This window comes from Lichenostomus cassidix, chromosome 1 (genome assembly GCF_008360975.1).
Source record: "Lichenostomus cassidix isolate B80296 chromosome 1, HeHo_3.0, whole genome shotgun sequence".
NCBI lineage: Eukaryota > Metazoa > Chordata > Aves > Passeriformes > Meliphagidae > Lichenostomus > Lichenostomus cassidix.
The window spans coordinates 24,886,263-24,947,210 of record NC_139479.1 but is presented as its reverse complement, the minus strand read 5'-3'; the positions used below and the strand labels follow the sequence as shown (position 1 = coordinate 24,947,210).

At 39.0% G+C, this 60,948-nt stretch overlaps 1 protein-coding gene across 1 annotated transcript; it reads left to right on the top strand.

Annotated features, from left to right (window-relative positions):
- Positions 1-299: 299 nt before the first annotated feature.
- TUBGCP3 (tubulin gamma complex component 3) lies at positions 300-49,091 on the top strand. Its single transcript, XM_085053086.1, has 22 exons — positions 300-591; positions 11,437-11,544; positions 13,303-13,370; positions 16,072-16,149; positions 16,742-16,959; positions 19,577-19,749; positions 22,490-22,608; positions 25,736-25,861; positions 29,385-29,453; positions 33,015-33,147; positions 34,448-34,614; positions 36,016-36,126; positions 36,515-36,623; positions 40,398-40,587; positions 41,870-42,005; positions 42,675-42,743; positions 43,501-43,636; positions 44,934-45,022; positions 45,162-45,293; positions 45,674-45,814; positions 46,361-46,477; positions 47,962-49,091. The coding sequence occupies exons 1-22, from the start codon at positions 516-518 to the stop codon at positions 48,118-48,120; spliced, it is 2,724 nt and encodes a 907-aa protein (XP_084909212.1). The 5' UTR covers positions 300-515; the 3' UTR covers positions 48,121-49,091.
- Positions 49,092-60,948: the final 11,857 nt, after the last annotated feature.

The following is a 60,948-nucleotide window of genomic DNA, read 5'->3' as shown; positions in this document are numbered from 1 at the left end:
ATCCGTGTCTACATTCTGCAATCCCGTGCCTCAAGTCCTCCGTAAACTCTGCATCACGGACTTTTTCGCTCCCGCCCGTGCTGGCCTGAGAAGGCCTCACCTCCCGCGCTTGCTGAGGCGAGCCTGTGCTTTGCTGGGATGTGCCTTCAGGGGCTCGGAGGGGCGGCTGAGCGGTGTTTCCGAGCACGGCAGGCGCTGCGCTCCGGCAATGTCCCCCGCGCCTCACAGCCATGGCGGGCTGCTCCCGCCGCGCGCCCTGCCCGCGCGCTGGGGCGGGGCCTGCCCCGGAACCGCCGCGCGGGGCATTGTGGGCGTGCGGCCGCCGCTGCGGCTTTCGGCGGGTCCCGTTAAAATGGCGCCCTAGGCGGCGGCGGGAGCGGGAGGTGTCGCCGGGTCCCTGCGCTGCCGACCGCGCGGCGCGTCCTCGCCTCCCCCCTCCCCTGTGCCATCCCGCCCCGCTCCGGCTGTGCCACCCGCTCCCGGCCCCTGCGCCGCCGCCTGCCTCCCGCGCGGCGATGGCGACTCCGGACCAAAAATCCCCCAACGTTCTGCTGCAGAGCCTCTGCTGCCGCATCCTGGGCAAGAGCGAAGGTAACGGCGTCCCCCCGCCATTCCCTCGCCGGCAGCGCTCGGAGCCCGCGGGGGCTGCCCCGGCAGGGCGGGAGAGGTGCCGGCCCCCTCGACCCTCGGCGGGGAGCGTCGGCGGCCTCAGGGCCCGGGGGTTGCAGCCGGGGCGGTGCTGGGTGCCGGCCGGGTACGGCAGCGGCCCCGGGAGCCCGAGCCCAGCGGCTGGAGGCGGCTTCGTGCCATCCTCCTCCGGCTACCTCGGAGCGTTTGGCCGGCTCTGGAAGGCCTTCTCCTCTTGGGGGAGCGGGGCATCGTGCCGGGATGTGTGAGCAAAAGGGGGCTGTGTACCCGTTGAGGAGCATCCTCCTCCCGCCGGTGCCGGCTCGAGCGGAGCCATTGACGCGCGCCGGGTCCGCTACAGGTCCTCCGTGTCTTGGTGCTGCTGCGAGTCTCCAGCAGGGGAATCCATCTCTTGCCCGTTTGCATAAGTTTCTCCCTTGCAGTCAAGGCAAAGACTGTTTTTAGTAAGCAGTCGGAGGGGTGGAAAGGAAGGCGCGCATCTGCTGAGTCTCCTTTTTAAGTTGCTCTGTTTATAAGCATTGCTCACTAGACACACTCATGCAAAAGCTTTTATTGCATCTGTTTTCTTTTATTTCATCTGTTTGTATGAGAGATGACGTTCTCCCTTATTAGTAATGGCTGTCTAGTCTTTTATATCAAGTCTTTTCTCTCTCCATGCCCCTCTCTTCTGACAAGCCCGTTTAGATATTTCCAGGACAGTAACTAAAACTTTTGAGCATTGACCTGTTGTAAGAAATTACTAAAATGTGGCCTACCTGTGAATTATTGCTATCTTAGAAATCTAGAAAGTGAGTAACAAGGTACATATATGTGTAGTCTGTCTCTCGAACTTTCTTTCCCTGTATTGCAGACAGCATGTTGTGGTCTCACACCGCATCTGTGTCTCTCAGTTGGACATATATGGGTTTAATGGATGAACTGTTTGGTGAATAGGACCTGGAAGTGGTAGCATGGCCACATCCAAAGAGTTGTAGTCAGTGTCTTAAAGCCAAAATGAAGATCAGTAGCAAGTGGTGTCCCTCAGAGGTCTGTATTGGGATTGATGATGATCAATATCTTTATTAATAGCATAGACAGTGGACTTGAATGTGCCTTTGGAAGGTTTGCAGATGACACCAGGCTGAGCAGTGCAGCTGATGTGCTGGAGGGAAGGGAGTGCCATGCAGAGGGACCTTGACAGCCTTGAGGAGTGGGCCTGTGTGAGCCCCAAAGTTCTGCACCCAGGTCTGAGCAATCCCTAGTGTCTGTAGGGAATGGGGGGCAAGTGGATTGAGGGCAGCCCTGCAGTGAAGGACCTGGGGGGTGGATGAAAAATTGGACATGAGGCAGTAAGGTGCATCCCAGAAAGCCAACTGTATCCTGAGCTCCTTAAAAAGAAGCATGGACAGCAGGGAGGGAGAGGTGATTCTCCCCTCATTGCTCTGCACTGGTGAGACCCCATCTGCAGTACTGTGTTCAGCTCTGGGGCCCTCAGTACTGAAAAGACATGGATGTGTTAGAGCAGGTCCAGAGGAGGGTCATAAAAGTGGTGAGAGGGATGGAGCACCTCTCCTAAAAAGCAAGCCTGAGAGATTTGTGGTTGTTGAGCGTGGAGAAGGCTCTGCTTAGAGACTTCATTGTGGCCTTTTGGTGCTTAGGGCTTGTAAGAAAGACACCTTTTACCAAAGCCTAAAGTGACGGAACAAGTTTTAACGGCTTTAAACAGTTATAGGATATGTTTAGATTGGACCCAAGGAAGAAATTTTTGCTATGAGGGTTGTGAGGCACTGGAACAGGTTGCCCAGAGGTGTTCTGAATGCCCCATATCTAGAAGTGTTCAAGACCAGACTGGGTGGGGCTTTGAGCAGCCTGATCTTGTGAAAGATGTCCCTGACCATGTCGGGGAAGTGGATGAGATGATCTTTGAAGGTCTCTTCCAGCCCAAACCACTTTGTCATTCTGTGATATGAGAACCTTGGTAGAATTGGAGGGAAGTTGGAATCTTTGTCTTCACTGAACTGTTGAGTAGGGACTCCTTCACAGAAAACACTCCATATAACCCTAAGATCTTAAGGGTCTTTTTCAACCTAAATAATTCCATGATCAACAGCTGTTGGTTGCTGTGTTTTGTTTTTCAAAATCTTTCCCTTCTTCATTCAATTTTTAAGTCTTCTGCAAGGTAATAAATTTATTTTTTAAACAGAATCTGTAGTATTTCTGTGATAGGAATTCATGTTGTTGGATTTTATCAGGATATGGCAAGTTTGTACTCTTCCCCTATCTCCACCAAGTCAGCAGTAGCTTCTAAACTGTTTAATGCCTCTTGTGCTCTTCTGTAACCACGTTTGTTTTAGCAATTTCTGTAACTGTATTTTAAAGGGTGCTTCACATCAGCCTGCAATTCTAAGGTGCTCTTATAGCTCTGCTTTTAAAGCTGTTTCTTGCTTTTAACATTCTTCGAAAACTTGTTTCTGACAACATTCTGAAACATCAAAAAATGTTCTTGCTTAAGAGTACTTCAAACATTTGCTACCATAAATCTCAAATTATTGTTCTAGTTCTACTTCCAAAAATGAATTAAAAAATGGAAAACAGATTATCTTGCATTATTGGAATAGTGGATGTCTTTTTGAAGACGTTATTTCTATATTGCCTGGTCCTGTTTTCTTCATGACTCTTTTTTCTTAGATTTGAACAGGAATGCAATCTAAACTCTATCTAAGCTTGTTTCTTGGTGTTATCTAGGTGTGTAATACTTTAAAAAGTTAGAGCATGAGAATAGAAATGGAAACCTCTGTTTAGCAAATGAAGTACGAGTATTGGGGTGAGATGTCTCACTTCTAGTAACTTAGGGTCCAGCTTCTTTTTGAAGTCATAGTTTAGATGCATCTCTGTGTCTCCTGACTGGAATAATAATTTTATTTGCGAGCAATATGTGCGAAAACATGCAAGAGAACTGGCTTTTGTTCTTTGTTGTTTTTTTTTTTAATAAGTGTTGAACCTGTGTTGGGATTCTAATAATTTAAATGAAATCCCTTCGTTCTTTGACTAATGAAAATGGCATTTTTGGGCAAAATTACAGTAAGTTCCTGCATGCGATCTGTAGCCTGCTCGTCTGCCCACTTTAAGGTTATATGAGGACTTCTTTGAAGTGACAGCTTAAAAAAATAAAAGCGGGTTGTCTGCCACATTTATCACCCATGTTTTTATGCATGTGACAGATGGGAAGCCCATTCTTACCCTGCTCTTTATTCCTGTGCTATGAGGGTTGCTAGCACTGAAACCTCACCCTTCTAACATAGGACTTCCCTTGAAGCAGTCAACAGTAGTACATGTGTTAGGTCAGCTGTTGATTTCCATTGTATAGAGACTGATAAAGCAAAAAGTCTGTGCAAGTCTGCCATGAAAAGTGTGTGGTGGTTGTTCCCCCCCACCCCCTGATATCTGTGTCCAAGGAAAACATAAAGACAGTAAAGGAATTTTGTTACTACTAGCATCCTTTGAGCTGATGCATGTATCCCTAGGTGGTAAGGAACCCATCAAACAAGTCATGTAGCATTTTGCTGTTTTTCAAGCTTGTAATTCTTGTTCCTTTTGGCACAGGTAAAGTTTGAAGTGAGGTATTAGTGTGTGGTTAGTGGTCTGTGTGCAGCTTTTCTGCTCCTTGTGCATGGTGAAGTTAGGCTGCTTTGTATATACACATTCTCTTTGGAGGAAGACTTTACATATATTATCAGATTAGTCTTTGGAAAGTAATTTATGATGTTCAGTTAATTTTACAGAGTTCGGGGGCAAAAACCTTGGACACTTAAAAGATCTTTAAATTTAATAGAGAAATTTCTACTAACAATTCAAAACAAGCTGAAAACATCCATCTTAAACCATTAATGTAGTTAACCTGCTGTGAATGTGAAGTACAAGGTACTGATGTAATTGGGTGAAGTTTAATGGGTAAATAATAAACGAATTGAGGTTTGATGATTTAATGGTTGTTCTTGCCTGTACATTCCCTCAGTTTGTCCTTCAGAATTTTTCTTCTCCCTTTGTTCCTTCTCAGCACTTGTGTGTTATTATGTTTGTGAGGAAGCTATGGCTTCAGGAGGAGCTGAAGGGTTCTGTTTATGTAATGTCTGTATGATAATTGTGCAACTAAGGTTAAGGTGGAATTACTCTTCCGTGTCTACATTGTGCAATCCCATGCCTCAAGTCTTCCATAAGCCCTTGTCAAGAATTTTTTTGCTTCGCCCCATGATGGCCTTAGAAGGCTTCCACCTTCTCTGCTTGTTAAAGATTTATGTTGAAGTGAATTTGTGGTTTGATGGAATGTGACTTCAGGCTCTCAGTGGTGGAGCCTTCTTCTCTCTTCCCCCTTTAGGGATCATCCCCTAAGTAGATGGCTTGACTTGTTTCCAGAATCAGTTCAGCTGCATAGGCCTAGTTACTGGGATTTTTTGCAAACAGCTCTGCCTCTGAAAAATTCGTTACAAGGTCTACTGAGTTATGTGGAATAAATGTTTAGTTTTGTTGTTGTTGTTTTAATTACCTACCTAAACTTTTTTTTCCCAGAACTAAGGTTTGAAAGCTCTCTGCTCCTGTGCTCTAGGCAGTCCTCAAGATGAAGCCTAAAGCTTTCCATGGTGCTGTGTGTCTGCAGTCAGCCACTGTGGTTAGTTGGGGGTCTCTACACCTGCAGTCAGAGCTGTTGCTGACCTTCTCTTTCACATGTCCTTATGGTGTCTAAGAACTACTGTACCAGCTTTGTATTATCAATGTTCTTTGTTTTTCCAGGCTATCCAGCTCACTTTTATACTTAAACCTGATCTTGCATGAAGCTTGCCTACCTGTGCAGTACTTTCTATAATATTTTTTCTTCCCCTGTTTTTGTGGACTCCAGCAGTTATACAAGGTTACATGCCTCTCTTAGGACAGTGATTTTAGTCCTTCTGACAAAGAACTTGTTCTTAGTGGTCTTTCACAAACATCGTGGTAATCTTGGACACTGTAGACAAAGTGGTCAGCTCTCAGAACTCTTAGTGCCTCCAATGGAAACAAATGGTATTGCTGCAAATATTCTAGCTAAATCTATTTGGGTTTGAATCCTAAAGAGATTTTTGTGTGCCAAAGTACTAGCTGAGATCTGCATGCTCTAGAAAGAAAAGTGGTATTTCAATCTTCGGGGAGCAATTTGCTACCTGAAGTCTGTGGCTAGCACAGGTCTTTCTCATGAGAACATTCTGCTGTGTTTCATAAACAAAGATAAAGTCTGGATGTTTTTCAAACAGTGTCTCGAGACTTGGACAGTTCAGGCCTGGCCAATTGGGCCTAGGGGGAGGTTTCTGGCTGACCAATCTGGGCGACCTCTGAAAAGTCTATATATATAAGGAAATCAAAATAATAAATGCCTTTTCTTGCTACACTGAGAACTGGGATCCTCTTCTCTGCTAGCGGCTCAACAGCGATGGAAGTCCATACTGTGGCCTCAATTTAATCTCCAGAGTGTCAGTGGCAGTTTTGTTATTGCTATTTGATTTGAGTTTTTTAAACTCTGCACTATTGGAATAGAGGTTAAAATTTCGTGGGAGGGGGAAAGCATAGAGTTCGTTCAGAAGGTGATACAGAGGGAGTTTTACCTATGCTAATAACAGAGCAGATGTGAGTTGACAAAAGAGGCAAAAATTCACAGTGAGGTAAAGTTCTGAAAAGATTGTGACAGAGTTGGGACAGTCTTCAAATAAATCTGTTTACTAACAATGCACAAAGAGCCAGCCACGTTAACAGAATTAAAGAATAGTAGTGTTTCCTGTGCTGTGCTTTAAAGTTTGTGGACAACATCTAAGTAAGGAAAGATATGGGAGTGTGTGGCTTGGACTTTATTTTGTGCTTTTGTTGGTTTATTTTCCTTTGTGGAAAAGGAGTCTGGAGACTAGAAAAACAGTTAATTAACAATAAATTTAAAATGCTTGAACTAAAAATTTGTATTAACAGAAGAGAAGTTTAAGATAGTTGACTAAATCAGAAGACTGATGTAATAATTTTTTTCAGGAATACGTCATAGAATCATAGGCTTCACTTGGAAGGTACCTTAAAGGTCATCTGGTTCCAGCCTTTCTGCCATGGGATGGGACACCCTTTCCACTAGACCAGGTTGCTCAAAACCCATCCAACATGGCCTTGAGCCCTTCCAAGATAGGACATCAACAACTTCTGTCGGCAATATGTTGTAGTGTCTCAACACCCTCACTTTGAAGAATTTCTTCCTAGCATGTTGTCTAGATGTCTCCTCTTTTATTTTAAAATCATTCCCCCTTGTCCTGCTTCTATCTGCCTGTGTAAAAAGTTGTTCTCTCTCTTTTTTTTATAACCTCCTTTAGGTACTGAAAGGCCACAATAAGGTCTCTGCCCAGAGCCTTTTCTTCTCCAGGCTGAACAACCCCAGCTCTCCCAGCCTGGCTTCACAGGAGAGGTGCTCCAGCCCTCTGACCATCTTGATGGCCTCTTGTGGATCTGCTCTTAACAGGTCTGCATCTTTCCTGTGCTGGGCATCCCAGAGCTGGATGCAGCACTGCAGGTGGGGGTCTCACGAGGTCACAGTAAAGGAGAGAATCACCTCCCTTGATCTACTGGCCACTTCTCTTTTGATGCAGTCCAGGATGTGTTTGGGCCTTCTGGGCAGTGAGCTGGCTCATGTCCAGCTTTTCATCCATGAGAACTCCCAAGTCCTTCTCTGCGAGGCTGCTCTCAATGAGTTCTACCAGTCTGCAGTCATGTCGAGGATTACCTCAACCCAGGCTGGTCCTAAAGTTGCACTTTTCAAACCTAGTGTTTTCTACAGGAACAAGCAGTTGTGTTCACAATGCACGTAGATTCTCATCAAGAACAAAACAGTAATGCTAATGGCATTTGGGACTACTGTTCTAGTTTATCATTATATGTCATGTTAATGCAGTTACTTTTCTCCCCAGGTAATACTTCACAGTGATGTGCAACTTCTGATATTAGTAAAACAGAGGAGATACAGCAGCATTACAGTCTTGACAAATATGATAAAATATAATATGTATTCATGGTATATGTGAGAAGCTGAAAAGTTCTATACCTTTCCTTCCAAGCTTAGTTTTGCAACAGTAGCACATTAGGCATTTTGCAAACAGTTTGTTGTTTGGGTTTTCTTTTTCTTCCACAGATGTTTTTGGCCTCATTTGTATCTGAGTAGTTTGCAGCAATAAGTTTTACCTTGTCAGTGCCACTCCTAGAGTACTGATTGCTGTTCAGAGTGTAATTGTTTTACAATAATTTTGTGTTTGTGTTTGAGGAAAATAGTTGCCTGGGATGACAGACAGCTGACTGGAAAAAGAGAGTGGAGAGAGTTTGCTAATCTTTGAAGTCTTTGAGAGAAGAAAGTGATTACTGTTTGATTTACCTAAGCTTTCTTTAGCATGGTCCTATAGTTTAGAAATAATTTATAGATTTATTTAAATAACCAAATATCTTCTTTCCAAGAAGCAAGGTTTCTCACAATCATGATACATTAATATGTGGAAAAACAGTTTCAATTACTACTTAGGTTTTTCAGGACTTTCCTCTGCCCCCTTTTGGAAACTTAATTGACCTATAATCAAGTTTGTTTAAATAAATGTGTAAGAGTATAAAGTGAATTTCAGTTCACTTCCTTAAAATTATAGGTAATGTTAGAAGCTTCTTTATAGCAAAAGTCTTGCTGCGTTTCAGTATGTCTTCTGAAATACTGGCATCTTGGAAGTACCTTGGCCAGTTATCTCCTTGTCTCTTGAACTTCTTGTTTAAATTTAATCTTTAGTCCTATTTCTCCTTGCTTTCTTTACAACCAGAGTCTTTCTGTGCATTGCTTCTATTTTTTTTTTCATGTGGTACAGTTGTATTTTCTTCACCTTTAAAATGCTGTTATCTGCCTTTTGAAGTAGTTCAGTTCTAATACTGCATTGTGTGTAGGAATGTTTGAATGGCTGTGTGGAGTATAGATCTTTGAATGATTGATGGATTGCTTTGTTCTAAGGAGACAGTTTTTAATATATTTTTTTTTGTGATTCACAGGTGCTAGTTCTCTGTTCAGCTGCATGGCTGCTTATCAGTATCATTGTGTGTGTGTTACTTAAGGGATATAGTCTGAGGAGAAGTGGCTGTCTCTATTTGCATTCTGTCTTCCCACCAGACCTCTGGAAATCAAGTAATGATCAATGTTTTGCCCCCTTTAGATCTCAGACAGCTGCATCAGATATATTGAGCTTCCTGTTATGTAACAGTCACGTAGTAATCATTTTCTGTTGAAGGATGTTCAAATAGATAGATAGCTGTATATTTTAAGTATGTCTGCTGTTGTAAGGATGATTCTTTGAGGAGGGAAGCAATTAAATGTGCTTATTAGTTATAAGCGATGTGAATTTTTATTGTACTGACACATAGCTGTATTAAGTTATATTTAATCACTTCAGATACTGAAGTTATTTTACGGATTCATGAGAAATAATCTGCTGAAGAAACACCCACAGCAGGGAATTTTGTTTGTAAAAGAGAAACTGGACTTAATATGAATAAAACATGAAAATCTGAATTAAATAAAATAGAAAGCCAGTCTTGTTACAGAGCTGTTTAATTGCTGGTGCAAATCAGCAATGTATAAAGAGCAAATAGCTTTGTTCCTGTTGCCAGTAGTGTAACAGGTTTAAAAAGCAGGATTTGTTGGATGGAATCATAGTCTTTCAACTAGATGTATTTCTCAGATGCCTTGTTAGGGCAGTGTGGAAAAGACTATCCTAAGTTTCAGTGCTTTAGCTAGTCTTGCTATGGTTGGTGTTGAAATAGAAGGTTGTTACAGAAGGTAATAGATCTTCCTTAGAACTTCCCCATTACGGGAAAAACTTGCCCCTTTCCTGTCTGCTGCCAAGGACGTGGTTGAGGAATTAATGGAACATATGTTGTTTGGGATAACTTAGTGCCAGTATTTGACTTTAATTGACCATACAGAATACTTTTTGAAATCTTGAGTTCTGTAATGTCCTGCATTAAACTTAAGAATTACACAGAAATGCTTCCTCATACTTAACCCTTCACACCTGGTTCATCGATAGCTGGACTACTAAATTATTATATTTGTATTTTCAAAGGCTTATATTTCAAAGGCTTTCAAACACTTGCAATTGAAAGGTTGCTTAGTCTAACAGTAGAGGAGGCAATTAAGTCATAGAGATTTGTGACCGTACAGTAGTCTGGATATTGGCATTTTCTTCTCTGGCAGTAGAACAATACTCTTGCTACTTCTGTAGGCCAATATTGTCAAATACTGTCAAATGCTAATGATTTTGTCTGAGCAGACTGTTTTCCTGATTATGTGAGGTACTTCCTTGTGTGAATTGGTTAATGCTTGCTGTTCTACAGTTGTACAGCTGTATTCTGGTAGAGTAGGACCAGTGGGTGACATTTATAGTACAAGACAGTATAAAATATACGTTCAAAAAGCATGTATAGCATTCAGAGAAAATCTAGTACATTATGATTTTCAAATTTCCAACTTCTATCCATAAATATTTGGAGACTTTAATGCATTTAATCAATAATTAACTCTTAGTATCTCCCAGGCAATTTTTTCTCAATTGTAAATATTATTTAAGACATGATAAATGCTTAAAATATTTTTCCTTCTAATGGTCCTTTACCTTATTTCATTTTTCTGTTCCTTTTGTGCATATTTGTCCTGACCAGCATCCATGGTTTTTCCTTGGCCAAACCTTTGCTGCATTACTCGGCAGTTTTCCATGAAAGCTGAATGCTCATCTGGCTAAATAAAACACACAAGGCTCTGATGCATTTGCACACATAATTGTTATACACAGAACAGCCAATATGCAGAATTGCTTAGGTGGGTTTTTCTGCCTGAACTAAAAAGATTCATATACCTGACAAGCACACTTGGATGTTTTCTTATGTACCTTTTTCCTTGTGTTATCTAGATAAGGAATAAAAATGTCTGACCTTCTGTATGGGCACTTGACAGGTCTGTAGGCTTATTGTTTGATTTTCAGGTCAATACATGGGAATATGAATATACTGTAGAGGCATTAATACTGACCTGGCCCTATCTTGGTGTTACCAGACTGTTAGTTTTCCCAGAAAGTAAGATACTTGCACTAAAACTACTGTTCAACAGCAATATTAAAAATAGAAATACTGCATGAGGAAGAAGCAGTGGCGGGAGGTCACTGACTTGTGCCCTCTCTGTTAGTGCCCACATTATGCATTGGGATGTGATGCTGATATCTCTGAGCTGGCTTTGAACCAAAGGGTGAAATCATACAAACTGGTAAAACAGCTGTTGTGGATGTCCATGTGAAGATGCTTGGGTAGGTGGTGAACAAGACTGTATTGCTGTGGCGCGTGAGCTGAATGGTGTGCCAAGTCCCACAGCACTTCCAGCTGTGGTGATGGGCAGAGCCAGCTAAGTGTGCAGATCCTCTCTAATAACTGCATAGACCTAGGTGTCTCTTTCAGCACAGAATGGGAAAGGCTTATTCACAAATTTTGGTGCAGTTATTTGTGGAGTGTGTACAGGTGAGTGTTTCAAGTGTAGCATTAATACTGTGCTAAACTGGATAAACTAGACTTTACTGCCCTCTGGTTAGAAGTGTGTCTAAGGATTGCAGCACATTATCAGCTGTAAGCTAGATATGTTTATGCCACTTTCAGGCATAGCAATGTAATCTCATGTCACACTTTTCAAAATTAGTTTTAATAGAACTTTAGCATTCTCCTTAACTGAAAGTTTTCTTTATCTTTCAGCTGATGCAGCCCAACAGTTTCAGTATGCAGTGAGAGTTATTGGAAGCAATTTTGCTCCCACTGTTGAGCGTGATGAATTTCTTGTAGCGGAGAAAATCAAGAAAGAACGTAAGTGCATCTTGTTCCTTTCTTACAAATACAAAGCTCTTTATGAAGTTAATCAGGTTATTTCTCTGTAAAGGGGACAACTCTGTCTCACAGATAGTTATCTAATCTATTATTAATGCTTACCTCCTGAAAATCTCATGGTGTAACTTCCATTAATTTCCTAGTGAATATTCCTGAGTGGCGATTTGTATTCACAGCTTAGATTTTTCTGAATACTCAGCTTAGACTTTCCTTGCTGCTTTATATCTTAGCCAATATGAAGACAAAGAACAATTAATACAACACTCCTTTCATCTTAATACTAGCTAGAATTTATGAATTCATCGTTCTTTTTAGAAGACTAAAAGACTGATATTTTTGAGATGTGCACTTTAGTATATTATACCTAGGTGCAATTAACTTCATCAGCACCTGTGTAAAACTTGAATGAGCATCCTGGGAATTGATGGAATGGTTTGTGACTTACCTGATTATTTCTTGCCCCTTTGGTTTCTCTACAAGTTTTCTGCAACTACCTTCTCAAAACCAAAATCACAGACCATAACTTTGTAAGGCATGTTGCAGTTCCATTCCATTGTGCTCTGTGCTGCTCTGAGTCAAGTGTTGCACTGTGTCCATCCAAAGGGGGTGTGATTAATTCTTATTAAAAAGCCAAATACTGCTTTCAGCAGATTCTGCTGCACAGTTGCATGTCCAGAAACAATTACTTGAATTGTGCTAATGAAGTTAAAGCTTCATATTTGAGCTTTGAAGATTCAGAGAGATTGAATTAGGATAACTGACGTCAGTGGTTTTAACTGGTTTAAGGTCCATGTGTATTTTTTGTTAATGCAGAGCTTCTGTTACTTGCTGATAGGCAAATAAGCCCATTAGAATTCTTCTAGCTACAACTCCAAAATGCTGGGATCTACAATATATACTTTCTGCCATGCTCTGGCTAGTTGTAGGCAGCACAGCATATATTCTTTGGGCCTATTGCCAGTTTTCTGAAGAGGACTGTCTCCCTCATCTTACTTCTCTCCAGCTTCAGCTTGTAGGCTTATGTTAGCGGTCATGTAATAAGTGCCTTTTAACTTTACATTTATCTTGGAGATGCCACACAAAAAGTGACTTAGTTGGCAAAGTGTACTTAGCAGTGATACTTGATGCTAATTAACATTTCTAACATTTAGTAGCTATTTTTTGTGTCACTGAAGTTTCTTCAGATGTTTTTATTGCCTTGTTTTTCTTTTAGTCTTTCAGATGTAGCATAGCTTTTTAAGAAATCTTAGCTCTGAGAAGATACTTCTGTGACAGACATTGATTTGAGACAATTACTTTTTGTAATATATAAAAGTTGTGTGACCTTGGAATTCTGCCTAACTTGCAGCAAAAGGCATTACTACATTTTTTTCTTGATTTTATTGCCTAAAATAGAAACAATTACACTCTAGTTTTGGAGCAATTACATGTAGTTTTTATAACCTTCTTTAATGCATATCTGCTTTCAGCTGTGTCTTCAGTCCCTTAGGTCCCTAAACTTCCTGAATGGCAGACTAGACTTCAAAAGGGCACTTACTTAAAGATGCATATTTTGATTGAGCTAAGAAAAGCAGATACTTATATTGAATCACTTCTGTTGCAAGAATTCTCAGGGCTGACTCCGGTATCATTAAGCTTTCTTGATTGCATTTTCTCATTTACCGTAAGTATGTGTTAAGACATGATTGTTACACTTCTTTCAAATTTTTAATCTATGTTTTTTGGTTTTTTTAATAGTTGTGCGACAAAGAAGGGAAGCAGATGCTGCTTTGTTTTCAGAACTCTACAGAAAACTCGGTTCACAGGTAGTTTAATAAATGTCTAAAAAACTGAAAGCACACATAAGCATCTTTTTGATGTTAGAGTTGCCTTGGAGAGTGCTCAGGTCATGAACAGTATTTTTTCTGGGAGGATGGTTGAATGCTGGAACAGCTTGCCTAGGAAAGTTGTGGAGTGTCTATCCTTGGAGGCAGTCAAAACTTGTCTGGACTCAGTCATGGGCAACCTGCTGTAGATGACCCTGCTTTGAGCAGGGGGATTGGACTAGACAACTTTCAGAGATGCCTTTCAACCCTAGCTATGTTTTTAGTATTTTATTCCAGTTGTATGTAGGGGTACTTCATATGAAGAAAGGAACTCTGTAAAAATGAAGTGTTAATTTTACATATAAAACTGATGAATTTTCTCATCATTTATTTTGCAGAAATGCCTTGGAGTATATTGATTTTACTAATCTAGTATTCTCATGCCTCTGAATTTTTAAGTGCTCCAGACTTTTAATGTTGAAGGTGAAGGGTTTGCTGACTTTGATAGCTCTAACACACAGTGTTAATCAACAAATACTGCATGTCGATATTCTGATGAAAGATGTTAGTGTGTAGAAAACCTGAGTTTAACATGGTAATGCTAAGATTATTGCTAAAGATTACAAAAAAAGTATTCTGTGGAGAGTATGACTAGTCAGAACTTGCCCTCTTCCATACTTAACTTACTCATTACTTTGTTAGTGTTTTGAGCACAGGTTACTGAGTAAGTCTTCCTGGTTTTAGTATCTTGGGGGTTTGTGTATTATTTGCACTGATTTGTATAGCAGAGAGCTGATTTGCAGACGACTGTTAATACAGACTTCCTCTAACATTTTTCTGTAGTTTATGTACTGCACTGCCATTTGGCAGGCAAAGTGCTGCAGAGCCTGATGACTAATCTTTGAAATAAGATGCCTTGCCTGTGTTATGTTTGGTTATTCTTCTGAACGTAATGCAGGCTATCTCCTGGTATTTTACTGCCTCCTCAAACACTTAAGGTTCTTTTAACCTTTCTTCTTTCCTCTGCTAGCATCTTGTGTATGCGAAATGGTATCATGGCTTCTTTAAAATTCACGCTACCAATTATTATTCAATCTGCTGTTAGGTTTATTACTAATGGTGTACAATTATATAATTTTCCTGTGAGCATAGGGAAGGGCATACAGGGGATACACGTTTTCTGAGTCAGTGAGGCTCTTTCTTCTTCCAGCAATTCTCTTGAAAGCAGCTAGGAGGAAAAAAAGTGTGTGAATCTGTTTTAACTTTCTTTCATCTATTACTCCAAACAGAAAAGGAGATCAATGCTTATTTCTGTGGCAGCCTACCAGTGAGCAAACCACACTTCCTGAAGCACTTGTATTTATTCTATCCTGGCCAGTAAAAGTAGTAGTTGTGTCACTGCTCCTTCTTCACCAGTTGTTAATTAGTTGCTGTACTAGTTACTTGCAACAGATACATCTACTTTTTTGCTTGGTCTTGAGATCAAATCAGAAGATGATAGACTTCTGCTCTACCTAATAATATAGAATGTCTCCTTTTACTCTTAAATAACAATGTTTGGTAGGTTTCATTAGTGGACTCTGTTCTGAGAAAAGGAATGCTCCATGTCCAAACTTCTTAGTGTAAATCATACATGCTAAATGCATAATTTGCAGCAGGTAGGAAAGTTAGAAAATGGTGAAAATGAAAATATTTTAAAAGGGAAATTTTTAAGTGACCTTGAAAGTGTTTTTTTGCAATTTTGATGCCACTGAATTATGTTGCTTCATAAGGGATGGAGTCTGTGTTGAATCTTGATATGATTCAAGTTTGCTTTTTATCCAACACTGCTTAGTATTACTATTGATTGTGGCCTGATCAATATTATGAGGGAATTTGTATAAGTTTCTTTGACTCAGCTTAATGTCCATCAAAAGGTTCTGTGTCCCTGGTAAATTCAAGTGCAAATGTTAGTTTCACATAACTATGGAGTAACATATCCAAGAACCTGCATATTTAAAATAAAACATTTTAGTACTTGCCTTCACTCTAATGTATTCTGTTTGTAGCTTGGACTTTAGCTGAAGTTGGTAAGCTTTCTCTTGAGATCTAAAACTGCTGACAGTCTAACAGTCTGTATGTGTCTGTTAGCTAAGGACTATATTGTGTATACCTCAAGTTTCATATTAACAGTGTCTCTATCTTATGCTGTGAAGATTTTGGTAGCTCTGATAAATGGCATGAAAGTAACAGAAATTGAAACCCTCACTTTTGTGACCTCCCTGTTAAGGAGAGTAGAGGGGGAAGTAAAGAAGACAATTCCTTGCTTAAGACTTCACAAAGAGTCTTCCTTCTTCACATTTAGGTTAAATTAATGGCTGCATCTGAGATGTTTTAAGTGGTGAGAATGTGTAGGAATGCTGGTAACAGTTCAGCTCTGTATAAACCTCATTCTTAGTAGCTATGAATTTTAAATTGAGCCTGCTTGCTGATCTGAGAGCAGGTGAGAATTCATGAGTTGAACACAATGGAGAAAATTCTTAAAATTAGCAATACAGAGGCTGCACTGCACATTCCCAGTTTATTCAGGAATGTGGCTCTGAGTTAGTCTTATTTATCTGGAAAGTTTATTTATATGCATATATATTAGTAGGTTCGATAATTAAATAGAATTCTGTCAAGAGTTAAACTCACTTATGCTTGCCTTCATCTTTTTTTGAAGGGCATTTTGAAAAACAAATGGTCAATTCTCTACCTCCTGCTTAGCCTTAGCGAAGATCCACGTAAACAGTCTAACAAGGTAGGTGAGGTGACCTTTGTTGCTTCTGAGAAATAATAAATATATGTCACTTATTTTAGATGTCTTTAAGAATCGTTATCCAGACTTAACCAATACCTCAGATTGTTTTCATGGTATCTGTGTGTGAGGCTGAAAGGAAGAAAACGCTCGACTTAAATATCTCTAGTATTTGGTGTAATTTTCTTACGCTATGTAAATGTAAAAAACAGGAGCTGTCCAACACATGTAACTGAAGTTGTGACTCTATTAGATGGATGGTTTTTATGTTTGCTTTCTGCTTGGTGGTGTGATGTCTGCTCATGTGCTAATGAGTTTTAAATGGAGTAGGGAAAGCAAAATGCAATTGCAGCTCTGCTAGCACCAAAGCCCTTTTTGCAGCTATTGCTAATGACAATTTCCAGGGCAACTTACTGTTGCTCACTGTAAGGAAGTTTTTTGTCATGATTATTGCATCAGCAATTTTTCTTTGCATAAACATGGTCTTTAGATATTTCTTGTGTTCTTGATGTTACCCTCCTGTTAGCTAAAAAAGTGATTTAAAGCAATTCCCACATATTTTTAAATTAGTCCTCCCTTTTCAAATCATTTTCAGGTGTCAAGTTATGCCACGCTTTTTGCTCAAGCATTGCCACGGGATGCTCACTCAACCCCTTACTACTATGCCAGGCCTCAGACCCTTCCACTGAATTACCAGGACCGCAGTGCTCAGTCTGCCCAGAGTTCCTGCAGCATGGGGAGCAGTGGGATCAGCAGCATCAGCCTGTATGCCCTAAATGGGCCAACACCAACTCCACAATCACTCATTCCAGGGTAAATTTCACCTTACAGATATGTTTGGAGAAGACTTGCCTTTTTTTTTTTTTTTCCTCTTTCCTCCACCCTTCACTTTTGTATGCCATTGGAAATTCCACTTTAGGTGCAGAGAAACTGGGTTCCTGATCTGAACAGTTCAGAATATCAGGTGCTGGCACATGACCATATGAAGCCGTAAATGGCTGTGCAAATGTGTCCATTCTTAATCATATCTTCTTGTGTCTTAATTTTCCTTCCCACCCCCAAGACTTGTGATATAAACAAAATCACAAGATGCATTTTCAGAAAGGACCAAAGCTTTTTTTGAGTTGATGTATTTTTTTTAGTAGAGTGTATTTGATGTGAGTTATTGAATTCATATTATGGAAATAATTAGTGCTGACAGAACTGGATTTTGTTATTAATATACTTTACAAATACTGCAGTAGTGATAAGGTGATGTAGTTCAGGATTCTGTAAGAGGAAGGATGGTAAAAAGCAGTATTCCATCCCTGGACTTCAGGGTGGGAGATTTAGGGCTTCCCTGGGATCTTCTTCGAAAGATTCCCTGAGAGGCTACCCCAGCGGAAAGAGGCATTAAGGAGAGAACAGAACAGGATAATTCCTTTTGAAGGGACATACAATGATCATCTAGTTCAACTGCCGGACTAGAGAGCTGCTTGATATTCAAGGATCACCTCCTGCAAGCTAAAGAAAGAAATGGGCAAGGAGGAATTCAAGCAAAAGTGGCAGGAGGCCTGCATGGATGAGCAAGTTGCTTCTGACAAAACATATAAAAAAGTGTACAAAAGATGGAAGCAGGGCCAGGTGCAAAAGAGCATCCAGGGGCAGAGTAACTGCAATTAAATCCTAAACTGGCCTAGAGCTTAATCTGTCAAGGGGCATGAAGGGAAACAGCAGATATTTCTGCAACTACATAAGCAGTAAAGGAAGGCTAGGGTCCAGTTACAGTACAAAGAAAAGATACAGGCAGACTGGAAGGAGTCTGGAGAAGGAAGCTGAAAACCATTTAAGGGGTTGGAGCATCTGGCATATAAGGGGAAGCTGTGAGACCTGGAGTTGTTCAGCTTGGAAAAGTCTCAGGGAATCTTACCTGTGTAATGGTATGATGAGGGGTATAGAGAAGACTGAGCCATACTGGTTTGGGTCAGGGAAAGAGCAAGAGGTAACTTGCAAAATTTGTATTTCTGTGAATCACAGTTAATCAGAAGGGAAAAAATCTCAACTTCTTGCATTAAAATGGGATGTATGTTTTAAGGGCAGGGGGCATATTGTGAAGTACTGAAGTGGGTTGCCCAGAGAGGTTGTGTAGTCTCCATGCTTGAAAATATTAAAAACATGACTTGAGCAATATGCCAAGTAACCTTCTCTAGCTGATCCTGCTTTGATCAGAAAGGTTGTAGGAGGTGATCTCCAGAGGTCCCTTCCAGCCTCAGCCATTATATAAACCTGATACAATACAAAAATATATGTCAATGAGGTTATTTCATATATCTGCTTGCTTAAAAATATCAGCAGAACCTACCCTCTTTCTGGCATACTCTTGGTCTGACCTGTTCAGACTGTTCCATTTTGTAGCAATTTCACCGTGCTCTTTAGTCGTGTAGTCTGTGAGCTGAACAGCACAAATTAAATCCTTGTGAGCTTCACCCCTCCTGAACTTCCCTTTATAGCTGTTTTTCTTTTTTCTAGTGTACATTTTTCTGAAGAGCCAAAATTCAGCGTTGTGTACTGAGGCCTTACCAATGCTGAACACAACAGAACTTTCAACACTGAGACTGGTTGTTCTCAGGACAGCTGGCCTCCTGAGCTGGTAGACATGGACAGGGAGCAGGATGGACCCACTGTAATCTGGGAGGGAGTAGTTACTGACTTGCTGATCCACTTAGATGCTCACAAGTGTGTGGGACTGGATGGGATTTGTCCTAGAGTGATGAGGGAGCTGGCAGAAGAGCTTGCTAAGATGCTCTTCATCATTTAATCAGTCCTGGCTAACCAGAGAGGTCCCAGATGACTGGAGCTTGGCCAGTGTGACATTTTTTCACGTTTAAGCGTTTGTGAGAAAAATTGACAAGTTTGAAAGGAAGGGAAATTGGAACTTGTATGGATATTGCCTCCTTGATTACATCCTCAGGCACTTGATACAAACTATCTAAAAGAGTAGCTGGAAAGTGAACTTTCTCTTCTTTTTCTATCCTTCTTTAGTTCTTTGACATGTAACTACAGTTTCAGGTAATAACAAAACTTAAACATTTAGGTTTTTCTAGTATGACAGTTTATTATTCTTATAGTACCTTTACTTTTAACCTGTTTCAGCACAATTACACTTTTTATCAAAGCTAATCTTTGTTATGAAAACATGTATGTCAAATTTTTACTTCCCTTTTCAATAGGTTGGCATTTTTTTGGAAGTGTAGGCTTATAGGAAGAAATAAATTGCTTGTATGTTCTGTACCCTTTTTTTAAGGTTTTATTAAACACCCCACCCCCACACCCCCTAAATGAAACATCTGTGAAAAACTTGGGACCTTTTTCAAAATTTGCATCACTCCACACCAGGTAATGGGTATAGAACCAAAGGTTTTAAAGATTTTTCTTCCTTTTATCCTTTTAGACAATCCTATCAAGCTCCAGTTGTTGGAGATTGCCTCCGTCAGCAGCTAGGATCACGTCTTGCATGGACTTTAACTGCAAACCAGCCTTCTTTACAAAGCACTACCTCAAAAGGCTTTTCAAATGCTGTCTCTCGTGGTGTGCCAAGGTCTAGGCGAGAAGGGGATACAAGTGGTGAGCAAAGATGTATTTGATAAAGATAATGTCTTTTACAATTGTTATCTATAGCCTCCATTGTCTTTTAAATTATTTTGGAATCATAGCATGTTGATTTTTTGAAGACTGTTTTTCTAGAATGTGCTTGATAGAAGGATAGAAAAAGTATGCAAGACTAGTATATTTGACTAGTATAGTTGGCTGGTTGTTAATTTTTTTTGCGCTGGTTAGTTTGATTGTGATCTGGCCCACTTCATTCCAGTGTTTGTCAGAGTTAAGTGATTGTGCCATGTGAGCAATGATCATTCTTTTGATTATTAGAAGATGCTACTGCTTCTGCTGGAGTCAGAAAGAGCTTAGAAAATAGAACTTGTTGAAATACTCAGAACTTGGAAATCTGAATTGGAATATAGAGCTCTTAAACTTATTTCTTCTTTAAATTAGCGTACCGTTTACAATGGTTGTATTTAGAGCAAGTGACATAAAAATATTGTCAATAAAGTAAAAGTAGATAAATAGAGACTTGTAAAATCCCAGAATGGTTTGAGTTGGAAGGTACCTTAAAGATCATCTTGTCCTGAACTTCCCTGCCATGGACAGGGACACCTTCCACTAGACAGGTTGCTCAGAGAGCCATTCAGCCTATATTTGAACACATCTAGGAATGGGGCATCCACAACTTCTCTGGGCAGCCTGTTCCAGTGCCTTATCAGCCCTCACAGTACAGAATTTCTTCCTAAATTCCTAATACTGCTAATTTACTTCCATGATTAAGTGCCTGTAAACATGAGGCTGATGCCTATAGGATCTATTCTGAATTTACCCTATTGTAACTAAGGAGGAATTGTTTAACAGGTGATCTGCGACAACTCTTACTGTAAAAGTGGCAGTCTTGTCTGAATAAGTGAGCTGATGGCAGACGTCATACCATAGCACTGTTATTCTCTGGAAAAGAAAGATAAGAGATGCAGGCTTTTGTTTGTGGTTTTTTAACTTTTACATGAATAAGTGTGGATATTTAGGAACTAAAATATAGCCTGTCTGCCAGCCTCTGCATCTTTGAGTAGCAGTGTACAAAGCGTGACTTATAGATTAATAAGAGTTGTACTGGTGTATATGAGGGCAACATTTGGCATTTAGAACCTAATTAACAAGCCTGTTGATGTGCAAGATGTCTCTGTGTGTGTGTATATATAATGTAAATGAGTTTTATATATGTGATAGAATTAATATATACAAAAATAGGAAGAAAAGAAAATGGAAAATGGAGTAGAAAAAAGCATAGGAAAAAGAAAGAGACACATAAAATCTAGCTCTGCCTTTTAATTTATTACACTGATTGCTATAAAAAGTAATACTACTTCTGTTGAGTCAGCCAGCAGCTGTGACTTTGGTTCCTATGTGGGATGGGTATAAAGACTGACAGTTGTCTTAAATGTAGTCACTTGCTGGTGTAGAAATAGAAGTAGGACTGCATTCAGAATATGTAAGTCTATTGTCAAGAAGATACATTTCTATGAATATGAAATTCTTGTAATTAATTTTTTCTCCTAAAGTTGCTTGCTTTTATTTGAAAGTTTTCTTACTATTACATCTACACAGAGACCATAAAAAGGCACTTTATATGGCTGATATTAATATATTTTGCATTATTTATCAACTGAAGAAATGTGCACTTGCATCTTTCAGCATTTCACTGAGTTTCTAAGAGGGGCAGCCTACTCTCAGGCATATCTTTCTTTATGTTACGGGAAAATGAGTTTTAAGTGGCATCTTTAAATCAAGGCTACTTTTGCTGAAATAAGAGTAGAATATATTTTTTCTTGGTTTTATTCTGGGAAAGTGGATTGTTGGGGAGGCAAACTGACAAGAATAAGAGTGTCGTCTAAATTGGGAGAAGCATGTTGTATCATTTTGATTTCTGGATAGTTGTTAAAATGGTTTGATTCTTGAAATCTTAAATGAGGTTACAAAAGCACATGGTGATAGTTCGCCCAGAAAAGGTGGAGATAGGGCACTGTGCAGGCCATTGAAACTTTTTGATCTTTTGTTTCCTTTAAATCCTTAAATATCTTACATCTCTAACACAATCTAACCTCTAACTAGAGATAAGAACCAGAAGCAAGCTGTATGCTACAATGGCAAAAGCCTTACTAAATCAAAGGTATATTTATCTTCAGAAACAATATTGACACTTAAATATTTTCCAGCTGCATAGCTGTTATGCAGTCTGATTTGATCTGTCTTCTCACTGAGCAGCAGCATATGTAATTGAAAGCCATTATGAAACGAACACCTCTTCGTTCTTGATTAACTTTGCCTTTCCTCGGTGAATGTAGAACAGGTTATTCTGTAAGTCTGTTTATCAACTTCAGCTCTTTGTTCAAAGAAAGATAAAGTTACTGTGGTGCTTGCCTCAGAACTTGCACTGGTGGTTGGATCAGAAGATATAACAAGTTTAAGAACTGTCCGATGTGTTGGTTAAAATATGACATGTCCTGTGCCATGCAAGCTGACTGCTCTGAGAGAGCCACAGGTAGCATTAGAGGCAGGTAAAGGCAATCTTGAGCTTTTGTGTCAGAGGACCTAAAATATTTCTTTACAGGTTACAAGCACAGGCTTTATAGTTTTTATAGGTTTTTTTTTAAATTTTAATTTTGGCTATGCTTCTAAATAACTCTTCAAAGCTGTAATCAAAACTAATTGTCTCAACAAATCTAAATACTTGTTTTTTTGTTTTTGGTTTTTTCTTTCCCAGGTTCTGTTGAAATAACCGAAGCAAATCTTGTAAGAGATGTTTTATATGTCTTCCAGGGAATAGATGGCAAAAACATCAAAATGTGCAATTCTGAAAATTGCTATAAAGTGGAGGGAAAGGTACTGTATGGTGACTTGTATTTCATATGTAAGCAGAGAAGTATGTAGGGGGAAAACAGTAGCCACGAGAAACATGTAAAAAAGATAAAATATTATTACAAGTTTTTATTCCCTCTACCAGCTTTGTTTTGTGTGGGTGTTGTTTATTTGGTTTTGTTTGTTTTGGTTTTGGGGGTTTATTTGTTAGTACAACAGAGTAGTTTCAACAGTAGTAGCTGAAAATCGATTGGGTAGATTAGGTGCCAGAAAGAAACCGTAGCATTTCACAAGATGTGAATAGCCTCCCAAGTCTTAATCCAGGAGAAGGCCTCCTAAATTAAGGCTTAATTTGAGGACTTCTGTCAACATTTCCCCTCATCAGTGTATAAGAATTAGTATAAAGAAGATGGAGGCATTTGCATTATTGTTGAATTAAATCTAAGCACTTGAGATGTGGAATGGCTGGCTAGCCACTTGATGTTAAAATTATAAGTGATCAGATGCAGATTACCTAAGAAAGAAAGGACTGGTGGTAGAACTGAAGAAAGGCCTGATGTGAATTTGAATGAAGACATCGAATAGGGGAGATGCCTGAGAGACTTTACTTTAAGGTGGTGAGATGTTAAGCTTATTTGCAATTCAGAAAAAGCCCAAGAGTGAGATTGGGTCAGCTGGGCAAAGAACAAAAATGGCTCTAGTTGCTTTAGCATCTTCACTCGTTAGACAGTACAGCTTCAGAGTTCAGTTTCTGCTAATTGGTTTTCATGTTCTTGTTCAGATGGAAAGACAATGCTTTCAATTTTTACTTGTATTAAAAACTTTCTACTAGGGCAATATTACATACCCCTTGAATGGTGGGGAAATTACTGTTAGGCCATTTCATATGCCAAGAGCATGACAGATAGGTCTTAATGTTGATACCTGAGCTAATTTCCTTTTTTCCTTTGTAACAGTAGCAAAAAGTGAAATGTATAGTTGTTCTCCATTACTTTACAATGATATTTATGGCTGCTTAATGGAGCAATAAATGAAAAACTTAACTCCTGTTAAACAAGTTAGATCTTGTTAATTAACAGATTCTTGACATCTACCTGTAGATGATGCAAAGTTCCTTAACACCTGCACTGAGTTAATTATATTCCATATATAAATTTATGTATAGCAAAAGAAAGATGGCATAATATTTGTCTAGAGGAATGTGAAGAAAATGTGGTCTGTGATTATGCAATTGGCAATGGGTTTCATTGGTTTCCTGTGTAGCTTTCATATCCAGTAGGCTGGTTTGAGGTTGGAAGCTGTTTTACTTGGAACTTATAATTCAGGGAATTGAATTACTGACCCCAAGCCAGCTGAATAATCTTTGCCTGAGAACTTGGTCTTCAGTTATTTTTGTGAAGTCAGTGATCTTCCATTCTTCCTTATTTGCACTTGGACTGAGCTACTGGACCCAGTGAAGATGAGATTATCTGACTCACTAGAGCTGCAGATCGAACTTCTGATGAACAAAGAGGACCAAGATTATACCTCCTCTAGCTCTATTGACTGCACATTAGGCAAAATAGTAGTCAAAGCATGTGGTTCTCCCTCAGCTGCACAAAGAAAAATCTCATTGTACATAGCCTGGGTTGTTGGGTTTTTGTTTCCACAAACCCACTTTCTAAGTTGCTATTCTTGCTGAAATGTTTTCTAATCTTAGTGTTTCATATTAGGTCTGGTGGTGACATGAAGTAGTGTATAAGCTAGCAGCTTCTGATTTCATCTAAGACATACAAATGTAATAACACCAAGCCAATTTTGCTTGTTCCTCATTTAATTCCAGTGGATGTGTATTGTGTTCAGTGTTTGCCAAATACTCTGTCCTTGCAGAATTCTAAATAGTTCTTATGTCATCTCTTTGGTTTTAGCTGCGGGCAGAGTTTGTGTCCAATTATGCTTGTTTGGACTGGAATTTACCCTACAGAAGTTGTTCATGAAGTTAAAGCTGTACCTCTGTGGGTAAACAACAGGGCTAGGGACTGAACTCTGGTCTTAACAACCAAATGCTGCAGCCTGGTTCAAGCCCACACTGGTGTGACTAACACACTCTGACACTAATTGTTATCTTGGAGAATGCCTGTACTGTTAACTAAAAGGTTTAATGAATGAGGTTGATTTCTAGTTCTTTGGCAGCTTAACTTCTTAGAACACTTCTTTGCTTTGGGTTGGACTGTTCCAGCTGGCTGTCAAAGTTAAAATTGCCTGTAGAGGTGGGATAGGCCTAGTTGCTGTGGGCAAAAGTGTATCTCTTCCTCTTGGTCAATTTTATCAGTCAGATTTTTGGGGGTTTTTTATTCAATGGCATTTTGAATACTTGATTATAGTGTTCTTGAGTAATATGGTGAAATGTGGTAGAAAAACTCAAGTAGGAGCAGTGTCTTATCTGTTGGTAATTTAGAGGAAGAAATGTACTCATTCACATGAAAATAGTAGTTTAGCTAAATAGGGTGTTGGGACTAAGGCAGACTTGCAAGGTTGGTGAGATACTAGAAGAAAACCAGACACATACTAGAAGAGTTCAGAAGGACATATGATTAAATAACTTATAAGAGCTGGACTTAAACTTGGAAGTTGAGTTATGCAGGTTTGTGTTCCTGATGCCTAGTCAGGAACTGGGTTATTTATTTTCTATTAAAGGTTTGTTTCACATGTAGCAATAACTGATTAGCTTGTCAAAGCTTTGTCATTAGTTTCAGTCATTAACTCCTCCACTAGAACTCTCATATTTTCAGTCTTGCTGATTGTCAGGATAAGATAGTCTGACTTTGCAATACGAAATTGCAGATTTCTTACTTTCTTTTGAAGACCATTTTGTTGCTGCCATAATGCCCAATGTAAAAAGACTGTGTGGATACTGCTACATTAAGATTTCCAAAAGAAAAGGTCCCAAAGTTGCCAGTAGTTTTTTGCTGCTGCCTTTTCTATGGATGTGTGTATAAATTTAATGCTAATTATGTGGTTGTCTGCTTTTTTTGCACCTTCTCTGCTGTAGAATGTAAAACAATTGTTTCTTGAACTTGCTTTTTTTATGAGAGAGACCTTTGTGAAGAAACTAGTACTGGCATGGCAGATTTGACTTAATTGCAAACTGTTGTTTCTGTTAACTTGGTAGGTGAGCTTGTCCAAGTCTCTCCGAGATACTACAAGTAGACTTGCAGAGTTGGGGTGGCTACATAATAAAATAAGAAAATATACAGACCAGAGGAGTTTGGATCGTGCATTTGGACTTGTGGGACAGGTGGGTCAGCTGTAAAAACAGTCTAACTACAATATTTGGTCTCATTTCACTAAGAAACTACTGAATAAATGCAGTGTTAGAATGATGCATAAACTTTGGAGCTTGGATCATTCATTATTTGACTTACTCCTTTTGTTGATGCTGCATTTGATATTGGTCATAGTCAGAAAGCAAGAGAAAGGCATTTGCTCTTGCTGGTCTTAAGGATTTGCCCTGTTATTTGTAGCTGGATACTCTCATAAATTCCTTTTCTTAATCTCTTTAAAATTATTTAAAAATTATTCATGCATGCTCATAAACAAAAATATTTCTTAAATGGGATGGTGTCATCCCTGAGCTAATTAATCATCAATTCTGTTGTCAGTGACCTGTGCAGGAGACATTCTTGTCAGCTATTGTTGATGTTCATGTGTTAGTACTGCACTAGCTTACATAAAATACAAATAGTCCATTATCTTTTGCCCTTTCTTTTGAATACAGCATCAAAAGAATATTAATTTTTGTTTTTATAGGTTTCATCATCATGATTTATAGTCTACAGTAACTTCACTGCTGCTGTAATACCCAAAACCACATTTACTGCTAAGACATTCCCGTTTCCTCTCACTTGCTCCCTCTGTAAAACTGGATATTATCCCTTCTGAGTCGACAGAAATGTTATCCTTGCCTCTAGCCATAACATCCCACCTAATCTGCCAAGAAATTGAAGTGCTTCTCCCTTCAATCTAATTTTTCTTAAGAGGTCAGTAGAGACACTGTAGTGCTTCCTACTTTACTAATGTTTTATTCTGTTCCATTTTGTTTCTTATTCTAAGTAACCCTTATAGTTACATATAAATATTTTTCTACTGATCCAATGCTGATTTCCTTGTTTTGTATGGTAGTGCTACTGTGTATGCATTTTCTTTGGACTCTCCCCTTTATCTCTGGGTGAAGTTTTGTTCTTTATCTAGTAGCTTCCTGCTTGTGCTTATTTTTACTGTCTCTGGCTTTAATCTTCAAGTTCACAGCAAGGGGAGAACTTTTAATTCTTCAGTGAATTTAAATGTGCACTATCTTGCCTTCTGTATGCAGGTTTCAGATCCTATGCAGAAGGCTATGCAGTTAAGTTACCTGAACCTGCATAGCTCTAATGCTGCTAATTTTACTTGAGGCAAGCACTTGTATATATTTCTAGGATATAAGTGTACAAACAAGAACTTACACTCTACTCTTGCTGTCAGTACCTGGGTACAAAGCGTATGCCTTCTTGTTCTTCATAGCTTTTATAGCTGAGAATTTCAGGTGCTGCATAGCTGTGCATTAAGGAATTTAGCACAAGAATGTATATTGAGTTATCAAGCATCTTTTGCTTAATGTTGTGAGTGAATGCTGGTGTAAACCCCTGTTTAAACCAGCTGGTAGAATAAGATGTCTGTCACCTCTTTGATTATGTTTCTGGTGACTGTTTTTACCACACAAAATGTCAGATATGGACATTAGAAGTAGAGATATAGCAACATATTACACTTCATATTTTCTTGCCTTTGCTGATTAATATCTAAGTTCTGTTTGTTGTCAGAAAGTAAAAAGAATAATTGGTAGTTAATTATAACTTGCTTTGTACTTGGGCATTTTGGCCATTTAGATCCAGTTGAGCTAGGGGGCATTTCAATTTTTTTCTCTTGAACAAGCATTCTGTTTCCTTCCTCAATTCTTTTGCTGCAGATCAAATCAGAATTCTAGGATAATGTCCAGTTTTTCTGTAACAGTTTGGGAAGCAAAAGTCTGTGGTTTGTGACGCAGGAATTCGTACTGCATGTAAATTTTAATTTGTAAAGCTTCTCTAAAAAATTGGTGACCAGTTAGTTCCTAAATCCTTTTGACTACTAAATCATTAACGCCAGTGATTACTGTTCTTCCTTTTGGAGCAGAACAGTGCCTTTGATTGTTTGCTTGGAGGCACTGCTCTTCTCTCTATCTTGGCAAGTGCCACGTTAATGGGTTCAAAAATTTACTGAAGAAGCAAGTGAGAAGAAATGAAAAGTGGAGTTACACATAAAGGGATTTCTTTTTGCCCTTCAGTATCCTCTGGAATAAAATGAATGTCAAATTTCTTTGTAATTTATAATGAGTTGAAGAAAGGAAGCTCCTTTCCTTAAAAAGGATACAATGGCAAGATTAATGACTTTTTTTTTCCTAGGCTTCTTAGCTGCTTAGCAGGAAAGAAGATTTATTTTCTCCTTCTGCTTCTAGAAATGATTTCTGCCTCTTACATACGCTAGTGAATAAATATTTTACTTTAAGTTCTTGGGTTCTTTTTGTGAAGTTTTCCTTATTTTTTCCAAATTCTTTTGACTGTAATTTTAAAAGGTCTTGAAGGGAAATTTCTCAGAAATTTCCTGTTAAAAAAAATCCATTAAAACAGATATCAAATTCATTAGCTGAGAATTGTTTAGAAATGTTGTGAAGAATTTGTGTGTATGCATGGGAGTATCTTCCAAGAAACCAAACAAATAAAAATCTTTAAGCACTTTTTAAGGGAATTTAGTCTCTTTAATTTAGTACCAAATTAATGAGCCATATTTTTGATTCTGTTTTGAAAAATGTGTTGCAGGCTTTTTTTTTTCCTTTTTTTTTGTTCTGTATGTTAGGTTAAGACCTTTATAAAAGTGAAGCAAGACGCCCCCCGACCCTAAAACATGGAAAACTATTTATCTCTAAACAAGTAGTATTTCAGGATTTGTTTTAAAAATTTATCTTGATTTTTAAACAACCTAAAGTAGCTTTTAAACAACCTAAAGTGCCTGGAATTGTTTTACAAAGAAGAGTTTTGCTTTAGTTCAGGCCTGAATTAACTTCTGCACATTTTACAGATTTTTTTTTTTAAGCTATACTTTGTGTTGTTCATTTCTTCCATGTCAAGTGAAGAATCATATATAACTGTGAATTGATACAAGGTAAACAATTTAGAGTACTTGATCTGGCAGCACTGGGAGTATTTTTTTGGGCATTGTTTTCTTGTTCATGTCATATAGTCTATACTGTAAATATAATGATGGTTGCCTTCTGTGTTTTGTTGTTAGAGGCCTTCCTGAAATTTAAGCTCTGTTCCTTGACTCCATGCTGTATCTTACATGATCATTAAAAAAAAAACTTCAACTGGGTCATATTATAATTTGTACATCCCTGTGCTAATTATTAATGCCATTACTGAGATGATACATCTACTCAAAGAGTTATACTTGTCGTAGTTTAATCTGTTGATATAGTTAAGACAGCCAGAAACAAGGTCACTTGATAACGTATATGTATTCTTGGAAAAGGTATACGCAGCTCTTAGCGAAGCATTTATACTTTAGCCAGTTCTCTAAGAATTGGCTTTTATGCTGAAGCTTGTAGAATGATTCCCTTCAGGAAATTTTTGATTATATTGGAAGTGTGGTGATACAATTTAAACTATTCTAGATTAAACCAGGAACAGTTTTCCTGTTTATTTTTCCTTTTTTTTTCCCTTTCTTATTTTTCCTTCTTTCTCTTACAGAGTTTTTGTGCAGCCTTACATCAGGAACTTAAAGAATACTACCGACTTCTGTCTGTTTTACATTCTCAGGTAAGTTAAGTGGTATGTATTCAACTTTATTATTTTGTTCTACATTATCTAAATATCTCCTAAAAGGTACACCTATCTATTCTGTTAGAATGTGAAGGATGTACCGCAGTTTCTGTTGACAGTGAACACATTTCTCTTCAACTGTACATTTCTTAGTCTTTGAATGTATGCACCCTTGAATATTTTCATCTTAAGAATTCACTGGTATTTGATGTGTCACATAACCAGGGAATGCAATGTGTATTTCGAAGTCTCTGTCCCTGGTTTGCATCCTTTTTGTCAGTTTCATCTTGCATAGTATTTTTATCATTCAAATCCCAAACAATGTGACACGTCCTTGAGGGGAGAAAAAAACAATGTATATTGTAAGCAGTGCATGATTCAGCAGCTAGTAATAACAGTTCCAACTTTTTTTTTCTGTGTGGGGCAGTTCATACGTTTTTCTTGTCCCTTTGTTTGCTGAGAGTAAAGACATCTGTTCTGCAGATGTTTCAGTCTTTTACTATTGTTTTGAAGCATATAGACCAACTCAGTGCTGATAATCTTGCAGTTTGTCCACAAATGTTTGTAGGTCTGTGCATCTAGATGCTGTCTCTAAAATTAAAATAAAATAAACATTTTTCTTCTGCCTGCCTTTTTTTAAGGGGCTTTCAAGGAGTTCAGTACCTTGAATGGTGAAAAATTTATTCTGAGAATTGACCTAAAGCTAAATGAAACTGGCTTTTAAAATTCTAACTTCAGTAAAATCTTTATAGTTTGTCATAGGCTTTTATAAATGTTTTCAAAGCATCTGTTCCCTTTAACTCACTTGCAGTTCTTTAATATCCTTGACTTTTGGAATACCTGTTCTGTATACTTCTTGCTTGTTTTTTCCTGGTTGTTATCCATTATTCCTTTTGTAATTACTTCTTGCTCTGTCCAAAATGCTTTCTCTCTTGGTTTGCTGAAGCTTTGATTTATTCTAACTTTTAAAACTTCTTGACTATGAAAATATTTTACTACTTTGAAATGCAGCTTTGTCTACCTTTCCTGCTGCACCAAACCTTTCAAAAGAAGAGATGAGTATGGAGGGAGGCAAAGCCTGTAAGGAGAAAATGAAAGGAAAGTTCTGGGGTTACGTATTTTCAAACTGCATTTGCTTTTGTGGTGGGTTGACCCTGGGCAGCAGCCAGGCACCCACACAGCCTCTTGCTCCCCCCTGTCTCTTGAGGAATGGGGAGAAAATAGAAGGAAGACAAAAAGACCAGTCAATCAATCTAGTGACAGTTTAGAAGGGAAAGCAAAAGCTGTGCGTGCAAGCAAAGCAAAGTAGAGAATTCATTCACTACTTTCCATCAGCAGGCAGATGTCCAGTCACTTCTGGCAAGGAGGGCCTCAAGCCGCTTAACACTTGCTTAGGAAGACAAACTCCATCACCACAAATGTTCCTTCTTCCTTCTTCTTTCCCTGAGCTTTTTTTCCTGAGAAAGCTTTTTGTCCTCCATAAGCTTGGAAATGTTTTTCCAGGATTAGTTGCTGTCCCAGGGAATGAAGTGAGTTTCACTGGTGTGTAGTTTTATGGCTCCTTCTTGTCTAGAGGAGTGACATTTGCTTTCTCAGAGTCGTCAGAAACCTTGTCTAATTGCTGTGTAGCAAAAATAATGGAGAGTGGCCTTGCAGTGACATGGGCCAGCTCCCTTCCTCAGCGGTTGTCAGTGCATCCCATCAGGTCCCATAGACTTAAGCATATCCCATTTGTTTGGTGTGCCCTCACCTGATCCTTCTCTACTCAGTCTTCCTTGTTCCAGACTTCTTATCTTGGCATCTGGTATACCCAATGGCAAATTTTACCAAACTGCCAAGGCAAAAAGGGCATTAAGTACCTCAGCATTTTCCATTTTTCCTGTCACCCCTTTCCCAGAACCATTCAGTAGCGGGACACACATTTTTCCCAGTCTTACTTTTACTGCTGTTCTTGTTGCTTGTCATGTTTCTTGCCAAATTCATCTTCAGTGTTAGAGTTCGTGAGTGTACTGAGAGTGTTGATGAAATGCATTTTCATAGAGAGCAGTCAATACAATGTCTGTAATGCAGCAGACTGGAGTTTCTGGGGAATCTAGGTCCCTCAGCACCTAACTGAAGGGATTCCCAGAGTCATGTTATGTTTGGATTTTCAGAAGCTCCTGGCAACATTCCTTCCCAAAGGTGTGAAAGAAAGGAAGGAGATCCAGCAGTGGAGGAGAGATTGTTTGTGACTTGAAGGGTGGAAAGGCTTGGAGGTCACACTGCAGAATGGAGAAAGAAACTGTACCTTTCAGCTTTTTGAAAACATGTAGAAAATTGACTTGAAATTGAGTCTATGCAGCATTCTTAGATTCAGGAGATGGTACAGGTTTCCAGCTTAGGAGTTGTTAGCTGCAATTCCAGAGAGAGTACTGGCATAGAACAAGAATCTTGTCAAAGATTTCTGTAGTCTTTATAACTTTTTATTATGTCTTCAGAGCTTCCCCTGAGCATGTTTCTATTCTTCTCTGGTCATTTGCTTGCAGATTGTTTACACATTGTGAGCCCATTTAAAAATGCACTTCCATGATGAAGATGTATTATGTCTTCCCTGAAGTCAAAGGGTGGCTTTTGCTCATGTTATCATTGCCAATTTCCAAAAACACCAAAGAAAAATCCCAAACACGGACCCAGAAGGATTTGGAAGCAAATGAATTTAACTGGCTTTAAGGCTGAACTTAGTGTGGATGACACTAGTCTTAAATATAACTAAAATTAACTTAAATTTGACTAAAAAAAGTACTAGATGGAAAAGCATGGAGTGGGTTGTCATATACAGGAAACCTCCAAGTTTGCCTGCTTGTACTGCTCTAGGAACTTGCTTCTGTATTCTTAAGTTGTGTTCTTGTCCTGCTTGTTCCATCTGTACTTGTATGAGATTTGCATTTGCACCTTGGATGCAAATATTTGGCTTTTATTTTCCATGGTGTTGGAAGATTCATGGTAGTCACATTATGATAGAGTTTTCTTATTGTAGCTTTTCAAGTTTGGTGCTTTTCTTTTGATGTAGCAATTCCTTAATCTCACTAAAAGGCTAACTTAAGTTCTGATTGCTTCTGGAGGGAGACACTGAACGGGATTTGTCCTATATTGAACTAAAATGAGCTGCGTGTGCAGGAATTAAAAGTTTACACCTCTTACAGGCTGCCTTTCCTTTAGATGTTTTTCTTCACTCTTTTTTGAGTATATCTTGCTGTCTTTCAAGATCTCTGCTATTATTTCCTGTTGCTCTTCTCCCTTTTAGTGACCATCTATTACCTTGCTGTCTTGAATTTCCTTGGCCTTTGTGCTTTGTCTACCTCATTGCACTTCTGCTTGTCTCTGTTCTTTCACGTGTGCTTGATTCTCTTGTTTCCACTAAAAATTGACTCAGGTTTTGGCCCAGTGATTTAATCACAGAACATGTAACAGTGGGTATTTCAAGTTTGTTAGTGAGAAAAGGACTTCAGAACAAACTACGAAACCTGAGTTCTACTTCAGTTTTGTGCTTTGACATGTCTTTGTTTCTAACTTGATCAGTTGCAACTGGAAGATGATCAGGGCGTGAATTTGGGACTTGAGAGCAGTTTAACACTTCGCCGTCTTCTCGTCTGGACGTATGATCCCAAAATAAGGTTAAAGACGCTCGCAGCACTTGTTGATCACTGTCAAGGTCTGTTGAACATGAATTAAATATTTCTGGGGAAGTTATATAATTTTGAGTAGTTGTGAATGCTAGAGGTGGGTATCGATAGTGTTACTGCTTGTCTGGACTTTCTTTTCTTTCAGAAATTTTAAAGTAGGTAATTCAGAGGATTCTCCCTCTTGTAGCTTAAACAGAGCATGACAAATTTTAGTGCTGCATTGATACATTCAGACTTCTTACTTTTTTAAAATTAGAATGTGCTCAAAAAATTCAATATTAGGCATGCACTTTTCCATGCTATTTTCAGTTACTCAATCATCTTTCAGAGAATGGTACACTGAAAAAGCCCTACTAATATATTAAGTGGTTGGCTTCGTTTCTTCACTATGTGTGAGTATTGTGCAGCTCCTCTATGTATGATAGCATAGAGGAGTCATTTGCAACTTTTCTGCAGATTCATGTGGAACAACAAAACCTTGCCAACCTGCAGATACCATGTGATTTTGTTGGCAATCAACAAGAAGGTGCTGGGGAGAATCATACTGGAGTTTACCAGAACTTTGGCCAGTAACTGAACTGACCAGTAACCGATGCTTCTCTCTGAGGGTGCTTCAGATTTGAGATTGTTTCCCTTTAGAAAGAGGATCTTAAGCTTTTTTTTCGCTACAACACTTGTTTTACCTTTATTATTGGAATTGGTAGCAATTTTTTTTTTTTAAGTGGGCTTTACTTTTAAGACATTCGTGAAAATTTTGAGTTCTATGGGCTGTGCTGCAAGGAAGTTGTAAGCTGTGCAGCATAGCAGCAAAACCAAATATTCAGTCTATTTTTTAACTTTTTTCTTGACAGCTTCTTTCAGTTGCGAGAAGACAGGCAATATTACCTAATGGAGCTATGGGGGCAACTATGACCAAGAAACAGGAAAGCTGTGTTTGTATGTGTGTGCACAGAGAATATCTGAGAGTGTCAAGTACAGGAGAGAAGGAAAACATACTAAGGCTCCTTTAATGCTTCTCTGGAAGCATAACATTAACCTTTGGGTGTGATCTGATGCCTTGAAATTTGCATTCCTCTAAGCTACCATAAAGAAGACAGGGAACTCTGCTTTTAATACTTTAGTGAGATTAATAAGTCATGCCTTAAAACCTAGCAATTCCATGTTAGCAATAAAAAAATCTACTTTTGCTACATTTTAGAATTGCTGTTTAGCAAGCTCAGTGTGACACACAGGTAGCTAAAATGCTAAAATCAATGGCTGCTAAATTTAAATGAGGTGCATATGGTTTTCCTTCAAATGTTTCTGTTCCTCTCCCCTATGATCTTACAGGGAGAAAAGGTGGTGAACTAGCCTCAGCAGTTCATGCCTATACTAAAACAGGGGATCCCTACATGAGATCACTAGTTCAGCACATTCTTGGCCTAGTATCCCATCCTGTACTGAACTTCCTTTATCGCTGGATTTATGATGGAGAGCTGGAGGATACATACCATGAGGTAATGTATGTGCTACAGTAAATGCTTCATCTCTCTTTGCTTTGGGGTATGATAATCTGTGAGAAGCTTAGAGGAGAATTTGAAAAGTAGACTGTGATGAAAATGTGTAACATTGGAGTAAGCAATACATGCGATAACAACCTGGAATGTCACTCTTTTCATGAATTCTTCATGAATTTGATACCTGTAGGTTGCAATGATGCAGTATATATTGTCTTCAATGAGTCATGTCCTGGGTGTGTTTAGAGTCAGAATGGTGCACTGACAGTAGTTTCTTGCTTCTGAAGACAAAACAATTTCTCTATAGCTTTTCTTACTGTAACAACATTAATGTATGCAGAGTTCTTTGTAACTGTTTAGAATGCAAGCCTTGTATTTGGAATGAAACTCAGAATATTTTTTTCTGACTGCGTACTGTTAACCTTGATAAATAAATTCAGTCTGTCCAATTGGATAGAAGGTTTATGCTTCCAGAATAGAAACTCTGCAGAGTTATTTGTTGTAACTTCTGTAACATCAAGTTCCCATAATTGTTCTTTTTCTTTTGGAAATATTTTTATGCTTTTTTAAATTCTCCCAACACTTTTCTGTCTCAAATAAGATTTAAAAGACTAGACTTTTGTATTTGGTATTTTTGGTGGGTTTGGGTTTTTTTTTGTTGTTGTGTTTTTGTTGTTCCAAGAAGCTAAAGAATCATTTTTTAAAATTAGTTGAGCACTTCTGAGACAAATCTGACTAATTTTACTTGAGAGTGAAAAATGCTGTCTTTTCCTGGAATGTCCTTTTGCTCAAAATTTAAGTGACAGTGAAAGGTGATCTTTAAGGTCAGCATTGTGTAAAATGTCTATGAATCTTTTTTTGTAAGTTTGAAATAAACCTTTTTTTCCCAGGTATGCCCCAGATATGGGGTTTTGTCTTTTTTGAATTTTTATGTAGTTTGTTAGCTCTAGCCTTTGAATGTGCACTGTAAGAGTGTTCTCAATATTGAAAATTATTGTTGGATGTGTTGTACTGAAAGCTACAATTATCATATGATAGACACAGTTTTGAACAAAGACAATTGGCCATTTTTTAGGAAAATGGTATTTGGAAGCCGTGAAAAAAGTTCTTGTCCAAAAAGCTGGTATCTTGTTTGACAGGATGAGAAGAGAATCCATCCAAAATTCACTTCAAAAAAACTAATAAAATAGTTTTAGTTATTTACAAATGAGAGGATTCTCTTGTGTGGAGTTGAGAGAGTGTGGCATTTGATCACCATATCAGTTGCAACATTTTTTGGGGTTTGTGGGTGGTTTTGGGTTTTTTCCTCTGCATCTGTTAAAATAGGAGGAATAATATGTGAAACTATAGGTTAGATTTTACCTTCATCTTTTGCTTTTAATATTTTATTTCAATCTTCAGTTTTTTGTAGCTTCAGATCCTACAGTTAAAACTGATCGGTTATGGCATGACAAGTACACTTTGAGGAAATCAATGATCCCTTCTTTTATTACAATGGAGCAATCAAAAAAGGTAAGAATCTAAAATTTCATCTTCTGATGATTTATTTGCCCTGTGTTGCTGCTTAGATTTCTATTGAGAAAATAGTGGCCAAATTTAACAAAAAATAATCATCCTAGAAATGTTAGGATTGGTTGCTGAGGAGGGCTATAGGACTTTTTCTCCGTTCAGTTCTCTAACTGTTAAACTTTGTTGAAGGAGATCTCAAATAGGGGGAAAAGAAGTTGGTGTTTAAAACCTTTTCATGTTAGCACTGCTGTGGTTGGGACTGTGAAGCTAAGAGCACAGAAAGATGACAAAATATCTTGTTATCCTGGTGGTTGTGGGAGGCTTCTTTGTTTGGTTTTGTATTTTTTTTCTTATATGCAAATCACTTTTTTAAAAATCCTTTTTTCTGCAGGTCCTTCTAATAGGAAAATCCATCAACTTCTTGCATCAAGTTTGTCATGATCAAACTCCATCCACAAAGATGATTGCTGTTGCAAAATCTGCAGAGTCTTCAAAAGATGGTACAGTATTAATATTATTCAGTGTCTCCCCTTTGAACTGACCTCCTATACAATATGTGGTTTAGACTGTAAATTGACTTCATGGATGGTGGGGTGGAAAGGAGTACAAAAGTCCTATCTGCCCCAAAATATAGATAATTTAGTGGGTACTTGTTTTTTACAAAAGATGTAAGTTGATGCATGTGTATAATTTTATTTGATAGGTTTGCTGGATGATTGTTAATGTACTGAATTTCTGAGTGAAACCATTCAAAAAACAGTCTGCCTTCAGCTGGGATGGGAGTAGGATATTCTTGAGTACTGCAATAAGAATTTAGTATGTTTGACTTCTCATCAAAACACACCATCATGTAATTCCATAATAATACTGAGTGAATTTTGTGGTTGAAAAATTAAAATAAAAATTAGTTGTAAATAAGACAATGGGCAATGAAAACAGGACAGAAGCCTTTCTAGCCTTTCTGTAAATGCACTCTACCAACATGTCAAAAAAAAATTAAGTGTGTGGAAGGTTAGTAAAATTGTTTTTGAAGATTACTTAGAATTGGGGTTTCCAGCTGTTGAACGTGAAACCAAAACTTAACTATCACAATTCCTTCAGGTTATTTTGTTTCATTTAGAACAGATCTTGGTTTTAGTGAACGTGAACTTATATACCATTTGTGGTTATTTTTTGGTGGCATATTTGTTGCAATGAAATTAACATTGTTGTGATGAAAGATAGCAAATAGTAAACATCTAAACCAAGGAGACTTTATATACTAAGCAAAGAATGTGTAGGATGCTGCTGCATCTCAGAGAAAGGACAGATTGCTGTCTTCTGGTGAAAGTGGGATTTTGCTACTATACCTTCTTTTGATAACTTGTTAAATATACCAAAGATAGTCTAACTGTTAAGATATAGTTCACTGGATTTAGTTTTCTGATGCTAATTGTCTAAATATTTTTCTGTCAAATTCTTGTTGTTGAACATCCATCTTTACACTTTACAACATAACACTGTATATAAACTTTAAAGCTTGTGTATGTGGGGTTGTTTGGTTTGGGGTTTTTTTCCCCTCCAGATGACCTTGGATTAATTTTACTATTGACTCTTCACACTGTGGACTTCTGGCATGAGTACCTCCTTGAAAGATGTTCTAATTTTAAAATCCCATTCGTATCTGGAAGAATATGTCATTTTATAATGTGACTTTTGTTCTGTGTTCAGTGGTTGCTTAGTCAAAGATAAGCCTAAAGTGCAGAGAGGGGTCAGGGTTAAGTGAATAAGGGCTGTAAATGCATTTGAACAATCATCTTGCCAGCTACTTCTGGAAATATGGAAAAAACATTCTTCGGCTGCACTACTTTCACCACTTTATACAGCATTTATGGCCATGCTTTTCCAATATTTCTTTAAATTTGCACTTATTTCTCTCTCTCCTTGATTGAATGGAGGATCTGCACAAATACAGGTTTCCTATTATGTAGGGGAGAGTTTCAAAGCACTTACATTATCTTAAGTCCTGAGAATAACTGTTTGAGACAGAAATGTAGTTTCACAAATATGTTACTCTATTTGCAGTACACTGAAGGCATGCTGAGCTTATGGCTGGCAGCCTAAAACCTAAACCTCATGATGTTGCACTGCTTTAATTTTGCATGAAACTGCATTTGTGTTTAGGACATTTTACCCATTTAATCCTGAAAGAACATTCTATGTTAGGGATGTTTGAAATGCTTGCTTTCAGGCTTGTTTGTGTCATCTGACAGTATCCTGAAAGTCCCTTCAGATAATTACTTAAGATTATGGAAAGCTAGGATGCCAGTCTGAGTTCTGGATGCTTTTTCTTATTTTTAGTCTGAACATTTCATATGTTTGGCTGTATTATTTCCTTCATTTGCTTTGGAACTATCATGTTATCTATGATGTTTCCCCAGTTTCCTTTTGATGCTGAAGTAATTGTGGTGTAGAAAACTGTCTGAACATGTATTAAAACAAGAAGTCTGACATAACTGTGTAGAATTTGGTCATCTTGCCTGGCAGGGAATTGTAACGTTTGGGAGAGAGGAACAGTAAAAAAGACAGTTAAAGTGACCTCAGCTCCAATGTGTAGTTGTCCACAGTTTGGGGGCTTCTGGACACCAGTAATGACTACATTCAGTAGCAGCTCATGGACCTGCTTGTCAGTGCTTCTAGTCTGACCCTTTCTTTATCCCTTTCTGGCTTTTCAGTGTCCTGATAGAATTTTGCAGTTTTCAAAATATGTGCCTAGACCTCTTGTTTGTTGATGTAAACAATCTTTTTAGCAGTTTTGCATGTCAGACAGGAATGCTGCATTTTGCCTGCACTGGTGTGTGTGTGTGTGTGTATGCAGAGGTGGTGCATTACAGCTACATATGTAAAACTGAACTTTCCAATCTGAGGTGAAGGGCTGTGGCCAGGTCACTTCCTTCAAGGCAAGGGGAGCAGTACTAAGGAGAGGGGAAAGGCTGCTTTTTCTGCTTGAGATACACTGATAGTCTCAACTTTTTACTGTCCCAGAAGTACTGACTTAGACATGTTTGCTCTGGTGTGAGTGGAGACAGGACCAGCATGTCTGACATGGTGAGCTGGTCATAGACAAGCCAGGGAATTGCCTGCTGGCTTTGTCTGTGCCTTGAGCCAGTTCTAGGCCCAGCCTCAGTGTCCAGGGGCTGAAGATATTAGCTGGTAACTTTTTCTGGATTTTGTTCCCTCTCTTGTTTTGCCTGTAAGGCTCCCACCATCTTGAGGAAAGACACTTGCACTTGCTGCAGGCTGTATTAATTCTCACATCCCTGAGCTTGATGTGTGTTACTTTTCTCCAGTGTAGGGATTTTGAGCACAGCAATGTATTAAAAAAGTATCATCTCTTTGACATCTCTTGCGCTTTTTGTGTCTTATGGAGAGTTTCACTGGTTACTGAATGATAGTTTGGAAACTTCCAGGAATGCCATTGAACCAGACACTGAGTTTTCCCTTTTTTAAAGAGTGACTTCTTTATTAGAGCCACAGCTTATTTCTTCAATTTATAAGCATTTTATTAGTTGAGTAATTAAAGTGGGAGTATATAATTAATTCTGAAGAAGGTCTGAATCTTATGATAGTGGCAATCCAGTATTTGGAGTATTGCTCCATGTTGCCTGAAGAGGCCACAGTTCTTGCTATCTCATAACAGCTTTACTGGAGTCCCTTTCTTGATAAGCTTATAGTTGCAGAAAACAGTGAAATAAACTTCCTACTACTTTCTTTGGCTTCCTACTTTCTGTCCCCAAATTGCCATGCATTAAAGATGGTTGCTGGCTATACCACAGGTAATTAAAGCATATTTCCCATTCTCTTATATATGGAAACACTCTTCTGTTGAGTGTTTAACATTCTGAATCTTTGATTTATTCTTCCCCACACCCTTATAAGTGCCTTGTGATTTAGATTCCCCCAACAAAAGTTTGTTCTAACTCTGGGCTTTTAAATCTCCTTAAATTATTTGATTTGTAAACTGCAGTATTTCAGCAAGCTTAAAAATCCCCAAATTTTTGTGTAAAAGTGACATATGACCTTCTGCTGGAAAGTATAAACTGGGCCCAGATTAAAAGTAATACTGTTGAAGTGTAGGTTGCTTTAGATTTGTTTTCACTTTTGCTATGGCAAATATATAACACAGTGGATCAGAAGAAATGGTAGTTTTTCTGTTTGTGTGTTTCAACTCCAGAGCTTGTTTGCCTTAGTTTTGGAAAACTACTAATTTAGTTTTAATTTTTATTTTCTTCTAGCGGCTGATTTGTTCACAGATCTGGAAAACGCATTTCAAGAGAAAATCGATGCAGCTTATTTCGAAACCAGCAAATACCTGCTGGATGTTCTCAATAAGAAGTACAATTTGCTGGAACACATGCAGGCCATGAGGCGCTACTTGTTACTTGGTCAAGGAGACTTTATCAGGCATTTAATGGACTTGCTCAAGTAAGACAATAGGAAGGATAATTATGTTGAATTTCTGATGATTCTGTGCATGATCAGCACAGAAACTGTTTTGCTTTTTGAAGAGGACCCTCTAAGTACCTTTTTCAATTAAACCTTTGAGTAATAACTTTTAAATTCTATTTTGGGTTTAATTTCTTTGACCCTGAGGCTTAAAGTTTGTTCTTCCTTTTTGATAAGAAGTACATACAGTACCATTTCACAAAGTCTTGAAAAGTTGCACTAATATAAGTATCTTTATGCCAGCCCTGTGACAGCCTGGAGGATGTTGGCACTTCTCTTGCTCCTGTCAGCAAGTTTAAGCAGAAAAGTTCTGCTGCTCTTAATGCCACTGGTTAGCACTGCTGGGATTGTTAGGCCTCTATATTTTGGAGGTGTTTGGTCCAAAACATTGTGCAAAATCTCAATGCAATTTTAAAAATCTGATTGATTCCTCACCAGCTTCTGTTTTAAGCACTCAGGTGCGCCCTCAACTACTGATTCCAGTTCTTAAAGTGTATTTGCAAGCTCACTTTTATGTGCTGGTGTTTTATAAGAAACTTAGTCAATCAGAAACATTGTTTGCAAAGCTTTTCTTTGGTCTAGAAGACAGGCTTTGTAATAGAGCTTTCATTAACTTGTTTGTAAATCAAAATCAACATTGTCAGCTGGTGGTTTTACATGACCATGCTTTTTAATGTGAAGCAGAATGAGGTTGGTTTATGATAGAGTCAGTATTGCATTTGAGGCAGAAGGAGTGAGAGGCTTTCCACTACTGATCTGAGGGGGAGAGGGGTAGTACAAGAGTTGCATGTTGCAGCTCTTTGGAAAGTTTAAGTTATGTGGAGGGGGTAGGTTTCTGTGCTTCTGCCAGCACTTCTGAGCCCATGAGATGGCTATTAGTAAGTTTCTCAAAACTGAAGTGAAATTATTGGTTTGATATGCTAATGATGTAATCTGCCTCATTTTAGATATGAATGCGACCCAAATTACAGACTAGGTAAACTAGCAATTCTGGTAACTTCGAATTACTGGCATTAAATGAGGATTAAGTTATTCCTCAGGCTAATGTCAGGAGCATAGCTGCATATGAATACACATATTCTGCTCATACTCTGCACAAATATTTTGCTCACTGATTTTCTTCATGGTTAAGACTGAAAGAGCAATATGGGACGTTTTGAATGTCTGTTAGAAAAGGATTTTGCTGTGTGCTGCAATTACTACTGAATTTGCTGCTGCAGTGTATATCTGTAATGTGCTATGACTGTTTCATAACTACCAGGCCTGAGCTTGCACGACCAGCTACAACCTTATATCAGCATAATCTAACTGGAATCCTGGAAACAGCAGTGAGGGCAACGAATGCCCAGTTCGATAATCCTGAGATTCTCAAGCGATTGGATGTTCGACTTCTGGAGGTCTGTTGCATCATGGTGACTCTAACCTAAAACATACCTTTGTGTGTGTGTGTGTGTGTGTGTATACATGCAGACATCTATAGGAAACAAAACTTACATATGTGTATATGAATACATTTCCTCCCTTCCTTTCCACTGACGTTTATTTTGAATAAAATAAATGTCATTTAATGAGTCTTCTTTTCCCCTTCCCTGTCTATTGTCTAGTTGTATTTCAAGATGTGGGTTTACAGCTATTGACAACACAAGGTTGAGTATTTGGGGCCCAACAGAAATTGATGCTGGTGACCCTGATGCTGAAACTTTGAAAGCTTAATTCCTAGAAGTGAGGCTTAAGTGATGAACTATAGCATCTGAAATAAGTCTCTTTCAGATTTCAGATGCCAAAGAAATTTTACCTTACATTTATTTTCCTTTACTAGGTTCAATGGAGAAACATTGACATTACAAACATCAGTATTTGTGTGAGATGAGTGTCATCCTTGTATCAAAGGGTTTGATCAATTTTTGCTTAATCAGCTACTTTGAACAAGCAACTCATGTATATCTTGTTGATGTGAATACTTGTTTGCTCGTAGGACCTTGAGAATGAAGGAGTAAGCAATAGTTGGTCTTCAGCATCAGTATGCTCTGATTATGCACTGAAAGTAGCATATCTTTCTAATGCAGGTATCTCCTGGGGACACTGGATGGGATGTCTTCAGCTTGGACTATCATGTTGATGGGCCAATAGCAACGGTAAAGTCATACACTGCTGGCTCTGACCGTGTCTTGAGTGCTGAATTAAATTGCTAAGTATTTTTTGATTCAAGTAATCATTTTTTGTTCTGGAATGTGAGATCAGAGAGATTGTTTTTTGCATCTAGGATGCACCCATTATATCATCAGTTAAGAAAAAAATCTCAGCTCTTACCTGTGAGTGCTGAAAAGCTACATTTAAAACAAGCATTACTGAAAATCAGTAATGTGTTTATTCCAGCAGAGTTTTTAGCAAGTAGTTAATATATTGAATGCTCCTATTCTTTCATTATTACTAGTCTGTAGATGCTAATTTGGGATAATTTGCAAGGAAATGAAGAAAGTGTTTGTGGAGAACTTACTTAAGCTATTTAAGCAGCATTTGACAGATAGTTGCACTGTTTTTCAGAATGTATTTAGCCTCTATAAAGAACCTGTAAAGAACTCATTTTTAAGCAGGACAAACTGTGAGTCTGACCAGGAGAAGGGATATTTGTATGTAGTTTTAAAAGAGGCGTAGGCTTTGTTTCCCCCTTTTTACACTTCCAGCAGTGTCCTCTGTGTACTTGAATGCTAGGCAGCTGTTCAGCCCTCAAGGGAGGATCTTTCCAAAACTTCTGGGATATCCAGGAAACTTTTTTCAATATTTACCAATAAACTCCATGGATCAGACAAGACAGACTGGGAAGAAATTCTTGGTACTTCAGGATATATGGTATGTCTATTAATTTGCACTGATATTTTCTTTGTTTTGTAGGTATTTACACGTGAGTGCATGAGCCACTATCTAAGAGTATTTAATTTTCTTTGGAGAGCAAAGAGAATGGAGTATATTCTTACTGATATATGGAAAGGACACATGTGCAATGCAAAGCTACTGAAAAGCATGCCAGGTGAGAGGTGTCCAAATGGATGACATGCCTGTAAAATGGATTTAGATGACTACATCTTATTTTAAACTGTGTTTTGAGGGGAAAAAAATGAATTATGTTCAGAATAATTTTGTATTTTTGTGCTCCTCTTGACTGGCTGTTTAACAGTAGATGATGGTGATGATGAGGAAGGTAAAATAACCTAATTGTAAATGGGAGTTTCCTATTTGTTGTTTTACTTAATCCTTGGTCCCTGTCTTGAAAAGTTGCACTAACACAAGTATCTTTATGCTGGCCCAGTTGTGAGACTGTAACTTTTTCATTCCTTCCTATTCATCTTCCTTGATGCCTTTCTATTTGTACCCTGTGTCTCCCTCTTTCTTGTGCTGTCTGTTAACTCTTAAGTCTCATACAGACACAGTTCTGAATTTACTAATTTTACCTTCACTTATTCCCTTTGCTTTTATTTAGCTAAGAACAGAAGAGGCTAAGAATAGAAAGATGTTTGAGAAGAAATAGGAAAGCTCTGAAGTGTAGTGGCTCTGGGACTGGGACTTTTTGATCCTATTTCTCAGCTAGAGAATATAGACCTATTTGTGAGCATCTGTACTGGCTCACTCTTGACTTTTTTTAATCTATCCAAATTTCCTTCAGTAAAAAATAAGTGAGAGTTATGCTTCTTTATGACATAGTAATATTTACAAATTTATTGTTTTATAATTAAGAGCCCTTGGTGGGTGGCAGAGGACACTTGGCCTCAGAAGGTCACTGGGAAACAAGCTCTTGTAAAAGTCTGCTTTAGTGCACAAGGCTGGTATCTGGAATGGTGCAAGATAAACAGGTTTCCTTTCTGCTTTTCTGAGATAGGATGTTCACTGTCATTTCCCTGTCCCAAGTAAGTGCTTGTTTCACTGGAAAACAGTGTTCAGTGTCTGGAAAATAGTGGTTTTTATTGCATTCTTGGTTTCTCTTGCCTTTGAGGCTGGCGTGCAGTTAACAGATTATATTCCCCTCACCTGAGGGTCTTCTGACTGTAGCTGTCTCCAATTGCCCAGGTTTCATCTGTTATGTTTTCAACAGAAAGCTTGTTTCGGCACTCTTAGCACACAGGTGGTGTCTTCTTTGGCTCACATTTTCTAGGAGGTAATTGTGCAATGTTCTTTGCTCCTCTGTGCCAGCCAGTATTGCTGCTACCATCTAAGATTAGTGGCTGTGTTATGAAGTATTTTGTTGGGTGGAAAAAAATTTGCCAAGCTGATTTGGTGGCTGTGCTTGTCCTTGCAGACTTTAACATACTATCTCCTTGGATTTTTTACAGAGCTTTCTGGGGTGCTGCATCAGTGTCACGTTCTGGCATCAGAAATGGTCCATTTCATTCATCAAATGCAGTATTACATTACATTTGAGGTATACAATTATTTACTTGGAAAATGAAGCACTTTTAATGTTCTTATGTCTTATGTCACATATGTCTTATGTGTCTTAAATTTTCAAGAGATTGTCATGTAGCAAATCACAACAGCTCAGTCCTGTGTCATTGCTCCAGGTGCTTGAATGTTCATGGGATGAACTCTGGAATAAGGTCCAACAAGCACAGGACTTGGATCACATCATTGCAGCTCATGAAGTTTTTCTGGACACTATCATAGCTCGGTGCTTGCTGGATAGTGATTCCAGGGTAAGCCTTCTCCTTTGCATTAAATTGTAACTCTATGATCTTGGCATATATATTAGGAATCACCTTCTTTTACATTTAAGAGTAAAGGGAAAAGTAATTCTTATTCCTCTAATATAAGATTTTATAAGGGTAGGTTCTGTATGTGCTGCCCAGATGTAGTGACATATGTTGATAATAAAACTGTAGTGTGAGCCAGTTGTTTTTGGTCCTGAGAAGCTGTGTGACCATGAAACAACTGACTTAGGGCTTTGCAAAACAGTCTCTCTAGCTGTGTGTAAAAAAGGTTGTTTTTTTTTTTAATTTACTCATGTTCTGGAAAATGGTAACATAAAACTCTTGTGCTGTACAACTGTTTAATTATGTTGTTGCTTGTCTCACAGGTACTCCTCAACCAGCTTCGAGCAGTTTTTGATCAGATCATTGAGCTCCAGAATGCCCAAGATGCAATGTACAGAGCTGCTCTGGAGGAGCTGCAGCTGAGATTGCAATTTGAAGAGAGGAAAAAACAGCGTGAGCTTGAGGTGCAGTAAGGATATTACTAGAATGTGAAAATTAATTTAGTCAGATACACTTGCCTTTGGACACATGGAGAATTTTAGATACCATGTAGAGATACAGCAAAAATGCAAAAGTGGTTGGGACAGATGTAAAAGTCAGCAGTTGCTAGTGACTTCTAGCAAAAGTGCTGAGTGGTGTTTTTGATTTGTCTTGCCCAAAATCTGAGTTGATTTCTTTACTGAACTTTGCAGGATGAAAAATTTAGAGCTCTTTTAGATAAAGTAAATGGAACCCTTTTGCAAAAGATGCTGTAACTCTGTGTCTGCTTCCCTGCTGTGAGACTGACATGCAGTGTTGGTGTGGAACTTGCCTGCTTTGCTGATCTTTGATTTCTTTCATGGGCTGTACAACTACCAAAGGGGACTGGATAGTTTCCATATTGGAGGCTCTGTATTTGGTTGTCTATGGCAGTGGTTGTTTTTCATAAACCTGATGTAGCTGGGCAGAAGGTGACCCAGTTAGCAATTTGAATCATGTGATGCTTGACCTCTTGTTTGGTTTCTGTGTAGGGCAAGTGGGGTGTAACTGCATCAGAAGAGGAAGAAGAGAACAAGAGGATTAAAGAATTTCAAGACTCAATACCTAAAATGTGCTCACAGCTGCGAATACTCACACACTTTTACCAGGTGCCTCATAAATGATGTGTTTTTTAAATACACTGAGCTTTGTGTAGAAATGAATTTCAAATATTGAGTAGGTATTCTACTTGCAAATATTGAGCATCTGTATTCATGTGTGTGCAGTTTGTAGATCTAGGTCCTTGTTTTTTCCATCTCTGCTTATAAGCCTGTATTTACTGTCCTTACTAGTCAAAGGTTTTGTGATCATTTATGTTCCCCTGACAAAGGAGAAGAGTTGTTTGATGTAAGTTGTTTTCTTCCTCCAGTAGTGAAAGTAATAGCTTCTTTTGGTGTAGTCTGAGGGGAAAAGATAAACTGGAATGGAGAAGGAATTCTTTCTCACTGTCTTTGCAAGTCATTGCTATTAAAGACTGCAGAAAGTTTCTTATTAAGGGCCTTGCCTAACCCAACACTTAATTTGAAGCTCACTGATGGGGGCAGTGGATGTTTGGTGGGACATGTGAAGGCTGTCTTCTATAATAATTTATTTATTCTGGCTTTGTCTTAATTTGTTATATCTGTGAAAGCTACCATTCCCCAGAAAAATGAGCCTAATCTTGAAGTGTAGGTTGTAAATAAACTGTAGTTTATGTGCTCAACAAGATTGCTACAAGTTGGCAATGTAGGTTTTGCCTGCTTGGACTGTATTCATGCTGAGCCCTACTATGGACTTTCCATACAGGACTGCTCTGGCTAGCCTTGGCCATCTCTGGAAGTAATGGAGTGCTCTAGTTATGGTCATGTCCGTGTTAATATTTGGTGGAGATTAGGAATGAGCTCTTCAAGTGAGTCTTCCCACCCTCCCAGCCCTCTCCTTTCCTGTATACTGCAGGGCTCCTGCCATGGTGTGGCTAGAGCCAAATGGGAAGGTGGGATGCAGAAATGTGCTGCCCACATGCCAAGTGCAAATCCCCCATCAAATTGCCCCAAGTGCAGTCTAGCTGGGTCTGTAGCACTTGACTGCCCCACTGGGCACATGCTCTGCTGTTCTGGGGTGCCACGTGCAGCTGTACAACCCACATCAAATGGGTATGTTTGAAGCCAGCAGTGCTCTAATGCTGGCCTGGATGGCATTGTACCTGCAACATGGACAGAAGGTGAGGTCTCCTGATGGCCCAGGTTGGATTCTGAGTGCTGTTCCAGGCAGTGGCACACAGAGGTAGCTGCTCTGCAGTCTGTGAGCCTTCAGAGAGATGAATGGTGTTGGCAGGGCACAGGGAGTGGGGAGCACACTTGAATAGACCAAGCTGTTTGCTCTGTAGTCTCTGACATGCATAGCAGATATTTTGAAGATAAAAGTGAGGCTCTGGGTTTTTACAGAATGAATCCAGCATAACTGATTTGTTAACAGTTGGATATGAACCCTTGTGCTTGTCTTTTCCCAGGTTCTCTCTGCCTCTTTACCAGGTCTGTGCACCACCTGGCATTTTGTGCAAAACACACCAGGGATGTTTTCTTAGCTGCCATTTGTTTTTTTCTTTCTCCTTCAGGGAATTGTCCAGCAATTTTTAGTCCTGCTGACAACCAGTTCAGACGAGAGCCTTCGTTTCCTCAGCTTCAGACTGGACTTCAACGAGCACTACAAGGCCAGGGAGCCACGGCTGCGTGTGTCGCTGGGCACGCGGGGCAGGCGCAGCTCCCACATGTGACATGGCTGCTCAGGGTGGCAGTGCAACATCTGCAGGCTGTGGGAGCTCTCCTTGGACACAGCAATCAGCAGTGACATAGTGCAACCAAACTGTGTGATCGGTGTCTACCATTGCTGCAGGCAACATGTTTTCAGTCGTGTGATTGTGTGACGTTGTCTGGCAGAGAGCAAAAAACGCAGGGTTTTTTACACTGATGTTTCTAGAATTACCAGACTGAATGGGCTGATTGAACGTCATCCAATCAACTTGTTAAATCATCCTTTTAAACAAATGCCAACTTTATTTGAAGCTTTCTGAGCTTTTTCCACTGTAACTTATTTCTGTGTCAAAGAAATCACATCTTTTGTTTATAGAAAGCACCATTTCCTTTTTTAACAAGAAAATAAGAAGGTTATTTTTTCTATATGTACTTGTTCTATTTGAAGAGAGCTTTTGTTAAAGCAAACAGATCAGGACCCAGACCTATTGTCCTTGTTAAGAAGCTATACAGCATTTCGTTATGCTGATTTTCAGTGTTGTGATGTGTTTGACTGTGTGAGAAACTTTGTATCAGGAGACATAAACTTATATTTAATTTTTCTGTTGTTTTCAAAGTTAAAAACCTGGAATAAAAATTTAGTGGGGAAATTCTGTGGGTACTGTACAGAAACAAACTGTAGAAGCAGAGTCAGGAGTGTATCTGTTGCACATAAGATCTAAAATGAGGTTGAAGCCTCAGTTCAGTGAAGGAAAGTGTTGGTTAAGATTGAATAATTAATTTTCAAAAACAGATATGTGGAAACAAACTGACTTGGCTAATGTTGAATTCATTCTCTTTCCTATTTTTTTCATTGTAAATATTTATATATTGCTGTCCAGATGTTGGGGAGAGGGGGATTCTTCTTTTGCTAAGTTGTCATTATATCAGGTCATTTACTATGTTCCACAAGTGCAAGCTTAGAAAAATAAAAACACAATTATCTTTCAAACAAGTGTGTTGCTTTTTGTAATTGAAAGTTTATGATTTTTTCACAGGTTAAGAAAGGAGAAGCTTCCATTTAGAAGCATACTGATTTGCAGATCCCTTCCCATTGTGGGATTTGAGTACTAATCTTACCTGCACTGAGAGTTGTGTGCAGTTCATTAATTAACAGTTACCCTCAGATCAACCAGCTCTGTGGCCTTTTTTGCCTTTTGCCCCTACTCTGCTTGAACCCTTGGCAGGCAGAGGCACCTGCCAGGCCCTGCAGGTTAGGCAGTGAACTCTGATTGGGATGATGTGCTGACTTGCAGCCCTGGACTTGTTGGTTTGCTCTCTGGACACCAGGATTCCTGTCATGCAGGCCTCAGAATCCTTGCTTTTGTTAAAACATACAAGGCTTTTAACCCTGTGCCCTGCTGGTGCAGTACTGTCACTGGGTGTAGTGTGCAGGCAGCATTTCAGCTGTAAGCAAGGATGGACTCAAGCCAGTGGCACTCAGTGAGCCAAGGGAAAGCTGAAGGATACTGAGTTTGGATCATTTCACAGGTGGGTGTAACTCCATTTTTGCAGGTGTGATGGTAGCATATTTTTGTAAAGTCTGGAGGAACTGCAAAGATTATTTGATTTTTGTTTTGACCAAAACTTAGGAATAAAAGAGCTGCATGGGCACTATTTTGGCCTTTGGGTTGAGATGTGTTACATTACAAGTCAGAAGCCAGAGAGGCAGCACTGATGTCCTCTAGTTCCAACAAGTTCCAGAGGAAGATTAAATTCTCTTTGCTGCTAAAATGAATCCAGCAGTACCTAGGAAATCCTCAGTAGTGGCTATGCTGGGAGTGATCATTTTGTGGTGATTTTATAGAAACTAGTTGATCTGGGAAAAGGCTTCACTGTTGCAGGAGTTGCTGTGACTGCCAGGCTGAGGGGACCAGTGTGATCTGCCATTGTCTTCATACTCCTTTTTGGGTGAACACCAGTCTCTTACCCTCTAACCTGGCAGCTGTTATGTTTATTTCAATCTACACCAGTTTTCTTGTGACAATCTCACCTCTGTTGGACTAATGGATTCAACAATTCCTAACAAAAGTGAGAGAAATCTTACATTTCACTTGTGCCCAAAGACCAATACTGAATTCTACATAAATGTACACAGTGACAGTCTCCTGCTGCTGTGACTGCACAAGTGGCTTTGCTTGAGGTGGGTGGCAGCAGCACAGTTAAGGTGTATTTCTGAGGAGAAACATAGATTTTCACCTTTTTACTTTATTTTTCAATAGTTTATATACTACAGTCAAAGAATAATTCTTAGTAACACATTTAGTATACAAGGCAGTTCTTTATTTTGTTAGGTGTGTAATGCATGGCTTCTGGCTGGTGATTTCAGTGTTCTTGTAGAGTTACAGTGTCTGAAAACAAAAATAGAGCTGTGGGTCTATGTCTCCAGCCATGTTTCCACACTGGAACAAGCCCAGCTCCTCACTGTATCCTACCCCAGGGCCATTGCCAACTGAGCCTTCATGCTTGCCCCTAACTTTTCAGGGTTGCCAAGGCCTAAAGAAATTTTGGAAAAAAGGCAGTAAAAGTAGAAATACAGAAACTAATGAAACTATCACCCAACTTAGCATGTCATACAATATGCAACACTCTTCTGGGTGAAGGGCTATCCACGTGGTGCCACCAATATAATCAATACCCGAAAAGAGCTGGAAAACATTTATTCTTTTAAACTACAAGAGATATTGTCCTGCTAACTGAAGGGAAATAATGTCTTAACCAATATGAACTCTGAAAAAAAAGTCCTGAAAATTTGATCTCCCTGTGAAAGTTTCAACAGCTCAGCTGCATCAGGGTACAGTATGATGAAATTTAGTGTCTTAGAAGGATCCACTAGGACATGCAGAAGCTCATGATATAATGTATTTTCCAGTGAATTAGTTATCGGCTTAGGGTAGGAGATCAAGGACAGAATATAATCATAATCCAGTTTTATTTAAGTGATTCTATTCAGTCAAGGCCTTGTGGATTTTCTCCTCTTACAGCAGATGCAGTGAATAAATGCCAAGGGTCTCCCAACCTTACACAGGAGCACCCCATCTATTTAAAAAGCCTGTATCTACAAGATTTATTTAAATTAGTTGTGGAAGGATTTCATCTTCCTCCTGTCATATATGTAAGGTGTTCATGTTTTGAGCAAGAACTTTTTCAACCTTTTCAAATAGCATTCATATCAAGAGTGGCCAATTATCTTTGGTCACTGTGAAGCTGTAACTTCCAGCATGCTGCATCTAACAATGACTTTCAGTATTGAGGACACTCTTCAAGTACATATGTAACTTTTTAAACACACTAAGAGCTGAAAGGTAAGAAATTATTAAAAAACAAAAAAAAGGTGTTTGGACTGGAAATTGAAGCTTTATTTAAAAATTCTACACGTAAAAGATTGGAGTCATCTGTGATCTTGCATGAATATTTCCTAATGCTGCCCTTAGAAACAAGCTATGGGTGTGCACATTTGTGCTCATTTCAATTTTTGCCTGAACGAGCAGCCTCAGAGATGACAGAACATATTTCATACTCCCATAAGGATGCTCAGGGACTACTTCAAAGTGCCTCATTAATTTTGAAAAGTCTTTTGGCTACTTGAAATCTAAAATACCGCTTTAACCTCTAATAAGATTCTGCTAACTGGAGAGAGGAAAAGTTGGGAGAGCTACAAGAGATGTGCAAATATTGGCAAGTAGAGCCAGGAAAGATAAAAGAACTTGCTGTTTCAGAAGTCAGAGGAAATAATTCTGTCTGGTTTCTACAAAGGCAATTGCCTGCTCTACCCTATTTAACAAAACAAGATTACTTACAATACCAAGGATAACAATAAACTGTTAAAGAGAGTAAAATACTCTCTTTTTTAAACAGCAGCAGTTGTTCAGAGTGAAAAGTTTCTGCTGCCATTGATTTAACAAGTCATATATCATTCCGAGGGCTTGCTGAACCACAATTTTAAAATATAATGAAAACACATTTTTATGTTGACAAGAAATACTATGAATTTAAGGTATGCACCACTCAGACTCCCTAAAGTAACAGGCTCCCTGATGCAGTATTTTAACTATTTTTGTTAGCTTGATGCAATGCAGACTTTAAGGCATGAGAATCACTCATAAGGATTAGCTTGGTGCTTACTCTGTTTCACCAGAAGAGCAGCATAGGTACCTCAGTCAGTATTTATTTTTTCTTTTTGTCCCAGAGTTAGCTTTTTGTTAACACTTTGACTCTACCCAGTATTGTACATTCTTTCATAATATCATTGGACTAAAACCTGAGTGCCACATGAGTGGAAATAGAGAGTCAAGTGCAGGTGAAAAGCCAAAGCTGACCAGAGGTGTATGGGGTCAGAGAGAACACAGAGGTCAGGAGAGTTAAAGAAACCAAAGAGATGGAGATTCATTCACAAAAGGAGAGAAGGGCAGAGAAGAGAGCAGGAATCCTGAAAGGCATCAAATGGTGGCCAAAGAGATGCTCAGGAAAGAGCAGAGAAAGAAAAACATACCAAGAAAAATCTGAGGAGTGTAGGAGGTGAAATTTCTATCACTGCGCAGTTAATTTACCTTAGCTCTTTGTGGAGAAAATTATGTTAAATGTTTTCCTTCAGAAGTTATCAGAACAGCAATTAAGTTAACTAAACATTAGGGTATAGAAAATGCAATTGGAGTGACTATTATCATCAGTCTGAATATTAAAAGATATGATAGGATAAAGCTGTCACAAGGTGATTACCCCATGTATGAATTGTTCTGATGCCACAGAAAATGAATTATTTGCATTTTAGTTACCTGCCACAAGAACAAGTTAGACATCTAGGATACCTCGCACTTCTTCAGTTCCCAAAACCGCTCAAGGCCACTTCATCTCCCTTTAAAATTTTTCCAAAAATTACTGAGAGGGAGGCTAAGAACACAGTTTTCTGCTTTGCTTTCTAACAAGGCACTGCATTCACTCCTTAAAAGAGGGTATTTGTACTGACTTTTACCTCTCTTTTTTGTTGAACTGTGCTGATGAGCATAAAGAAACAAGCAAATTACAGCCAGCCTTGCAACAGTAATTAAACAGGCAAATGGGAGCATTCCTTTAACAACCTGGTGTGTAAAAATAAGATTTGGAGCATATTATGATGGGTAGAAAAGGAAGAAACTAAAATTCTCTAGAAAAGCAATTGAACCATCAGATGGAGAGAAATGATATTGCACCATTTAGTGGTGAACAGAAAGCATAAAGAGAACATGAAATACAGGGTGAAAATGTTCTTTGATAAGTGAGAAAAGCAGAATTTCCACACATTGCAACTTCATTAACACTAAACTTTAAGACAAAGCCAGAATCAGATCCAGACTTATCCCAGAGTTAGAACATATGCACAAGTTCCAATATTTCACAGGCAAAATGTTCTGAAAATCTAATGAAAGCTCCTTCAAATCAAAAGATCAAAACAGACATTAATAACAGAATAGGAAATAATTGCAAAAAAGAGTAATTGGATGGTAACCAGGAAGCAAAATAAAATAATAAATGTTACCATTTCCTTAATTAAGACTGTAAAAGGGCAATACTGTGACTCAGAAGAAATAGCTGCATAGAGGAAGTTTACAGGCACTTGTGGCTTAACCTAGAGGGCTTCTTAATAGGTAATTGTACAACTGCAGGCTTATTGTAAGCTTGACCTTTCTCCTTTATAAGTAAAAAACTCCTCAAAATCTTCTTTAAAAGAGTAGGAAGGTACCAAACAAGATCAAAATTGTTGGTTCAATTTTGGCAAGCTGATTTGAATGAAAATTCCATTTTGCAGCAGGCACCTGGCCATGCTGAGGGACTTCCAAATCTCACCAGCAGAACAAACTGTGTCATGATGCAGAATTATAGACATCCTGCTGGTCCCATACGTTGCCAGAGCCAGTGATGCTGCCAGTGCTGTGTGACACACCTCACAGACAGGGCCACCCTGTGCCCCTGGTCAGACCAATCTTTTGCAGTGCCTTGCAGAGCTCCAGCTGAAGCTCTTCATAAATTTCTCACATTTCTTGGACCCACTGACCTGTGCTCTAGTACATGGATACAGAGTAGAATCGCTTTACTTTTCAAACTCAGAGACTGAAATTCCTGAAGCAGCCTTTAGAGGACAGCGGAGAATTGCAAATGATGCATTTTAAGCTGTGGCCTCATAATCCGGGATACTTTGGTTTTTATATGAGTTTTGAATTCTGATTCAAAGTGCAGACACATTAATAATGTGTGCTGTTCATAGACTATGTTTTTTTCAAGACAAGGTTGTGACTTGTAACTGTCACATATTTTTAATTATATTGTAGCCTTTTCTATCATTAAGAATTCCACTTTCCATCTGGCTAAGCTGTGGCCTCACTGAATGAACAGCTGCATTGTCAAAAGAAGCTCACTGCTGCATGTTCAGGTCTAATGGAAAAGGTAATAGTGTCCCCCAATAAAAAATACTGGTGACCCTTTCTGGAGGCTGTGGGGATCCTAGCCTTTGGCATGGGGCTTTAAATCTGTAAGAAATGTGCTGGCTGGGTCAAAATGTTGTACTTCATCATCCCTGGGAAATATTGGGTAAAATTTTAAGGCAGCTTTTACCAATAGTTAGACTGTAGTTACGTTTTGCTCGAAATTGCTAGAAGCTGGCTGTGGCAGATGTTGTTCTGGGGTGCCATGTGCAGCTGTACAACCCACATCAAATGGGTATGTTTGAAGCCAGCAGTGCACTAATGCTAGCCTGGCTGGCATCACCCCTGCAACATGGACTCAAGGTGAGGTCTCCTGTTGGCCCAGGTGGGATCCTGAATGCTGTCCCAGGCAGTGGCAAGGGAGAACAAGCTTTGAAGACGGAGTTGTTTGCCCTGGAGGCTCTGGTGTGCATGGCAGGCATTGGAAGATCCAACTGCTGACAACCAGTTCTGACGAGAGCCTTCGTTTCCTCAGCTTCAGACTGATACTTCTAGAATTACCAGACTGAATGGGCTGATTGAACGTCATCCAACCAACTTGTTAAATCATCCTTTTAAACAAATGCCAACTTTATTTGAAGCTTTCTGAGCTCTTTGCAGTGTAACTTGGGTCTGTGTCCAGAAAATCACACATTCTTTTGTTTATAGAAAGCACCATTTCCTTTTTTAACAAGAAAATTGATCATTTTTAATGCATACTTGTTCTATTTTAAATAATTTTGGTTATAGCCAAGAGCTTTGGACTCAGACTGAATGTTCTTGTTAAGTTATATAAAGCATTTATGAATTAGCATTTGTAACAAACTTACATACTTCAAATTGTCTATGTGTTTGTTTTCAAGGTTAGTATTACAAATAGCAGTCATTTAGTCGGGAAATTCTGTGGTTACTGTACAGGAGTGAACTGTAGAAGCAGATCAGGAGTGACCTTACTGCTTATGAAATGTCCTAAGAACCACAGTTAAAACCTCAGTGGTGTCAAAGTACAGTTTCTTTTGAAAAATTGATGTCAGAAAATATCTTGAGTAATTGTGATCTACTTTATTTCTCTTACCTTGTTTATTTTCCTGATGTATATTTATATATTTCTACCCAGATATTAGAGTAGGGAAAGTTTCTGGATTTATTTGCAAAAAAGCCAGTATGTCAGATAATTGAAGTATCCATGTATTACATTCCACTAGTACAAATTTAGAAAAAAACCCCCCAGTTATCTTTCAAACGATTGTTTTGCTTTTTGCAAAGGAAAGACATTAATTTTTGAACAAGGTGAAGGCTCTAGTTCAGAGTGCAGGTGGCTTGCAGTTCTCTTTAGCAAACAAACCCATTACAAGGCTTTGGTACACCTATAGGTTTTAGTATCAACTATATCACAGTTGTGTGGAATTCATTAACTAAAAATTGCTCTCAAATGAACCACATCTCTGACTTTTTTGCCCTTTGCCCTTACTCTGCTTGAACCCCTGGGAAGCAGAGGCACCTCCCAGGCCATGCAGGCAAAGCTGCTCTGATTCATTAGAATGATGCTTCAAACCTGCAGGTCCAGACTAAGAGGTTTGTCCTCTGGGCATGCAGACACTGCTGCTGGTGGAAGCAGTGCTTCCCAGTGGGTTAGCCTGCAGGGTAATCTGCCCTTCCCAGGTGGGATGGACACAGACCTTTCAATTGCACTTGGTGGTGTAAGAGGAATGATCTGTAGAGAAGAAGTAAAGTTCAGGCAGTGAGACAGTCCTGGGAGGGGGTTGGACACGGGGAAAGGGTGGTGGGGATTCAGCCATGATGTCATTTTCTTTCTGGGCAATTAGACATATCACTCTCAAGAGGGAGCCTTTTAAATCTAAATCAAAAGGGGTAGATTAACTTCTTAGCAGGATGCCAATCCCTCGAAACAAATCTGCTGACAAGACTTCACAAATTCTGTAGTTGAAGCAAAGACACTGTTTCTCCTCCTCCCAGCCCCAATACAATGTGCCCAGTATTTTTCACCAGAAGAAGCTTGGTCATAGAACCTGCAACTTACACTGACAGTCTGTTTGACTGCAGTGAACAGTTTGAGTGTTCTGCATGTTGGGCTGTACTAAACTAGTACCATGACCAGTAAATTACCAACTCCACTGTTGTAAGCCAGGCACTGTGGTTCTTCTAGGTTTTCATTTCTGAACAGCAGCTGTGGATAACAGGTATTTGTGGTAGCTTCTTATGATTTTGGTGTACAGTAAAATTACAGAAATTCTGGTCTTCTCCTCATTTGCTTTTGGTGCTGAGTTAGTGTTGGATGTCTCATGATAAGGCTGCTCTTCTGAAGCCAGTGAATCCATACCATTGCCTAGGATTTCTCCCCAAGAAGTCATGGATAGTTGACTGCAGCTGCTGTTGAGATTTGTATTTTGTATGGTGATCACATTCTCTTTTTACTTATATTCCTAAGTTTTATCTGTATTCTTCTCATTTTGATTATTTTCTTTTTCAGGCAGTATCACTATTAGTTAATATTCTTCCTCTATAATAGTAAAAATGTTTCAGAAAATGACAACAGTTGGACCCAATGGTCTGAGAGGTCTTTTCCATCCTTTTTGATTCTATGATACACACTGATATGAGGCAAATTAAAACAAAATTACATTAAAGATCTCACTATTGTTACCAGCTAATGCTGTACTCCAGAGTTCAGTGGTGAATCCTATGACTGCAAACATTTGCTAATATCAAACATCTAATAAAGAATTATGGGGGGGAGGGGATCAGCTGTTTTCTCTGTCACTGATGTAATTACTGAAAACAACACTGCCCCAACCAATATGAAATCAGAGACTGCCACAGAGACTGTTATATGGTATTTTCATACATATCTGCAGCATTTGTCTTCCTCCTATCTGGAGGGAATCATGCAAGGGAATCATGCAATCCACATGTTAGAGGGGAAGATCCTGCATTGCTGATAATCCCACAGAGTGTTTGACATTGTTATCTAATCTTGGGTAATCTGTCTTGACATTGACAGAAGTTTTCTTTTTTGCTTTGTTAGTTTCTCTGAATGAGTGAAAATCCTGCAGCAGCAAAGTTTTCTTGATTTCAGTAGCAACAAAGGGAACTTCCAAGTCATTGCAAATTAATATGCTGTGGAGTATCTCTGTAGACTGTCTCTAGAACTGCTTTCATGGCTGTGGCGGTTCTGATTGTTTTGATTATCTGATTCAGTGAGATGCAGCCACATTCCTTCTTGTCCTCACAGCCTATCCACAGTTACAGAGAGGATCAAACTAGAGGGAGATCACTGCTGTCTTTCTCCATACCTCTTTCACATGTTAGATGCTCAGAGCTTTCCTGCTAAACACTGGAACTGGGCCTTTAAAGGGAACTGATTTGTAGAGCCATCGTTTCAACATTCAATGAATACTCTCCAAGCTTTGTTAATGACTTAAATTTGCAGTTGTATTTAACAGTTTTTATCTCTGCACTTGCAGTCTGGGCTCTGGAGTGCAGGTCTGGGCTCAAAGCTGCTATCCCAAAGGGGACCTTATCATCTGGACTGGGAGGCTGTAGGAGGACAGAGCTAGAAAGAGCTTGTTGGTGCATCCATCCTATTGCTACTGTTGTGTTAAAGGATCCTCTTCCCTCAGTGGACTCAGAATCCAAAGAGCACCCAGAGGATGCTGTAGTCATATGTTTTAGTTGTGCATAGTGCTGTGAGGAGCAGCGAGTTGCCCTTAATGATCCTTATGGGTCCCATCCAACTCAAGATATTCTGTGGCTCTGTGAGCTTGACTCTCAGAGCAGTGAATGCTGTTTCTTCCCACTGATCCCATTGATCTGCTGTTGAATTGCTTTAATGGTTACACAGCACAGTTGTTAGAAAACCTTCTTCCACAGGCCGTCTACATGTGTATGTTTCAATGCCAATGCCAACCTAAGGGAGATGTTTCTCTTCCCTCCTGGTCTTTACACAGAACCACACAAATCCATAGTTACCCTTGGCTGGCATTTGGCCCTTAAGCATTTTTGGACAGTTTGAAACAAGAAAGACCCTTTCTTTTTCTACCTAGTGTGGTAGAACCTCCATTCCTTCCATGCAGCACTACTCTTGCTTTGCAAATGCAGAGACTACAGGAACAAGTTCTTTCCTTTCCACTTCCGCATTAATTAATTCTTCTTTCCATATCTGTCTTTTCTTGCTTTCTTGTTCTTTTCTATGCCCCCTGATATTTTGATATTGCTTTGTCTCCCCTTTTCAGCACCTTTTAAAAATTGAAGAAGTGAGAGAGACCTTATACTACTCCTTTTCTTGGGGTGATGCATTTCTCAAAGATTGATAACTACCCTTAAGAGTTTGCTACAATGCAGATCTAAAGCACTCATTTTGCTGCAGGGTCTTCCCTGATGAATTAGACATCCTCAGAAATAACCCCTGTGTATGGAAGTTGAAACACTAACACTATGTCACAAAAGATATTTTGGTCTCATAGGTTAATTCCATTGCAATAGCTGTATGTGGTGGAATAGCCACAGTGAACAATGAAACTCCCACCAAGCCACTCATTCACACACACCCTCAGTGGGCTGGGGGTGGCGAGAAAACAGGAAGAGCAGAAAGAAAAAAGTCCATGGGACAAGATAAACCAGGGAGATCACTTACCAATTACTGCTGCAGGCAAAACTGACTCAACTCGGCTAAAATTAATCACTGCCAATTAAAATAAATATTTAGTTACTTAGTCAGGTAGTGAGAAACAAGAAGAAAATCATTAAACCAACACCCATCCTTCCCCCATGCTCAAGTTCACTCGTTCATTTCAGACTCCTCTCCACCTGCCCCTTGTTAGCACTGTAGAGACACTCAGTCCCTTCAGCAGAAGGACTCAAGGAGGGTGTTTGTGATCTGTACATAGTGGTTTCTCTCTGCCACTCCTCTTTTCCCACATCTTTCTTCTGCTCCAGAGTGGGCTCTCCAGGGGCTGCAGCTTCCTTCAGCAATGTGCAGCTTCTCTGCTGTGGGGTCCTCCCTCCATGGGCTGCAGGGTGTAAATCTGCTCCAGTGCCTGGAGCATCTCCTTCTCCTCCTCTTCCTCCTCCTGCTTCTTTGACCTTGGTGTTTGCATCACTGTTTCCCACCTTTTTTTACTTCTCTGTCCATTCAGTGTTTTTTCCCTTCCTTCCAAATATTACCCTCGAGGCCCCAGCAGCCTCATGGATGGGTGCAGCAGTGGCCAGTGGTGTGTCCACTGGAGCCGTATGGAAATGGCTGTGTCTGGCATGGGGCAGCCCCTCAGAAATGCCACCCCTGCAGTCCCCCTGCTGCCAGCCTCCTCCATCGATACTCAACACAACATACTCCTTTGGCATCCAAATATCAACCTCAAACTGTATCTCTATGAATAAAAAGGAGTATTTAAAAAGATATCTCAATGCAGTAGAGGGAGACTTCTGGGACAAGCAGAATTTCTACAGGGATCTGTGGCTAGCACAGGTCTTTCCCATGAGAATTCCTTTTGTGTTTTATAAATAAAGATAAAGTTTGGATGTTATTAAAAACAGTGTCCCAAGATTTGGACGATGCAGGCCTGGCCAATCAGGCCTAGGGGGAGGTTTCTGACTGACCAATCTGGGTGACCTTTGAAAACTCTCTATATATGATGAAATCAAAACAATAAAGGTCTTTTTCCTTCTTGCCACTGAGAACTGGCTTCTTTACTCTGCTAGTGGCTCAACAGTGACAGGAATCCTCATCCATCTATCCGATAAATAATATTTCTGCCCATCTCTCTGTAGTCTTCTACCTACAAACTTAAAATTGTAGGCTTCCTACTGAAGATGTTCTTCATGGGGGAATGATGTATCTTCTGCTTTTACTGCAGCATAATAACAACAACAACAACAATAATAATAATAATAATAGTAACAACAAAAATAATAGCATTACTGCACTTATTTTTCTTTGTTCTGTAGAATACTTTTCAGCTGAAAAGTATTGCTCTGCTAGACCCATTTGAGAGCTTTAATTTGTAAAATGTTTCTTAGGGTTTTTTGATGAATTCTCAAGCCAGATTTGCACAGCTGGATTTTAAAATTAATGCAGCAAACAGACCATCGGTTTTGTGCAGTGTCTCACTCTGAATTCTCATGTCTGGCCTTACTAGAATTTTTTCTTTGTATTCTAAGTGACTCAATAACAAAAGAGTATCAGTAGTATCTCTGCAGCTGTGGTCATATAGCAATACAAAAATGTTTGCCTTCTTTCAGGTGAATAAGACCCAACTCTAACCCCCAAAGCAAGGGTTCGAAACTAACACAAGGATAGCTATATTTTACTAAATTAAGAAATAACAGGACCAAAAGACCAAAATTATACCCCTTGCT

Coding starts and splice junctions, on each gene's coding strand:
- TUBGCP3 (XM_085053086.1), top strand. CDS start 516: ATGGCGACTCCGGACCAAAAATCCCCCAACGTTCTGCTGCAGAGCCTC. Junction 16,150..16,741: donor CACGTAAACAGTCTAACAAG/GTAGGTGAGGTG, acceptor AATCATTTTCAG/GTGTCAAGTTATGCCACGCT. Junction 45,294..45,673: donor TGCTGGATAGTGATTCCAGG/GTAAGCCTTCTC, acceptor CTTGTCTCACAG/GTACTCCTCAACCAGCTTCG.